This window comes from Canis aureus, chromosome 25 (assembly GCF_053574225.1).
Source record: "Canis aureus isolate CA01 chromosome 25, VMU_Caureus_v.1.0, whole genome shotgun sequence".
In the NCBI taxonomy this organism is placed as follows: Eukaryota; Metazoa; Chordata; class Mammalia; order Carnivora; family Canidae; genus Canis; species Canis aureus.
The window spans coordinates 37,090,871-37,149,257 of NC_135635.1; the positions used below are offsets into that span (position 1 = coordinate 37,090,871).

The 58,387-nt window shown below is 36.2% G+C and overlaps 2 protein-coding genes across 4 annotated transcripts; one reads left to right on the forward strand and one right to left on the reverse strand.

Moving 5' to 3' along the window:
* Positions 1 to 9,922: 9,922 nt before the first annotated feature.
* Positions 9,923 to 20,751, reverse strand: CLEC12A (C-type lectin domain family 12 member A). Its single transcript, XM_077871105.1, has 6 exons — positions 20,490 to 20,751; positions 15,464 to 15,556; positions 14,992 to 15,180; positions 13,908 to 14,059; positions 12,245 to 12,348; positions 9,923 to 10,190 (listed from the first exon to the last, which is right to left on the reverse strand). Exons 1-6 carry the CDS (start codon positions 20,578 to 20,580, stop codon positions 10,013 to 10,015), a joined length of 807 nt encoding a protein of 268 aa, XP_077727231.1. The 5' UTR covers positions 20,581 to 20,751; the 3' UTR covers positions 9,923 to 10,012.
* Positions 20,752 to 29,269: 8,518 nt separating this feature from the next.
* LOC144297256 (C-type lectin domain family 2 member F-like) lies at positions 29,270 to 37,642 on the forward strand. 3 transcript variants are annotated; one of them, XM_077871106.1, is made up of 5 exons: positions 29,270 to 29,433; positions 29,945 to 30,037; positions 34,240 to 34,427; positions 35,251 to 35,357; positions 37,491 to 37,642. In XM_077871106.1, exons 1-5 carry the CDS (start codon positions 29,367 to 29,369, stop codon positions 37,603 to 37,605), a joined length of 570 nt encoding a protein of 189 aa, XP_077727232.1. In that variant the 5' UTR covers positions 29,270 to 29,366; the 3' UTR covers positions 37,606 to 37,642. The 3 variants fall into 3 exon arrangements, with proteins under 3 accessions (XP_077727232.1, XP_077727234.1, XP_077727233.1); XM_077871107.1 differs by lacking the exon at positions 29,270 to 29,433 and adding an exon at positions 29,730 to 29,865; XM_077871108.1 differs by lacking the exon at positions 29,945 to 30,037 and having other exon boundaries at positions 29,273 to 29,433.
* Positions 37,643 to 58,387: the final 20,745 nt, after the last annotated feature.

Below are 58,387 nucleotides of genomic sequence, written 5' to 3' on the forward strand. Positions count from 1 at the left end.
CGCATTGCCAGCCTTTAATTTTAGTCATTTTGGTAGGTGTACTGGTACCTCAACATATTTTTATTTTCAGTATTTTTATGGTGAATAATGATGTTTATAGCACCTTTTATACGCTTTTATGGTCATTTGAATATCTTCTTTCATGAAGTGCCATTTCAAGTCTATTGCCCTCTTTTAAAAATTTTATTTATTTGAGAGAGATTGAGAGAGAGAGAGAAAGAGAGAGAGAGAGAACAAGCAGAGGGAGAAGCAGACTCCTCGCTGAGCTGGGAGTGCAACATGGGGCTCCACTCAGGACCTGGAGATCACAACCTGAGTGGAAGGCAGATGCTTAACCGACTGAGCCACCCTGGCTCAGTGGCCTGCCCACTTCCCATTTTTTAACTAGAGTTCTTGATTATTGATTTGTAGGAGTTAATCATATTCCAATTACAAGTCCTATGTAAATTTGGATTTGTATGTATTATACTAATTCAAACTGAACACATGTATTTCCAAGGCTTTAACTCTCATCTTCTCTCTCTTAGCACTTATTATTTTGAATGAAGTCTAATTTCTCTAACTTTTTTATTGTGTTTATTTCATCCTGTTTAAGAAATCTTTGTCTACCATAAAGCCATAAAGATATTGTTATATTTTAACTAGTAGCTTTATATATTTTTTAAAAGATTTCTTTATTTGCGAGGAGAACGAGCATGCACAAATAGGCGTAGGGCAGATGGGGAAAGAGAATCCCAAATGGATTCCCTGCTGAGCTTGGAGCCCCACTTGGAACTCCATGGGGCACTACATGGGACTTGTCAGGGGGCTGGATCCCATGACCCTGAGATCATGACCTGAGCTGAAATCACCCTTGGACACTTAACTCACTGAGCCACCCAGGCACCTCTAACTAGAAGCTTTATATTTTGAACTTTCATATTTAGTTCTATTATTCATTTAAAAATAATATTTTTGTATGACACAAGGTAGATATGACGTTTTACTTATTTCCATGCAGATATCCAATTGAATCAGCTCCCTTTATTGAAAAGACCATCACTTTCTACCTCTAATGGCAGTAACAACTTTCTTATTTACATAAATAGACAATTGTATGTATGAGTCTTTCTTTGCTTTGCTTTTTTTTTTTTTTTTTTTTGGCTCCATCTGGTTCTGTGGATGTATATCTATCCAGGTATGAAATGAAATTATTTTTATTATTATGGCTTTAAAGTAAGTCTTGATATTCAGTACCATAATTTCTCCAAACATTCTTATTTCCAGTGGTCCCTTGGCTATTCTAAATCCTATGCATGTCTGTGTTAATTTCATAATTAGCATGTCACTTTTCAAAAAAAAAAAAAACTCAATCTATATATTCAGAAATTGTATTCACTCTATAGGTAGATTTGGGAGACTTTACATCCCAAGAATATAGAGTATTCCAAACCAAGTACAGGATTATCTCTCCACGTCAAGGTTTTCTTTAATTTTGTTAGTTAACACTTACAGACTTGGTTACCCAGGAAGCAGATTCTGCAATCAAGAATACGGTGCTGGGGGGCAGACAGGGTGGCTCAGCGGTTTAGCGCCACCTTCAGTCCAGGGCCTGATCCTGGAGACAGGGGATCGAGTCCCACGTCAGGCTCCCTGATTGGAGCCTGCTTCTCCCTCTGCCTGTGTCTTTGCCTCTCCCTCTCCCTCTCTGTGTCTCTCATGAATAAATAAAATCTTAAAAAAAAGAATAGGGTGATGGGGGTTTATTAGGGAGCACTCTTCCTGCTACCATCTGTGCAAGGGAGGGGAAGAAAGCAGAATTTGGCAGAAAGTTTTTTGCATTTTATTACCTTTATTACTATTTTATTTTTGGATGGTCTTAGTATTGCTTTTTAAATTTTATTTTCCATTGTTTACTGCTAACCTTCAGAAATATAATTGATGTTACACATTAAGAATATATTTTGAGACTTTATCCAATATTATTTTTTTCATTTTTAAAATTTTTTAAATTTTTTGTATATTTTTATTGGAGTTCGATTTGCCAACATATAGTATAACATCCAGTGCTCATCTCATCAAGTGCCTCCCTCAATGCCCATCACCCAGTCAACGCATCTCCCTGCCCACCTCCCCTTCCACTACCCCTTGTTCGTTTCTCACAGTTAGGAGTCTCTCATGTTCTGTCATCCTCACTGATATTTCCCACTCATTTTCTCTCCTTTCCCTTATAATCCTTTTCACTATTTTTTATATTCTCCCCCGTATGAGTGAAACCATATGATGTTTGTCCTTTTCTGATTGACTTCACTCAGCATAATGCCCTCCAGTTCCACCCACGTGGAAGCAAATTGTGGGTATTTGTCTTTTCTGATGGCTGAGTAATATTCCATTGCATATATAGACCACATCTTTATCCATTCATCTTTCAATGGACACCAAGTCTCCTTCCACAGTTTGGCTATTGTGGACATTGCTGCTATAAACATTGGGGTGCAGGTGTCTCGGGCTTTTACTGCATCTGTATCTTTAGGGTAAATCCCCGGCAGTGCAATTGCTGGGTCATAGGGTATCTCTATTTTTAATTTTGAGAAACCTCCACACAATTTTCCAGAGTGGCTGCACCAGTTCATATTCCCACCAACAGTGCAAAAGGGTTCCCCTTTCTCCACATCCTTTCCAACATCTGTTGTTTGCTGTCTTGTTAATTTTCCCCATTCTCACTGGTGTGAGATGGTATCTCATTGTGGTTTTGATTTGTATTTCCCTAATGGCAAGTGATGCAGAGCATTTTCTCATGTGCTTGTTGGCCACGTCTATGTCTTCCTCTGTGAGATTTCTGTTCATGTCTTTTGTCCATTTCATGATTGGATTGTTTGTTTCTTTGCTGTTGAGTTTAATAAGCTCTTTATAAATCTTGGATACTAGCCCTTTATCTGAGAGGTCATTTGCAAATATCTTTTCCCATTCTGTAGGTTGTCTTTTAGTTTTGTTGACTTATTTATTTATTTATTTATTTTGCTGTCCAGAACTTTTATCTTGATGAAGTCTCAATAGTTCATTTTTGCTATTGTTTCCCTTGCCTTCATAGATGTATCTTGCAAGAAGCTGCTGTGGCCAAGTTCAAAAAAGGTGTTGTCTGTGTTCTCCTCTAGGATTTTGATGGATTCTTGTCTCACATTTAGATCTTTCACCCATTTTGAGTTTATCCTTGTGTATGGTGTAAGAAAGTGGTCTAGTTTCATTCTTCTGCATGTGGATGTCCAATTTTCCCAGCACCATTTATTGAAAAGACTGTCTTTTTTTTCCAGTGGATATTCTATCCTGCTTTGTCAAATATTAGTTGACCATAGAGTTGAGGGCCTATTAATAAATTATTCTCTATTCTGTTCCATTGATCTATGTGTCTGTTTTTGTGCCAGTACCACCCTGTCTTGATGACCACAGCTTTGTAGTACAACCTGAAATCTGGCAATGTGATGCCCACAGCTATGGTTTTATTTTTTAATATTCCCCTGGCTATGCGGTGTCTTTTCTGCTTCCACACAGATCTAAAGATGATTTTTTCCAACTCTCTGAAGAAAGTCCATGGTATTTTGATAGGGATTGCACTAAACGTGTAAATTGCCCTGGGTAGCACTGACATTTTCACAATATTAATTCTGCCAATACATGAGCATGGAATATTTTTCCATCTCTTTGTGTCTTCCTCAATTTCTTTCAGAAGTGTCCTGTAATTTTTACGGCATAGATCCTTTATGTTTTTGGTTAGGTTTATTCCTAGGTATCTTATGCTTTTGGGTGCAATTGTAAATGGGATAGACTCCTTCATTTCTCTTTCTTCAGTCTCAGTGTATAGAAATTCCACTGACTTTTGGGCATTGTATCCTACCCATTGCTGAATTACTGTATGAGTTCTAGCAATCTTAGGGTGGAGTCTTTGGGGTTTTCTATGTACAGCATCATGTCATCTGCAAAGAGGGAGAGTTTGACTTCTTCTTTGCCAATTTGGATGTCTTTTATTTCTTTTTGTTGTATGATTGCTAAGGCTAGGACTTCTAGTACTATGGTTGAATAGCAGTGGTGAGAGTGGACACCCCTATCTTGTTCCTGATCTTAGGGGAAAGGCTCTCAGTTTTTCCCCATTGTAATGATATTTGCTGTGGGATTTTCATAGATGGATTTTTTAAAGATTTATTTATTTATTTATTTATTTATTTATTTATTTATTTATTTATTTATTCATGATAGACATACAGAGAGAGAGAGAGAGAGAGGCAGAGAAACAGGCAGAAGGAGAAGCAGGCTCCATGCTGGGAGCCCGATGTGGGACTCGATCCTGGGACTCCAGAATCATGCCCTGGGCCAAAGGCAGGCACTAAACTGCTGAGCCACCCAGAGATCCTCTCATAGATGGCTTTTAAGATGCTGAGGAATGTTCCCTCTCTCCCTCCACTCTGAAGAGTTTTGATCAGGAATGGATCCTGTATTTTGTCAAATGCTTTCTCTGCATCTATTGAGAGGATAATATGGTTCTTGTTTTTTCTCTTGTTAATATGATCTATCACATTGATTGCTTTGTGGGTCTTGTTGATATGATCTATCACATTGATTTGTGGATCTCCAGAAATGCATCCATTTCTTCTAGATTCCCCAATTCATTGGCGTATAGCTGCTCACAATATTTTTTTAAAATTCCTTAGTGTATTTCCTTGGATTTGGTTGTGATCTCTCCTCTTACATTCATGATTTTATTATTTTGAGTTTTTTTCTCTTTTCTTTTTAATAAGGCTGGCTAATGGTTTATCTATCTTATTAATTCTTCAAAGAACCAACTCCTGCTTTTGTTGATCTGTTCTTCTCTATTTCATTGAGTTCTGCTCAGATCTTTATTAACTTTCTTTTTCTGCTTGGTGTAGATTTTACTCGCTGTTCTTTCTCCAGTTCCTTTAAGTATGAGGTTAGCTTGTGTTTTTTATTTTTTTCCAATTTTTTGAGGGATGCTTGTATTGTGATGTATTTCCCTCTCAGGACTACTTTTGCTATATCCCAAATATTTTGAATGGTTGTATCTTCATTTTCATTAGTTTCCATGAATCTTTTTAATTCTTCTCTAATTTCCTGATTGACCCATTCATCTTTTAGCAGGATGCTCTTTAACCTCCACATGTTTGAGTTCTTCCAAATTTTCTTGTGATTGAATTCTAGTTTCAAAGCATTGTGGTCTGAAAATATGCAGGGGACAATCCCAATCATTTGGTATTGGCTGAGACCTGATTTGTGACCCAGTATGTGGATCTATTCTGGAGAAATTTCCATGTCCATTTGAGAAGAATGTGCATTCAGTTGCGTTTGGATGCAAACTTCTGTATATGTCTGTGAAATCCATCTGGTCCAGTATATCATTTAAAGCTCTTGTTTCTTTGGTGATGTTGTGCTTAGAAAATATGTCATTTGCAGAAAGTGCCATGTTGAAGCCTTCTACTATTACTGTATTATTATCTATGTCTTACCTTTGGTTATTAATTGATTGATATACTTGGCAGCTCCCACATTACGGGCATAAATATTCATGAATGTTAGGTCTTCTTGTTGGATAGACCCTTTAAGTATGATATAGTGTCCCTCTTCATCTCTTACTATAGTTTGGGATAAACTTTAATTTATCTGATATGAGGATTGCTACCCCTGCTTTCTTTTGAGGACCATCTGAATGGTAAATGGTTCTCCAACCTTTCATTTTCAGACTGGACATGGCCTTAGGTCTAAAATGAGTCTCTTGTAGACAGAAAATGGATGTGTTCCTGCGCCTTTGATGGGATCATTAAGCCCAATCACATTCAGAGTAACTATTGAAATAAATGAACTGAGTGTCATTGTAATACCTATTCAGTCCCTGTTTTTGTGGATTATTTCTTTGGGTTTCCTCTTTCTTTTATGGGGTTCCCCTTAATATTTTTTTTGCAGAGCTGGTTTGGTGTCATATTCTTTCAGTTTCTGCCTATTTTGGAAGCTCTTTATCTCTCTTTCTATTTTGAATGAGAGCCTTGCTGGATGAGTATTCTTGGCTGCATGTTCTTCTCATTTAGGACCCTGAATATATCCTGCCAGCCCTCTCTGGCCTACCAGGTCTCTGTGGAGAGGTCTGCTCTTAATCTAATATTTTTCCTCATATAAGTTAGGGATCTATTGTCTCTTGCTGCTTTAAGGAACTTCTCTTTATCTTTTGAATTTGCAAGTTTCACTATTAAATGTTGAGGTGTTGAACGGTTTTTATTGATTGGGGGGGGATCTATCTCCTGGATATGAATGCCTGTTTCCCTCCCCAAATTAGCAAAGTGCTCAGCTATGATTTGTTCAAATATGCTTTCTGGCCCTCTGTCCCTTTCAGTGCTCTCTGGTACGCCAATTATACATAAATTTTTCCTTCTGAGGCTATCATTTATTTCCCTTAACCTTTCCTCATGGTCTTTTAATTGTTTTTCTCTTTTTTCCTGCTTCTGTCCTTGCCATCAACTTGTCTTCTATGTTGCTCATTCTTTCTTCCACCTCAGACCTCCAGTTTGGATTGCATCTCATTTAATTGATTTTTAATTTCGGCCTGATTAGATCTAAATTCTCCCTCATGAAATATCTTGAATCCTTTATGCTTTTTTCCAGAGCCACCAGTAGCTTTATAATTGTGCTTCTGAATTGGATGTCTGACATGAATTGTAATTCAAATTCTGTAACTCTGTGGGAGAGAGTACAGATTCTTTCTTTTGTGGTGAGTTCTTCCTTCTAGTTGTTTTGTTCAGTGAAGAGTATGAATGGGCTGAGTCAAGAATATCAACCACGACCTAAGTAAATTTCACCCTAGATGATTCTGAAAAGGTCAGAGACCAGAAATTGACAAGAAAGATCGGGATGAAATTTAAAAAAAGGACCACTAAAATGAAAAACAAATTTTAAAACAAGTTAGTAAAAAAAATAAAAGGCCAAGAATCCCAAAGAAGATGAAAAAAAGAAAAGAAAAAAAAGAGAAAAAAAGCAAAAGGAAAAAGGAAAAAGGAAAAAAAAAAGGAGAAGAAAAAAAGGAGGGGTACTGGGAGATGATGGTGGTGATGAAGTTGTAGTAGAGGAAGAATGTAGTCTACCAGAGGGGGTCCTTGAGGGTGACCCTCTTTGTTCTGAGTATATTAAGTTCTGTATGTTAGAAGATGCTCAGTCCCAAATTTATATAAACCAAAAATACTTGTAGAGAGCCCCAGCATTGACCATCAAAACATAAATGAGATAAAAGAGGGGGAAGGAATGGGAATGAAGAGAGGATATAATCTCACAGAATGAACCAGCACAGCATTCCACTTGGTTCTGTGTGATGCTGGTCATGTTTTAGAAAGTATTAACTTCCACCATTGCAGGATGAAATGAGGCAGAGAAAACAAAAAACACAAGGCAAAAAAACATATTTTGTATATCTCCCCAAAATTAGTTGAGTATGTTAAAGGGAATCTAGAAGTGGAAAATATATCTAAGACCTGTAATTATAGAAATATGAAAGTCAAAAAGGAAGAAACTTAAAAATGAAGAGGTGGTAAAATATTGTAGTTAAGGTGGGGAAAAGAGAAAAAAATATTGGAAATTTATAGTCTGATATAAAAATGAGTTGTATTGGAAAAAGGAAAAAAAAGAGGGGTACCCTTTAGTTCCATGTACTGTAAATCCCTCGACTTCCCCTGAAGCTTTCCAGCACTGCTTGGTCCAGAACTTGCTCTTCCCCTGTCCTTCCAGCTGGTCCTCAGGGGGAGGGGCTGCTGTGCTGATTCTCAGGAGTGTGTACCTGGGGGAGCTGCCTCTCCCACGCCGGGTGCCAGGCTCAGTGGCAGCTATTTATCCCCTGAGGCCCGTGTTCCCTGGTGGCCCAGCCCTCTCTCAGGCACAGGGTGACACAAGGAGCAACACCACTGGTGGCAGCCAGCTCTCTAGCCCTGGAGTCAGCTCCTGCAGTAAATACCACAGCTCCCAGTCCACACTGAGCTCCAGGAGTGTGGGGTGCTCACCTGCGCAGCTTGGGGGTGCCTGGTGGCAGGAGAGTCCTTGCCATCCTGGGCTCTCCCCACCTCCGCCTGTTCCGGGGGATAGGGCGGGATGGTGGGCTGTGTCCCCCGTCACCCTGGGCCCCGGGGCCTGCGCTGCTGGAATCATGCTCCCGGGGCCTTGGCTCCCGAAGGCAGCAGGGTGCAGCCCCCATCCTCCCGGAGCTGCTGCCTGACCCACCGGCTTCTGCCGAGGCCCCGCCAGGTACGCCCTCCAGCCCTTTACCGCGCTTGGCCTGCAGTGTGTGGTGGCTCTCCCCCGGGCGCCCTTCCTCTATTAGGGACCCCGGGAACCTGAGGCTCCACTGTCCCTCCTGGGATCCTCCCCGAGTTCCCTGCTAAGCGCCTTTCGGGCCGGGAAGAATCCGGTGCAGATTTTTAAAGTTCCTGCTTCTCCGGGGCTGGGCTTTCCTGTCCCAGAGGCTCTGCCCCCGGCCTTAGCCTGGCTCCTGGTGGGGGCGGGGGTGCACTCCCCTACTTGATTCTTTTTTTTTTTTTCTGCCTTTCTACCTTGTTAGAAGCGAAAACCCTTCTTTCTGTAGCATTCCAACTGTTCTCTACTTATTTATCTATTTATTTATTTAAAGATCTTATTTATTTATTCATGATAGACATAGAGAGAGAGAGAGGCAGAGACACAGGAGGAGGGAGAAGCAGACTCCATGCAGGGAGCCTGAGGCGGGACTCAATCCCGGGACTCGAGGATCGTGCTCTGGGCCAAAGGCAGGCGCTAAACCACTGAGCCACCCAGGGATCCCCTGTTCTCTATATCTCAGGTCAAATTCGTAGGTTTTCAGGATGATTTGAAAGTTATCTAGGGGGATCCCTGGGTGGCGCAGCAGTTTAGCGCCTGCCTTTGGCCCAGGGCGTGATCCTGGAGACCCGAGATCGAATCCCACGAGGGGCTCCCGGTGCATGGAGCCTGCTTCTCTCTCTGCTTGTGTCTCTGCCTCTTTCTCTCTCTCCGTGACTATCATAAATAAATAAGTAAAAATTAAAAAAAAAAAAGAAAGTTATCTAGGTAAGTTGGTGGATATAGGTGGGTTGGAGAACCTACTCCTCCACCAGCTTGCTGCCTCCTTATCCAATATTCTTGATAAAATATTTATCATAATAGTTTCTGTTAGTTTCTGTTATACACACACACACACACACACACACACAATTACACTAGCTACAAATTAAAATGTCTTATTTCTTCCTTTCTTATTTTTTATATTTTTAAATTTATTTTTCTTGACTTATTTTGCTTCTAGGACCTCCTATAAACAATAGAGGCTACTGAATAAAATAATTGATAAAGGCCATTCTGATCTTGTTCCAGAGTTCAAAAGAAAAACTTCACTTTTAACCACAAGTATGATGTTAGGTTTAAAGTTTGTTGTGGTTGTTAATTTTTTGTTTGGTTTGTTGTTTTCTCTAATGTCAATGTTCTTTATCAGATTAGGGAAACCTGCTTCTAGTTTTCTGAGAGATGAGGTATTAAATTTTATAAAATGCTTTTCTACATCTATTATAATAATAACAGATTTTTTGTCTCTATTTTTTTCTAAAATGTAAATCAACCTATATTAATTACTAAAATAAATTCCAATCAGTCATGATGTATATCCTTTCTATATATTCCTAGATTTCATTTTCCCTGGTGTTGTATAAGGTTGGTATTCACCTTGTTTATTCCTGGAAAAGCAGGAAAAGTGAGTTTGAGTTTTCTGTATGTTCACACAACACACTCTATTTATGCTCAACTGTATCTGGTCTGTATCTAGATGATAAGATAAGACTTTGGGTTCCTTTCAATCAGCAAATGAGGTGAAAGAAAGAAGAAAGTTTAAAACTGTATGTTATTAGGAGACACGCAAAGATTTAATCTCATAGCATCTTTATTCCCTTTGCATGGTCCACAAGGTGTATGCTCCCAAAAGTTGCTTTAATGACAGGATAATAGTGAAATGCTAACTATATTTTTCATTTGGTATTTCATTCATTAGCATGCTCTCAATCTTAACTGGATCAGCCAGCTTCTTACATATGACACGCTGCCTGGCAGTGCATTTTATATAGTAAACAAATGGTACGTCCACATATCCACAATACATCAAACCATTTACATCATTTGTGTTTCTCATAAACCTGAAAGAGAAAATAAAGAATTACACTTGGCAAGTCAAACATTTGAAACACATCCATAGGAAAAAAGATTTACCAATATATCATTGCTCCTGGGTCTATATTATCTAAAATACATTTTAATTATTATTTGGAATATCAAGAGTGCCCAAGTTACTTATATTTATCAACAAATATGCAGTATCAAACACTGCCTTACTTAATCTGCCTTTTCCATTTTTTTTTTTTACATCTGGACTACTTGCTGTCCTTTACTTCCAGATGTACCATCTCCCTTCCTCAATACTTAATATGATTTAGAATAATACAATTCTATTAAATCCCCCAGTCTAGCTTCTCTGGTAAATCTTCAACACTGTCTCTTCAAATATTTTTCATAATCACCCAAGTCAGGAATTAACTTAACATATGATATCTTCAGTTCAACATCATCTCCAAGTAACATTTCCCCCTAACCATTTTTCAGGGATTTTATTCTGAAGTTCTTGAATAATTACGAGCTCCTAATACAAGATTACTGAGCAGGGACTATGCATCAGAGACAAACTTGTAAATTGAAAATATCCTTTGGGAAAAATATAGTTTATTAAATACTTTGGTCAATAAATAATGATCATTAATAAAAAATGGTTATCAATTAATTTATCAAAAGCGAAATTTCCTATTTGAAGTGACATGATACAGATGTCATTGATAATAGCCCCTTTTGAGAAACACATCCCAAAATACATTAAGAAAAAAAACAAAAGGAAATACATTGCCTACACATATATAACTATATATTATACACCTATCTAATGTATTATATATACATATATATTATTATGTACTTTTTATTTAGGTATTATTTCTTAACAATTTGAAATATATGATGTCTTCTATTCCACTATAGATTACCTCCCCATTAGCAATAATTACAAATAAGCACATGGAAATTCTATTTTTTCAAAACAAGATTCCATCTGTACTCTCCTCTGATGCACACACTACCTTCATCTCTAGTCCCTTTACTCCAAATGAGATCTTTAAAATATATTTTCTTCTGTCCTCCATTTGTACACATATATTGTCCCCTGCTCTGTCCCATCATTGTAAACTGCCAAAGACAGAACTGCCTTGTCTTTCTGACCCATATTCTCGAGTCTACTATTTGTCTGAAGGAAAATGCAAACAAAGCAATCAAAACTTGTATTTGCTTCTCACCCACTGTGGGGAGTGTCCAGGAATCTCAGGGTTTAGATTTAGCGTGGCTGGACCCCAACGCAACTGCCCTGCGTTCACTCCTGCTTAATGTGTCCTCAAAGAACAAATAAGTATGAATTCATGGGCATGTTGAGGCTCTGGTTTCTTTCTTTAGTCTGATCCTGTCTGCTTCTCAAATTTAAAGGCTTATAAAATGCAAATAGAATTTCAGCATGATTTTTATGTACTCCTTGACTGTCCCCTCTCCTCCTATTTCAAGTAGAACAAATATAGCATATGAATCTATTCATAATGATATATTTATAACCAGATTTCCTAATATATTACAAAACAAATTATTTTATACATACCATCTATGCAATATAACATGCCCATGTTCATTTTGTTCCCTTTACTAGAAATGTTCTAGTCTATTTATAAATTTTTCATTCAAAATGGCCATTTCAAGGGACACCTGGGTGGCTCAGCGGTTAAGCATCTGCCTTTGGACAAGGGTGTGATCCCAGGGTCTGGGATTGAGTCTCACATCCAGCTTCTTGCCGGGAAACTGCTTCTCCTTCTGCCTATGTCTTTATCTCTCTCTCTCTCTCTCTCTCTCTCTCTCTCTTGTGTCTCTCATGAATACATAAATAAATCTTAAAAAAATAAATTCCTTAGTGACTTGTCAAGATAATGAGATATTTGTGGTAATTTTTTGCATTATTACACACTTTAAAGAAGGCTGAGTTAAGAGAAAAGAGTTATTTGAGGGTGCAATTTCAATTGAAGCTATTTTTAGTTCTAAGCTACAATGCTCCTGGTGAAAACACCATACTCAAACCAACTATAAAAATTCAAAAAGAACAAAAACTTACCAGTTGGAGGAGAAAATCGTTTCATCCAGTTTCTGGTAATCTCCGTCATACTTGGGAGATAATCCCAGCCAGTAATTATATAACCTGTTGGATTTTATAAATTCCTACAAGAAATAGAGATGTTTAAAAAAATAATTGTTTACCTCCCACAAAAATACTAATTGTCTCCCATTTCTGTACATTACCTCACAATATAATTTCTTACAAATTACTGTTTTAAAGTAACATTTTTGACATTACACTACTGCTTTTCTTTTACATTGTACTGCCATTAGAAAAAAAAATCTAGGGGATCCCTGAGTGGCTCAGCAGTTTAGCACCTGCCTTCGGCCCAGGGCGTGATCCTGGAGTCCCGGGATCGAGTCCCGCATTGGGCTCCCTGCATGAAGCCTGCTTTTCCCTCTGCCTGTGTCTCTGCCTCTCTCTCTCTCTCTCTGTGTGTCTCATGAATAAATAAATAAAATCTTTAAAAAAAATCTAAACAAAGTGCTCCTTACTGTAAGATTTCTTCTGACAGTTATTTATCAGTTACTGTTTCACAAGGGAAAGTATCTACCATTCTATGCATTACTTTAACTTAAGGTCAATGAAGGTCACAAACTTCAAGATTCACGTATCCAGTAGAAGTTAGTCCAGGAGCAAAAGATGTGGTTAATTAATATAAACACAAGTTAATAGAAACAGAAGAAGTAGGAGAAAAAACCTATCCAAGTCAAATGAGAAGTGGTTATAAAAAAAAAAAAAAAAAGAGAAGTGGTTATAAAGTAGAATTTAGATCCAGTCCAGAATTTTAGAGCCAAAGTTCTTTTTTCCTCATATTCCAGACATTTTTGAGTGACTAAGATGGATCAGTTGAGAATGATTAGATGTGGATGATATCATGGTTTGATTTCCCCCACAGCTGTAAATGATGATAGAGCTTCTTACAGTAGGGAAGCTGACACTTTTGGGAAAATGAATTTTTTCCTTAAATAATATGTGAATACTATCTGAGAGATCAGAAGTGCTGAAGAATAAGTAAAATATGGAGATTCTATTTAGATACTAGAAAGAAGAAAATAAATACATAAGTACAGAAACAAATCTTCCAGAGAACTCACTCTTCCTGGGACCCAGAGAGTCAGTATAATATATCTGCTTAATACTTGCCTTTGACATCCCATCTTAATTCTACTTCTTTATACTATCTTCTTATTCTAGTATATGTTAGCTTTTTCTCTTAGTAAAAAAAAAAAAAGACAAAATGGTAGCAACAGAGATTCTTCTCTTATCCAGATTTTACAGAATTTGTAACCCTCAGGAATGATCTCCTGATCAACTGTTTTTAGATAAATTCTCAGAAATTATGTTCTGAGAGTTGATCCTAACATTTCATTTTGGAAATGTTCACAGACCCAAAGACTGGGCACTCCATATCTCTCCATCTGTCTGGCCTCTGAGATTTTGCTGATGTTAACATCCTAAGCTAAGGTTTTAGATGACACGTTGGCTATCCTACCCTGTAATAAATGTACTAAGTCTCAGCCACTTCATACTCTAATTAAATTAAGCCAGAATCATGTCTGGATTAGCACAAATCTTCCCCAATATGTCTCATTCCTCTCTATTCTATGATGGGAAAAGTGGCTTCCTTCTTCACAGACAGAGATCCATGGGACCTTACCAATACGCTTTTATTCTTAATTGTCAACAGGCTGGCATTTTGAGCAGAACAGAACATGACACTCTCTTGCCATGTTTCATAACTGTTCTTTAGTATATAGCAGCTGTCCTCATGCCACATCCATGTCTTTGGACAAGGTTTACATTTGTGCTCTGGAAGAAGAACATGGTTTCATTTGGGTTGTGTTGATAATCTCCATTATTCTTATTATTCCCATTGTTCTCTATGTCAAATTAACCAAATTTACTTGTCTCTCTTCTTTTTTACATGAAAGATGAAGAAAATGCATCCTCAGTCCAAAAGATAAAGAACACATTCCAAATTAAATGTCCATTGAATTCCAGCATATTTTCTTACCTCAAGAGTCCTGAAAAATGATTGATTAACTTATGTTTCTTTTTCATTTTTTATACTACTACATGACAATGAAGGCTAATCACAAAAACATTGTGTAGTAAGAATCAACCCCACCAAAAAAAATCTTACAGCAGCCCTGCCTTCTCTAACTACAGCATTTCTTGCTGCCTGACATTGAATATTTGGGGGAGTTCTCAAGAGCACCAAGAACATGTTTTAGTTATAATAGCTATAGAAACTGTTAGATATACTTAAAAAACAATTCCTCCTAACTCTAAAGGCAAAGCCTAACTCTTTTCTATTGATTCTCATCAAACATTGACTGAAATTTAAGAATAAGATCACCTATAAAAAAGAAAAGACTCTTCTAATCCTTTAAAAAGGATATAAAGAGGTGACTTATGATCGCCTCCCTATCTTTTGTTGACCTCAGTGCCCAAATAACAGTAGTGAATGTCAGATTAGAGAAACTGTATACTGTCTGATATTTTATTAACTAACTCTCAGCCTCTGATAATTTGGGGGTCTACAGGTATTATTATTTTTCCTGTTTTTCTTCTTACTGCAAGGAAATATCAGTGAGTCCTTTGTCAATCACATTTAATTCCTTTCTCCAAATAATGGCATCCTAGGGAAAAGCTGTTACCTATTGATGAAATGATTTTCAAGTGACACCTAGGTTTTGTTCATTGTCTAATAAATAGCTTAGAGAGGAATGTAGGATTACCTGGTTCTCTTTTGTAGAGTTCATGACATAATTTGGTGGCTGTTACTTGCAGTGTGACAGATAAGTTCCTGATCATCTTGGAACTATTCATGTTACTCATTAGTTGTAGAGAAATATTCCTCTGAAGTTCTTCTTTGAAATTTTGTAGTTTATTCAATTTTCTCATTTCTATCTTCAAAGTTGTGTAAACTCCAGATTAAAAAAAAAAAGAAATGATAAAAAAAAAAAACCCTCAACAACCCATCATCCTTGCTGCTGAACTAATATTACAAAATTAAAGGTCTAGGGAAGTAGTCCCTTTATGGGAGTGAGGGAAACTGACTACCATGTTTAAGTATCTAGTTATCAATACCTTTTGGGGTTTTATCACCAATAATCATTTCTAAGCCTCAATTCAAAAATAAACTTTCTTGTAAAACTCATGTAATTCTAGGTGTTAGCCCTTTCAATCAAAACATAGGTTAATACATACATATGCTTCCTAAGACTCCTAGTCCAATCAGCAGCAGAAGGCATAGAAGAGCCAAGACTCTCTGACACCATCCATGGGAAGGAGCAGGTGGTGCTGTGAAAAGCAAAATTAGCAGACAGGCCTGGAAATGGTATACATCTTTATTCATCATTCATTCATTCATTCATTCATTCATTCATTCATCTATCCATTCATTCATTTTACCTTTATTTCTTTCCTAACATGTCTCTGGTAAAGAAATGTGTTTTGCTAGAAACTCAAGGACATTTTAAAATTTCTAGAGAACACATAAAAAACATTTTATTCATGTTTTTGCATGCAAAAATGGTTCTCAATGGAGAAGCTGTTAATTGGTAGGCTGATTCAAGGAACACAGAGGAAAAAATGGGCTTTAAAAAGAGAATTGAGAAAACCAATCAATCTGGATACAATATACAAATTTGGGGAAAATGGGTAGCTGAGAGCTAATGGGTCATTCAGAGTATTCCTTCTGTGAGTGGAAAGTTGTGAATGACAAAGCAAATAATTTCAATTATGTATGTCCTTCTCCCCAGTGCTGAGAATTTGCTGTGAAACATAGATGATAGAGTGTCTTTTGTAATATCTCCACGTGTCCAGGATTTCTTCATAGTTTTAGCAACAAACTTCTGTTGGTATTTCTTTTTTTGCCAAACTCTAAAGCCCCAAAACAGATCATTCCCCTTTTAAAAAAAAAGAGGAATCATATACTTTATATTATAAATTAATCATTATTAAATCACCACCTGATTTAAATTATCATCATTTGTGTATGTGAATACTAGATGTTTCAAAAAATATAATTCAAGAATAATGTGATAACCTTATTATACTTCTGGTCTGTATCCTACATCTCTTAGTTGCTGAAGTAATAATATTGTGAAATATAGAAAAAATTGAAAGTGAAATGCAAAATGACATCTAGCAATAGTTAATGGTGAAAGAACTAGATAGTCAAGGTCTTATTGAAGGTTAGAAGTGTGGCTTCAAGTACTATCTTTTGTAAGAAGTATATTCTCATTTATTTATGTATACAATTAGACTAAAGTTATGGGTTCAATATCTTCTATATACTACACATTATTTTGGGTGCTCACAATACAGAAGTGAGCAAGACATATAAGTCCCTACTCTCATGAAGATACATTGTAATTGTGAGAGAAAATAAATAGATATATGATAATAGAGATGATAGATGATAGATAGATAGATAGATAGATAGATAGATAGATAGATAGATTAGATGGATAGATGGATGATAAATAGATTATAGGGATCTCACATTGTGCTATGGTATACACAGATTTAAAACAGTTATATTATGGAGAGCACGTAGTTTTGATCTTATGGCCAATGGGAATGTGCCTGCAAAATCAGTGGGAAGAACATTATAAGCAGCAAGAGTATCTAGTTAAAAAAAAACCTAATCTGGGAAAGATCCTTACCTATTTGAAAAATAGAAAAAAAAATCAATGGCTAAAAAACTGTGGCCAAGACAAGAAATGATGTTCGAGGAGGTAAAAAAATGCAGGAGACAGATTACCTACAGGCTTTGTTAAACCAGAGGGGATTGGACTTCTTTTGGAAAACCAATGGAAGGCTTTAATGAAAACAGGAAAATAATTGAGGGTTTTTTTTTTTTTTTAAGATTTTAGTTTATATGGACAATGAATTAATTATAGAGTAGCAGTGTTGGAAGCGGGGAAAATAGCAAGAAAACTACTGTAGCATGCCATGTGAGAGAGAATAGTAGTTTGTTTTACTAAGATTAGATAATATGACCACCCATGAATTGATTAAAAATACATTTTGAAGTTAGAATCTATAATACAAATTTATGAAATGTTTATGAGAGATCTTTTACTTGATAAAGGGGGTGGATAATAATATGCACACTTATAGGCAGTATAGCATAGTGATTTTTTTAAAAAGGCAAAATTATTCCTAGGGCTAATATGTCTGAGCTTGAATGCTGGATCTACTGTTTATCATGTCAGATATTGGACAAATCATTTGCATCTCTGTATCTTAGTTTTTGCATGCTAAAATAGAATGCCATAAAATATCAGAGATTAAGTGATTTAATATTGGTAATACAATTAGAACATTGCTGGCCTATAGAAAACACCTGGTGATTGTATTAAATATGAATTTATATTTATATCTAGTGAAATGAGCATGATTGGGGAAAGGAAACAGTTTTAGAGGAAAAAAATTTTATTTTATTTTATTTTTTTTTTAATTTTATTTATTTATGATAGTCACATAGAGAGAGAGAGAGAGAGGCAGAGACACAGGCAGAGGGAGAAGCAGGCTCCATGCACCGGGAGCCCGATGTGGGATTCGATCCCGGGTCTCCAGGATCGCGCCCTGGGCCAAAGGCAGGCGCCAAACCGCTGCGCCACCCAGGGATCCCAAAATTTAAATACAAAACTTTGGGGTATAATGTGGTTTTGAATGTTATATCTTCTAATATTTCTTTGTCTCTTTTCTTTCTTCAGGCCTCTATGTGTCTTTTCATTTAACTTAAACTCCAAAAGAAATAGGAGAAATTGGGGGGTAATATATACTTGACTTGGTAGAAATCAAATGACATTTTTTTAGAGGTCTCTCTGTCTCTCTTTTTGTCTCTCATCTCTGTTTCACACACATATACTTCATTTATTTCTTTTCTTTTTTTTACTTTTCTTCTTCCTCCCTTCTTCCCTCCCTCTCTCTCTTTTCTCTCTTTCTTCCTTTCTTCTTTCTTTCTTTCTTTCTTTCTTTCTTTCTTTCTTTCTTTCTTTCTTTCTTTCTTTCTTTCTCTTTCCCCTATATCTAGGCTCAACATATGGGAATTTGGTGCATGTATGTATCTAAGTATTTTGTAACCTCCAATAAACATTATTTTTCCCATTTCTAAGTAATAAGTCAGATTCTGGAAATATTAATCCCATCATATGACTGCAAGAATCACTTTAAAATAAATTATCATGTTATTAAGTTCTTCTCAACAGTTTAACCAAAGCAGTCACTTCTTAAATACCATATTAAGATAAGCAAATTTAGTTCAAAATATATCTCATACCTAGGGAAACTGAATTAATTAAAGATTTATAAAAAACAGCTATATTCCCATTCAACTATAATATTCCTTGAGCTATTTAGAATTTTCTAATTATTCAAAGCATGAATAGACCTAACAGCAAGCTAAGGAGAAGTGATATAATCTGATTTATGTAAGTAAATGAATAACATGTCTGGACACCTGGATAGCTCAGCTGTTCAGCAACTGCCTTCAGCTCAGGGCATGATCCCTGGGTCCGGGATTGAGTCCTGCATCAGGCTCTCTGCAAGGAGCCTGCTTCTGCCTCTCTCTCTATGTCTCTCATGAATAAATAGATAAAATCTTTAAAAACTCCTTTAAAAACTAACAATAAATAAATGAATAATATGTCTAACAGTGTAGTAACATGCTCATTCACAAAATTCCAATTTATAGCTCTGAATACTACTGTCTCACTCTTTTATCTCCAGTTATAGTTTAATGTTGAAATAAAATTCCTCGCTGTTTAGTTTTTTTATTTATTTTTATTTTTATTTATTTATGATAGTCACACACAGAGAGAGAGAGAGAGGCAGAGACACAGGCAGAGGGAGAAGCAGGCTCCATGCACTGGGAGCCCGACGTGGGATTCGATCCCGGGTCTCCAGGATCGCGCCCTGGGCCTAAAACAGGCGCTAAACCGCTGCGCCACCCAGGGATTCCCTCACTGTTTAGTTTTAAGTTCAGATTCTTCCACTTAGTCATACATGGCTACAAAGGATCACTTAGTATTTTTTTATGAATAAAATTTGATTTGTTTGATGGTAGTGATCAAACTGGAGCAGCTTAAAAGTAACAGAACTTTAATTCCTTCTAATATTCCTTTCAGAAAAAATATTCTCAAACTTATTTAGTATTGTCATTCTTCTTGAGATTCCCTCATTTTCATTTGTGGTCCCCAGAACTGAAAAGTGTGGCCAATTTTAAATATTAGAGAAATATATAATGAGACTAAATGAATAAATAAAAAATGAGTAGTAAAATTCTGGCCGATAAAAAAAACATTTTGTGAGTATATTTCTCATCTTTATCTATCTTTAATTTAAGCCTCATGAAATAATCATTAAACATGTTAGCCTTTTCAAAATGGCACATATAGCATACACTAAATTACGGCTGCAAGCTCATAATTAAATAGGCCTTGTTATCTCCATTTTATAGATGAGAATACAGACTTCAAAAGGTCAAATGATGGACTTAAATGTCCAATGGACATCCAATGGTTTCTAAAACCTCTCCTCCATAATTCTGATGGGTAAATAGAGAGTCTTTCCCAATCCACAGACATGCATGTGACACTCAAGCATACCATGTACTCCCTGAAGCCACTGTTGCTTTCCTGTAAAACAGAGATGCTCATTTCTACCTTATGAGGATAGGACAGTGCCTATCACATAGGAAGAAAGATGAGAGCCAGTTTTACCATTATATTTGTGACTAGCATTTTCTTTTCTTTTTTTTTTTTAATTTATTTTTTATTGGTGTTCAATTTACTAACATACAGAATAACCCCCAGTGCCCGTCACCCATTCACTCCCACCCCCCGCCCTCCTCCCCTTCTACCACCCCTAGTTCGTTTCCCAGAGTTAGCAGTGACTAGCATTTTCTTATAAAAAAGAAGCACTTACAAAACCATGACTTTCCTGGACAACATAGGCCCTTGTTTTACAGGGGAAAAAATGTTTCATAATCCAATAAAATCAAGCCATTATCCTATCCTAATTATCTTGAGTATGGCATTACAGCATAGAAACATTGTAAAAGATTGAGTATTCAATGCACTAATTAGCACCTTTATTTTTTTTAATTACCACCTTTAGTAAAAAAAAAAAAAATCAACCCTTTATAATTATTTTGTGCATTAGTAATTTTGGTAAAAATGGGAAGCTCAACCTACAACACATCCAAAGCTCAAAATCTTACCTTTTATCCCAACTGTGTCAAACTCATGGATATTTTCCCCTTTTCTGGAGTCCTGAAATTTTAGATCTGCGTAAGTAACTTCTTCAGACATTGATGGCTATGAAAAGATAGCCCAAAAAACTATTAAAAAAAAAGATGAAGGTGAACCAACAAAGTTGAATGTTAAACAATAATTATGGTTTTAAACTTCTGTTTATAAACCAAAGCTTAAATTTATAAGCTTTAACTTCTCTTTTCATTGTCCCAATCCTGTGTGTATACAAAGGAGCTACAGCCTATCAGAGGCCTCAGACATAGTTGCAAGAGTGAAAGTTGTTCTTCCTCTTATACTGTTCCTTTTTCTCATTTCTCTATATCTGCCAACTACAGAAATAGTTTTAAAAATTGTCTTGTATATTACTAGTGCCATGTAAGGGGGCACAGATCACTAGAGACGTGCAGATATAACATAGAATTTATTGGAGAAAACCCTTCAAGCAGAGAAAGAACAGAAGAACACAGTCCTCAAACACTCAATGATTCTACAGCAATGGCCCGGTACAGATGTTTTGTATGTGTCACGGCAAAGGTTGTAACAGAGATGATTTGCTTTTGCTGGGAGACTTCATATACCCAGAGCACTCCCAGGCAGAGGCAGAGGACAAACTGCACTTCGTAACTCTCTTACTTAGGGATAAATTAGTTTAGGAGGAGTTAGGGAACACCTAGTTTTTCTAGTAACAAGAAATATACTAAAGGAGCTTGGGGCCCAGGAACCACACCATACATACTGATGGCCAAAATGTATAAACCAAAGGCCCTAGGAATTTCTCTGTAGTCCAGGAAAGCTGAGATTAGTCTTACTGTCTCTCTGCAGACTGCCTCAATCTTTTTTAGCCAGCTCCCAACTAAAGTATACCAAAAGGGGGAAGCAAATACGGCTCCAGAGTCCTGCAAAGTCAGGATCTTATAGAGTCAACTCAGCATTCTTAGGAGGCAGGGGTCCATTCATTTACTGATCAAATGTACAAACTGGAGGTGAGGGCTTGGGAATGATTGTTTTTGAGTAAGTTCCTTCCTAATTCTTATTAGTAAATCTTATATTTTCAGTCACATAATTGAGTTGAAAGACCACAGTGATAGTGACATACTAGGTTCAAAAAAAAATCCACAATCAGGATCAAAAGAGAAAAAACAAGCATATGCATTAAAAGAGCAGTTTGAAAAGGATAAAATAAAGGGCCAATTTGTAAGATGTGCATAGACTTAAAGGAATAAATATAGGGGATATGTATATTATCATTATAGTTATCATTATCATCATCATTATTATTAGAATTGGCTTGCATGATTATGGAGGCCAAGAAGTCCCAGGATCTGTCATTTGAAAATTGAAGAACCAGGAGATCTGATGGTGTCATTGTCTGAGTCCTAAGACCTGAAGATTGAAGGTTGGAGGGGAGTAGAGGATAGGGAGGCCAATGATAGAAGTCTCTGTCTGAGTCAAAGCCTGAGAACCAACACCTCCAATGTTCAAGTGTAGGTAAACATGGATATTTCAGCTCAAGCAGAGAGAAAGAAAGGGAGAATTTGCTACTGTCTCTCTTTCGATCTCTCTCTCTCTTTTGTTCTAAGCAGGCCCTTTATAAATTAGATCATCTAGATTGGTGAGGACAAGTTTCTTTACTGAGTCTACTGATTTAAATGCTAATATCCTTAGGACATACTCTCACAGACACACCCAGAAATAATGTTCTATCAGCTATTTGGGCACCTTAGTGCAGTCAAATTGTCACATAACATTCACCATCACAGAACCTATAATAGTAACTAGCACATATGCACTTCATATAAAGTAGCAAGTTGGGGTAGAAGGAAAGTGGAAAAATACAGTTATAAAAAGCCATCACTAAATATAGTCTCTCTACATTTAACGGAACATGTGATCTAAACTAGAATCATAGCTTTCTTTTCATACCATGTTCATATTTCCCTTCTTATTCCAGCATCTTCTTTACCATAATTTGACATCCCCCTGTAATTTTCTATCAAATGCCAGACATTGTATGTAAAAACAGTTAAGATTATGAATGATATCTTTCAATAAAAAGGTTGTTTTTGTTTTGTTTTTCTGTTTTCCTGGCAGGCAGGTACAATAGAAGCAGTAAATCTCAATCAGTTGGAATCTCTCAAGTTTTGTCTTGTTGGGTTCTTTATTTTTTTTTTATTTTGTTCAACATTTATACTGATTTTGTTGTAGGAGACTTCATGTGATAGTAGCCACAGTTCTATGACCAGAACTAAAGATGTCCCAGCTGCTCATCATATGAACCCCCCTGAGCATATGTACAAAAGCTAATGGTCAGACAATACATCTATACCAGTTTTTCTGAAACAACATGTGTGAGAGACAGTATCATAGATGCAGAAGGAATAACAGTTACTAAACTTCCCTCTCAGCCTTCACACTATGGAGTAATGCACAGAAATTGGGAGTTTGAGTATCAAACTCTAGGTAGGAGAATTTTTAAAAAGATTTTATTTATTTATTTGAGAGAGAGATAGAAAGAGAACAAGCAGAGGGAGAGAGAGAATCCCAAGTAGACCCCCCACTGAGCAGGGAGCCAGACTGAGGGCTTGAGGCCAGCTCCAGGTGAGACTCCGTCTTAGGACCCTGAGATCATGACCTGAGCAAAAGTCAGACACTTAACCAACTGAGAGACCCAGTCTCCCCTCCAGGTAAGAAATTCTGGGTGTTTTAGACACATGGCTAGGGAATAAGCAGCTTCTTTGCTGGCTTTATGAAGGGCTATATTTTAAGAATTTTGGTCATGATGTTATAACACAGGGAAATCTTGCTTCTTCCCTATGCTGCTGCCTGGGTATTTTCACCACAGAAACCACCAGCCCACCCCTTATGTCTGTAACCATAAGCTGTGTCAGAACCTGTCATGTGAGTCCTCACTCAGGTACACCCTCCAAATTGAATGTCTTAAGTGCTTTCCTGTAGCTAGTTACTTCGGAGACTTACAGGGGCTAAACCTGAAGCAAATCAATATTGGATGAGTTAATCTTCTCATCTCATTCTTGTCTTGATTCTAAAGTGTGGCTGATATTTATTCCATTGCAGTTGAGCGAACACTTCAACCTATGAAGGTTATAAGGCTGAATCACTGGGACAACAGCCACTGCAGGGAGAGACTCCATTACCTTCAGCATGTAGAAAATGAGAAAGTATGTCACTCCTGCTTTTACAGCAGAATAAACCTGGATAATCTGCAAATTCATAACTTCTCTTAAATTCCTCAGAGGTCTGAGGTCATGGGGCAGCCAACTAAGCTAACACTTAAGGAAAGAGACAGGGCTTGCCTACTTGGGGTAAAAAAGCAACTCATATAAACTATTATAAAAAAAATAGGGTAAAGCTTTTAACCAGTTGTTAAAGGCAGAGTGTGGGTTTATATGAGAGCATAGAACCCCTAATTGCTGCAGACACAGCGTGCAACACATCCACTTACAGACACGTTACAGACCTCACCCAATGCTGAATGTTTGAGAATGATGAAGGATTGGAGAGATGAACAGTAGTCACTGTACAAAAGACATGAAGTCCCACCTGGAAATGCCTCCCTATGGAATAAAATTCTTCCTCTCAGGCCACTAGTGGATTCATTAAGTTGGAAATGAAACAGAAACGTTTTTATATTACTGAGGAAAAGACTGAAAAGTATCCTGATAGTATTTACACTGCCTATCAGATGTGCTTTGCTAAACGGAACTCTGGTTATTCACAGTGGGTGCTTGCTTGACACACATCCTGTTTCACATCTCCATGTTTCTTCACTGTTTCTGTTACCCTTCAAATAAACAGCCTGCACTCAATTCTTCGGGTCCTATGTTGTCTTTTCCCACTTTTCCCATTTTCCCTTTCACGAGTCCTTTCTGCCCTTGAAAGGGTAGCAATCCATCTTTCCTTTGCTGCATAGTCCTCTCCTACCCTCTGTCCCTAAGGGCTCTCTGATAGGCAAAAGCAGAGGACTGAGAAAAACCCCAAACCAAGCCCCTGGAGCTCTTATCAACTTAAAAGATAAGACAAAATCTTGTGACCTAAGTAGGGATGTCAGATAAAATGCAATACCTCTAGTTAATTTTGAAACTCTGATTAAAAGTGTTTTTTTTTTTCAAAGTAAGTATGCCTCATGCAACATTTTCATTTGTTGCATTTGCAATATTTGTTGTTGATCTGAAATTCAAATTTGACTGGGAATTCTATATTTTAATTTGCTAAATCTGGTTGGTCACCCTATACATAAACCTAAGGGGAGGTTGACTAGAAAAACAGGAACAAATATATATATATATATATATATATATATATATATATATATATATATAGGCTGCAAAAACTCTTCAGTGAGAAGGAAGGTTTATCCTGACCACCCACCCTGACATATGTTCTCCCTACCCCTCTGCACACATATCAGTTGACCCCTACATTACTTCATTTCATGTTTTTTCTTCATATTTATCAAGTATTTAGGTGCCCAGTTAATATTTTCCAGGCGACTGAAAGGCGTCAGGAAATTCATTGTGTTTACAGAATGGCTTGCTGCTAATACTTTGGACTCTGGCCTTCATAAGTCACAGAAAGCTGACTGAATGAAGCAAGTGCATAGCCACTGATATGTTTTCCAGGTCAGTTTGTTAGGAAAAGAAACCTCATGGCACAAACTTCTAAATCCAGGCTGTCACAGCAAGTGAAGTAAAATAGTACAAAACTGAAGCATGTGTATTTATACACTGGAATGCTTTTCCCATCTTAACTATTTTGAAGTGTACAGTTTAGGAGTGTTAAGTACAGTTACATTGTTGAGCAACCAGTCTCAAAAACTCTTTTCATGTTGCAAAACTGAACTTTATACTCCTTGAGAAACAACTTTCCCCCCGTACCTGGCTATCATCCTACTGTTGTCTCTTTGAATTGGACTAGTCTAGTACCCTCATATAAGTGGAGTCATAAAGTGTTTGTTTTTTCATTACTGGCTTATTTCACTTAGCATTATGTCCTCAAGACTCATCCATGTTGTCAGAATTTTCTGCCTTTTTAAAGATGAAGAATATTCCACTGTATGTGTAAGTCACATTTTATTAATTCACTCATCAACAGATCCTTGGGATACTTTCACCTTTTGGCTATTGTGAATAGTGCTGTTATGAGGTTTGCAAATATCTCTTAAAAATCCTGTTTTTAATTCTTTGAGAATATATACCCAGGAATAGAATTACTGGATCATGCAGTAATGCAATGCTTAATTTTTGAAGGACTACCATACTGTTTTCCATAGCATTTGCACCATTTTACATTCCCACTAATATTTAGCAGGGGGTCTACATTGTAGTAATAAATCCTTAATGCCCTAATCACCAGATTGAGTAGACAAAAATAAACATGGGTGGGAGATACACACACCTACACTCCATTATGGAAGCTCCTCCCCCCATTATCTCATCTAAATCCAATTACCGGGATGTGTGGATGGCTCAGCTGTTGAGCGTCTGCCTTTGGCTCAGGCCATGATCCCAGAGTTCCAGGATCGAATCCTGCATCGTGCTCCCTGCATGGAGCCTGCTTCTCCTTCTGCCTGTGTCTCTGTGTGTCTCTCATGAATAAATAAATAAAATATTTTTAAAAAATCCAATTGCCTATCAAAAATTTCATTTCCTAATACCATCACATTAGGAAGGTAGGGTTTCAACATATGAATTTTGTAAGTACACAGTCCATAATATATGTGTAAAGTATATATGTACATGATGTATGTTTATGTATATATGTGTATATATTTTTATTTTTATAAGTACCTTTGCAAAAGAATGTCTGTATGTATTAGGGGTGATTGTGTATTACTTTTTATGGTCTGATTGCACAAATTTCAGATGTCCTGATTTAATTAAATGACACCAACTCAAATTTTAGTTTTACAGTATACTTATGCATATTTATATTTACAGTGTATTTACTCTAATTGTATAAAGTAAAAGCTTCACTGCTAGTTTTTCAGCCTACAAGTCACGATGTGTGAAACAGATACGCATTGTGAACAATGACCAGTCATGTCATGTCCTTGTAAGTCTGTCAATGATTGATTAGTGTGCATCTGTCTTTAGTTAAGTATAAACTTATGTTACCTCTTCATCTCACAGTGATAAATTATTTGATATTTTACAAAATTTAAGCAAAAGAGGGAACTAGCTAGTCAATTATGAAAATGCAGCAAAGCAACAAAAAGCAGTAATGCTGAAAGTCAAAGTCAAATAGAAAATAGAAAGACAAGTAGAAAGAAATAGATTGTCATGAACATGTTACTTCTACTTTTGGACAGATTGTAGATATGTAGTCAGAGGAATTTTGAAAGCAATATTCTACAAAAACAAGGGACATGGTTGTGATGAAAAAGATGGAGATGTCCCAGAGAAATTATATCCATAAAAATTTTATATAAAAGGGATTCTCAGAGATATTTCATGACATTCCAAATGCAAAAAAATAAAATGTTGAAAGCCCATTCAAACTTAGAAGTATGAAAGTTTAAGAAAGCATAGAAAAGATACTGGCTCCATATTACACAGCAAGAAGCAAGGCTGCTCAAAGTACTCCGGTCTTTTTAATTAAAAAAATGTATTGAAGTATAGTTGATATACAATATTATACTAGTTTCAGGTGTACAATATAGTAATTTGACAATTCTACGCATTACCCAATGCTCACCACAGTAAGTGTAATTACCATGTGTCACCATACCAAGTTATTTTAATATTACTGACCATATTCCCTATGCTTTACTTTTCATCCCTGTGACTTATTGGTTTTACAAGTAGAAGTTTGTAAACTTCACCATTAGTATTCTCCATCCGCCTTTACCCTGGAACCTCAGTTTATTATATTTATGAGTCTGTTTTTGTTTTAGATTCCACATATAAGTGAAATCATATGGTATTTATCTTTGTCATTCTTATTTCATTCAGAATAATACCTTCTAGGTCCATTCATGTTGTCACAAATGGCAAGATTTCATCATTTTTATGGCTAAGTAATTTTCTATTGTGTATATGCTATATCTTCATTATCCATTCATCTATCAATGGACATTTAAGTTGCTTCCATATCTTGGCTATTATAAATAAAACTGCAGTGAACATAGCTGTGCACATAACTTTTCAAATTAGTATTTTCATTCTTTGCATAAATACCCAACAATGGAATTACTGGATTGTATATTTCTATTTTTAATTTTTTGAGGATCTTCCAAACTGTTTTCCACAGTAGTTACACCAATTTACATTCCCACCAACAGTTCATGAAAGTTCCTTTTTCTCTACATTCTTATCAACATTTGTTATTTCTTGTCTGTTCAATACTAGCCATTCTGACAGGTGTAAGCTGATATCTCATTATGGTTTTGATTTGCATTTTCCTGATGATTAGTGACATTGGGCCTCTTTTCATGTGTCTCTTGGACATCTGTGTGTCTTCTTTGGCAATATCTATTCAGATTCTTTGCCCATTTAAAAATATGATTATTTAGGCTTTTTTGGTGTTAAGTTGTATGAATTCTTCATATATTTTGGTTATTAATCCTTTATCAGATATAACATTTGCAACTATCTTCTCCCATTCAGTAGGTTGTCTTTTCATTTTGTTGATGGATTCCTTTGCTGTGCAAAAGCTTTTTAGTTTGATGTAGCAAATAGTTTATATTTGCTTTGCTTCCCTTGCCTGAGAAGGCATATCTGGAAAAACGTTGGTAAGACTAATGTCCATCAAATTCTATCTATGCTTTTTTTTTAAGATTTATTTATTTATTCATGATAGATGTAGAGAGAGAAAGAGAGAGGCATGAGACACAGGAGGACGGAGAAGCAGGCTCCACGCCAGGAGCCCGACGTGGGACTCGATCCCGGGATTCCAGGATCGCTCCCTGGGCCAAAGGCAGGCGCCAAACCGCTGAGCCATGCAGGGGATCCCCCGGGGATCCCCCTCTATCTTCGCTTTCTTTTAGGAGTTTTATGGTTTTGTGTTTTACATTTAGGTCCTTAATCCATTTGAGTATATTTTTATATATGGTGTAGGACAGTGGTACAGTTTTATTTTTAAAGTACCTTTTGTAAGTTTTCAGGCTTTTTAAAAAAATAAAAGCATTTGAATTCTCAGTGTTTCTGATGTTTTAAGTACAATGTTCTTAAAAATAGTTTTATAGTATTTTTTATCCCCTGTATGTTTTTGAGGGAGATTAACAGGGTTTTGAATATTTTTTAAAAATTTTAAGTCCAGGAACAATAATAATTTTCCCCTCTGATTATTAAAATAGTATGGCATCATTTTAGCTTCTGTGTCATTTTTATCATCCTATTCCACTGTGCAAAGGGAGGACTACCTGTATATGAAACAAACTTTCATTCAAATACTATGAAAATATGTAAAAACATGTTTCTTTATATCAAATTTTCCTAAGCAGTCCACAGGTAAACTTAGAACTTAAAAATTAAGAAGAATAGAAAAAAAAAATGTATTTTAAAAAGTCGGGAGAAAAGTCACCTTGTGGTTCTGGCAAACATGCACAGGTTACAATATGTTGTAAAACTTTATTTGTGATTTTTAGGGAGACTATATAAAGGCACCCCAAATGAGGAGTATGGGACTCTTCCTGTTCAGGAGAGTTAGCAGGTGGGAGGTAAGGAGCTAATCAGAGACTGAATTCTCAGAGTCCTCTCGGCGGTCCAGCCAATCCCAGGCTGTTGAGCCCACGCCCCCGGTAAAAGGGTAGCAGTTGGTGCTTGCCTGCAAGCCGTTACTGTTCCAGCCTCCTAGCCCAACAGCCTTTTCCATGAGCCTTGGAGATGGAAGGCGAAGCGATTGAAAATACGGATGGGGTGGAGGTTGTGGAGCAGGAGGTCAAGAGGCCAGGTAAGGGGGGCCACAGATCTTGCCCTCGGGTATAAGAACTGAGCCTCCCGTGATTATCCTAGCTTCTTTTCTTGATTCTCAGCTTGTGTTCTTTGATTGTTCATAATCTGGCCTTTAAATAAAAAGGGCCATCATTTCATTAATGAAAAAAAAGACTTCAAAGAAATGGTGGATCCACCCCTCTCCACCTGATTTTTCCCCCTTGGAAGAGGCAGCAATAAAAAATACCAGGATGAAGTTTGGTTTTCTGTTCTGGATCCAAGGCAAGAAGATTGAGTAAGTAAAGTAGTTATCAGAAATGGCTCTAAAAAGTGGAGCCAAAGCACTTTTGAGACTTGCTGCTGAGAAATTAGCTCTGAAAACCCTTTCTCACTCTTCTGATATTAATTGCTGTATTGTGAAGAGTAGCACATATAGAAGATAGAGAAAAAGGTAAATTTTACTTGAGTTTTCTGTTTCCTTGCTTGTTGCTTTTCTATAGAATATAAACAATGACATGAATCTTCCTTAGGTATAATAACGAAGAAAATGCTAGTCATGTCAAGTATGATATGTGGAGGCATTGTTTTTCTTCTTTGGGCAATGTTAGGATTTCCTAGAAAATGTAAGTAAACAATTTCTGCTAAAAATATGTAAACTGTATTATCATTGCTTCAGTCTGATACCACTGACTAGCCTCTTCTTCCCTAACATTGAACAATTGGAATCAGAAAGCATTCTCCCAGCCAGAGCATCTAATTGCTTTTCTAACCTAGTCATCTGCTTTGCCTTCTATAAAGATTATTCTTTTCTTAAGTGTATTTATCTATTTATTAAAGTCATCTCTACACCCCAATGTGGGGCTCCAATTTCCAACCCTCAGATGAAGAGTCACATACTCTACCAGATGCCCTATAGAAAGATTACTCTGTTAATATCTATTGAACTTTAGGCATAGTACCAGGAAATGATGCCACCGAAATTTTAAAAAAAAATGAGGAGGGATATTGGACTGAAAGGAATTAATCTTTGATGGAAGAAACAAGCATGTAAGCAAATACTAACAATAAAATAATTGCTAAATAGAAGAATGTTCAATATGAAGAAGAAGAGGAGATTATAAGTCTGCTTTTGGTAGTCAAGCAAGACTTTGGGAAGAAAAAGGTATTTGTCCTGAACCTTAAAGTCAAGCAGGCATTTATGAGAGAATGCCTTAGATGAGAGAAAGAACATGAGTGTCAGAATCCTATCAAGTGTAAATGTGATAGAGTTCAAAAGAAGTGGGTGAGGATTAGCAGTTGTATCACCTTTCCCTTACAGCATTAATTATCTTATGTCCATAGATAATTAGTTTATACTTTCTTCTTTTTTTCCAGACTTTAATGGCTCTTTCTTCATCTTCACTCTCAAGTCTATATTTTTGCTTTCCATTTTACCTCATAAATTATAATAATTATAGAAATTATAAGAAAACTTCCCAATTCTCTCATGACCATGACTACTTTCTTACCTTTATCCCTACCCATATACTCTGTCTAGAATCTTGGTACTGTAGAGTGAGCATTCATGTTCTACACTAGTTTCTGTAGCTTCTCACCCAATCAGCTATATGACTATAATATTCCTCTCTCTCTCTCCTACATTATAGCTTTTTCACCCACACCTGCAACATCCCCATCAGCAATGGGGATACATTATGGTGACATCTCTCTCTCCTACCTTAAAAAAATTCATTAGTCTTCACTCTTTAGCTACCAATTTCTTTCTTTTTCCTTCGTTACAGCAACACCCTTGAAAAAAATTTTTGCTAAGTTGTTCTGTCTTCCCGTTTTCTGTTAAATTTACTCTGGTCAGGCTCCACTTCCTTTTTCTTCTGCTGAATTTGTCTTTCAAGCTCATTGGCAACTTCTGCATTGCTAAATACATTCGATTCTCAGTTTTCCTCTTATTTGACTTCTTTGCAGCATCCAGCAGTCTCTCCTCCTGGAAATAATTTATTCATTTGTCTTCCAAGACACCATTCTCCCATGGTTTGCTTTCTTCCTAACTTATTGCTTCTCCCAGTTTTCATTTGCTTATTCTTTCATTTATCCCTGACATCTTAATTTTGGGGTGCCCTGGGGCTCAGTCTCTGAACAGATCCCTTCTTTATCTACGCTTGCACCTTTGGCAATCTGAACCATACTATACTTACAACTTAGTCACATAAATTCTGATGACCTCCAAATACATATCTCCAATCTGGGTCTCTTCTCTGGATTCCAAATTTTTAAATCCACCGAGTGGACTGTCTAATAAACTTCTCACTTAACATTGTCCCAGCTAAAATCTTAGTCTGTCTCTCTCTCACACAACCCCTTCTATCTGTGATCTTCCTTATTTCAAAAAATAGCAACTTTGTCTTTCTAATTTTTAAACAAACCTTATAGTCGTATTTGACTCTTTTTTTTTCCTCCCTCCCATATTCCCCCAAATAATCAGCAAATTCTTCCTGGTCTTTCAAAATATAATAGAATTTGTGTACTTTTCACTACTTCTGCTATCATCTTGTACCTAGCCAACATCTTCTTTTCTAAATGTTCTTCCTTCTTCTGCCCTTTACCTCTTATAGCAAAGTTGTCCCGTGAAAAAATGTGAGCCACAAATGTAATTTATATTTTAGAAGCTGCACTGAAAAAGTAAAACGCAAATGAAATAGTTTTCATTGCATTTTTCATTTAACCCAGTGTGAAAAGTAAAATAAAACGGAATCTTTTATGTCAAGGTGTTTTAAAATGTATCCAGGAGGTCATTAAGAAGGTGGGCCTTTACATATGTCCTCCTGAACTTTTGAGCTGGGCCTAACCCCAAATATTCCAAGGACTCTGCAAAAACTCCTGCAACTTGCTACAGTTACAGACTTCTGCTCATTGAAAGCTTTAGCCACCAATTATGCTTAGCCAAGAGTAGTTTTCTGCTACCAGCACCAATTAAAATTCTTTGTAAACAATATATACAAACATTCCTTTTTTTGTCTTTAAAATCCCCTGACTTTTGCTCCCTAGTCGGATGCTATTTGGATTGCTACTCAAATCTATATACCCTGAATTGCAATTCTTTGCTTTAAAAAAATGTTTTTGCTTAATTATTGCCTCCTGACAATTTTAGGTTAACATTTTACCATGTATCAATGATATTTTTAAAAATTTTGCACTTTTAAAAAAGTTTTTGATATTAAGTGTGTATTTTATACTTACAGGACATTTAGAGTTGGATTAGCCATATTTCAAATGATCAATGGCCGTGTGTCGCTAGTGGCTAAATTACTGGACAGTACACTTCTAGAATATGTTTTAAACAAATTTTCAAAACCAAATCAGACATGCTTAAAATACTGCAATAGTTTTTCATTCCTTGGCATGATGCCAAAATCTTGCCAGCGGTCCACAAGACTCTGTTGGATTCACTCACCCAATTACCTTTGTGATTTTATCCCCTATTACTTTTCCCTTCACTCAGTCTTCTTCAGTCATACAAGCATCCTCACAATTTTGAGAAAAGCCAGGCATTTCACCTTGGCCTTTGTACAGTTTCTTCTCTTTGCTGGGGATGATCTTCCCCTATACATGCATATCCCTCGTTAGCCTACCTCCTTCAAGTGTTTAGTAAAATTACCCTCTGGTTAAATCCTATCCTGACGACTGCATTAAAATTGCAATTCTTTCCACCAGTAATCCTAACCTCCTTTACTCTAATATATTTTATAGCAAACTATATAATTTAGTAGATATGTGAGTCCCATAAAAGCAAGGATTTTTTGTATGTTATGTACACTATTGTATTCCTAGACATACAGAAATATCTGGTACATGATAGAAGCTCAACTGGTAGTTGATGAATGAATGAATTAGTGAATGAATGATAAAACTTGAGTTTTCTGGTAACCCAGGTTCTGAACCAAGCACTTGAGTTTTGTACTATATTAGCTATTTATTTAAACTTGAAACTTTAAAATTATTTTGAACTTACAGGTAATTTTGGTGACCCGATTTTTCCACTTGGCTTTAATACCAGGGCTCATATGAATTGTCCTACACCGCTGGTTTCTTGTCTTGTTTGAAAATTCTCTTATTCATAGGCTTGACTATGAAGCAGTAATTTATTTCAACTGTGAAGAGGTGTCCTTTTGGTGAGCCTTGTTTTTCTCAGGGCTATACCTTACCAAGTAACTTCATCTAACTAGTTGCATGCAATAAGTTGGAAAATAAAAAGTGGATAGTAGAAAGGTAGTAAAATTCCAAATATTTTTCCTTGCATTGTTTTGTGTTTAAAAACAAAGCAACAACCTTAACTTCTGAGGGAAAGCTATTCTTTTTTGGGGGGTGGGGGGGGAAGCTGTTCTTGAAAGACAATCTAGTCTCAATTAAGCCAGCAATAGGAAGCCAGTCCTCTAATGTTACGTGTATAGACAATTGGTTTATGTACATTGAGACATGTCCCAGGCACTTCAGCAAATTATAGGAAAAGAAATAAATGAATAGAGAAAATCCCAGTATTATAAATAAATGGGCAGAAACTGGCTAGAGATGATTGAGTTTCTTTGTTTGTTTGTCCACTATTGCTATCTTAAATAATGCATACACCTGCATTCTTCAATGCTGATTTCTTTCATGCTATGTTCTTGATCTTTTCTTCTTCTGAGTTGACTTTTGAAGTTAAATAATTTAAATTGAATATGGAAGTAAAATATATTTCCTCAATCTGAAATATATCTTTTATTCTGAGGGTTAAGACTCATCCTTTCTCTTACACTTTCTTCATTTTTTTCCACCACTGTGTTAATTTTAGTTAAAAATCCAAAGATATTTGAAGACAATACATGCTCTGAGGATGAAACTATATGTCCAAAAGGCTGGAACCAAATCCGTAATAATTGCTTCTTTCAATCTGAATATGAAAAAACTTGGATAGATGGCCAAGCAAACTGCATAGCCTATCGTGGATCTCTGGCCATATTCAACTCCAAGAATGAAGTGGTTAGATTTCTCCTTTGCAATATAAATCTCATTTAATTTATTAAGTAGCTATTCTATGACAGGTATACTTCAAGGGTGTGATCTATCAGTCAACAAAACAAAGATTTTGCCTTTATGAAGCTTGCATCCCAAAGGAAGAGACAGGGAATGAAAAATAATCATAATAAATGTATGTAAATTACATAGTACATGAGAAGTTAGTAAATTTTGATATATGTATATATGCATATTTATATACATAAATAAAATATATGTATGATATAGAGATACATAAGTGATATTGAGTCTCTAAGTGGGTAGGCTGCAAGCTAGATAATCTTTTCTCATTGAGATAATGATACTAAGCAAAACTGTAAAGTGGAAAAGAGAGTTAGTCTGAGGAATGAATATCTGGGGGATAAGCTTCCCAGGAAGAAGAAACATGTAGAAGATGGACCGTAAGGTAGGTATATGCCTGGAATATTTAAGGAATAGAAAAAATAAAAACCAGCCAATGTGCCTAGAGTGTGAGAGCAAGTGAGGGATGCAGATGGTTAGGGTTTTGGAGGCTATAGTAAATACTTTGGTTTTCCTTTAAGTAAAATAGGGAGATATTGCAGAACATAAAAGTGTAACATGATCTGAGATAAATTTTAAAGGAATCATTTTCTTTACTGTGATGAGTTAGTGAGTGGTAAATATGAAAGCAGAGTGCCATGGTAGAAGGCTGTTGCAATAACCCTAGCAAGAGAATAATGGGCCCAAAGAAGGGCCATAGCACTGGAGGTAGTGAGAATGAGAAAACTAGGAGACATCCACTATAGTACCCTGTGTTTCATAAAAGGAATCTTTGATGCCTTACCTGGGACCTTCTTCATATTGGATTGGACTAAAGAAGCTAAATGCAAGCACACCCTGGATGTGGGCAAATGAAGATGCATTCAACAATTGGTAAGCCTTAATAACATTTATTATTAAATGTGTTAAGCATGGTACAGATTCTAAGTCTATAATCAGCTACCTCTATAGTTTCCTCCACATTATCTCCCAAAAAGACTGTCAATATATAGATGCCCAAGAGAACCTTCAGACAAATATATAGCCCTTATGAGGGTTTGGCATCAAATATAAACATCTCCTTTTATATGGTATGTTGGACTGTATATACTACATGTGTACCACAGGTGTTCTTTTTATCCAAGACTAAACAAAAACTAGTTTGATCCTTGCCTCTTTCCACTTGAGGACTTGCTTCTGTTTGTTTGTTTGTTGTTGCTGTGGACTACCATTGATAGGGGAGTCCGAGAGAGTATATTCAAGCCTACACTTTCCACACTGAAAGTGTGTCCTGAAAATGGTGTCCTGAAATGGAAGAGGTTGAGTGTGAGAGACAAAACATATGCTCTAGATGACCTTCATTTAACATTTTCAAACTTTTCTATGTTCCTTAGCTTGGAGAACTTAATTATACTTCTTGCCTCCATTTTTGTTTTTAAAACATGTAACTTTTTCAACTTCAGAGAGAAGAAGGCAAAATAAAGAATATTGAGGTCCCATGGAGGGAACCTCTAGCTGCAATTTATTTAGCACCTACTATAAATAGGAACTGTACTAGTTTTGTGGCATTTTGTGCTACATACTATATGAAGCATATGACATGATAAATAGCAGGATTTTCTAATAATAGAGAAATTTCTGTTATCATTGTTTGAGGTGAAAATACACACACAATGATTTGAGGATAATAATATAGCCAACTTTGAAAAATATAAGAAAAAGTATGACATAAATTGAACTTTCAGCCTACCAAACTTAATACTCATAGTATTTTCTAGAGAGAAAATATTGGCAGTTTAATATGATTATTATATATTGTATACAGTCCCACTTAAAAAAAGATGAGGAAGAAGTAAAAACTAGAAGTTGGGTAAAGATGGTATATTAGTTGTCGTGGCAACTGCAACAAATATTGTAGACTAGACAGTGTACACAAGAGTTCTAGAGACTAGAAATCCCAGATCAGGGTTTCAGGTGGGTTTATTTCTTCTGAGGCTTCTCTCCTTGTCTTGTAGATAGTCATCTTCTCCCTCTGTGCCTTCACATGGTCCTCCCTCTTTGTACATGCCTATTTCATCCAAATTTCTTTTTATGAGGACACCAGTAATGTTGGATTAGAGCTCTAGAGATCTCATTTTAACTTAATCACCTCCCTAAACACTTCATCTCTTAATATGATTGAGCTACTAGGGGTTAGGTCATATGAATTTGGAAAGGACATAATTAAGCCCATAAAAATTGGCACTAGGATATGCCTAGGCACAGAAATAGACATATATTTTGGAAATAAACAGGATAAAAGTTTGAAGGTACCCTAAAAGAAAAGTGTACACCAGTGAGTGATACAAAGTTCACCAGAAAATGAAGTTGCTAAAAGCATTTTAATTGCCATAGAACTAGAAATCCATCATAACTCAACGTTCTTTTTCTTTTCCTCATTTTGAATTTTCAATTGCATATGTTTCATATGACCTAAAATAGAAATTTAGAAAATATTTTCTAGATATTTTATGATTATTTACATTTTTCATAGTCCATCAAGTAAAGAAAACATATTTCAGTATTACTATGCTACTGGTTTCATAAAATGGATAATTGAACATCTACTTCAGCCTTAAGATAGATCAGTTTTTAAATATGTGCAGGAGGAGGAGGAGTCAATAAAAATATCAGTTATACTTTCCCTGTATATGATCTTTAAATGGCTAAATATATTTATTTTTATTCTTATGTACAAAAGGAAGAATCTAATCCTTCACAAAGTGATTTGCAATGTTTACTACATTGTAAAACCATATTAAGTTCCAGAATTCTTTGTTGTTATGGCAGCGAAGTTCCTTGGTGTTTGTTTCTTCCCCCACCATCTTCCTGAGGTGATGAAGAGGAGACAAGCAGTTCATTGCACTCCCTCTACTCTTTTTTCATTGCATATTTTGAAACATGATCACCAAAGTTACATATTTTAGGCTGTGCTTAGTTATGTTTCATGAGGTTCAGTAAATAATTAATCTTCTTATTTTGTTCCAGGTTCAAAATTGAAGGAAATGGAACGTGTGCCTTCATGTTTAAGAAGGGCATAAGCAGTACCAGCTGTGATGATGCAATAAAATATATATGCAGCAGAGAAGCCCTTTGTCTTTAGATAAAGGGTCCCCCATAATAAAATAATTAAAGAAAAATGATCTTTTATGCATTATAAATTCATATGGATATATTTTCCTTCCCATTAAACATATGTTTTAAGTTGCTTGATGAAATTTTAGATGACCTTTATCTTCATTGAAATAACTTAGATCTGAGAAGTCAAGAAGCTAAACTGAATTTTTACATGATATTGCTAAACCACATTAGTCGATGCGTCGAAGCCTAAGGGTGTAATGGTGGTCTTTGTTCATGACTGACTTAACAGCATGCTTCAGTGAAACAGATTGTAGGGTAAAGAGAAACGAGTGCAAGATTCCCCTACTTATCTGAAATTCAATTAAATATACCTACAAAAGATAAGAGATAAGGCATGAAGTGAGCGCTGGGTGTTCCATTCAACCTTCAGTGGTATGTAGCTCATTTAGAACTCAGAAAGAAGGCCATGGGAGAAGTAATCAGAGATTAATTAGGATTTGTTACTTTGCATCACCGTCAGAGACCAAATCCCCTGAAAATAAATTTATACAATTTTTTACGGTTTCCTAGATTTTTATTCAAGCCACTGAGCTGAAGAATTGTATTACATGGATTTGTTCTTGCTGAAACCACTGAAGGAATTGGGTTTTGGGATATGTCATGGTGAGCAAAACATGAATATTTAGAGAGTAGAATGTGAGGAAAAAGCCCTGGAGACTTGAAGAAATCATGGAGATTTCTCTGGTCTTTCACAGATCAGGAATCTAAGGGACCAAAAGTGAAGATCGACATCTAGTTTTCATTAAAAATTTGTGCACATTTTAATATTTAAATGTATATTTTCTTTTACATTTGTAAGCATAACAGGTAATTATGTTTTGAGAATATTTCATATCAATTTTTCTTAAATAATAAGCAAATGAAAGATTATTTTAGGCTTTGCTAAACTATTTGATTGCCTCTGTCAGGCTTGGGAGGAAAGAGTAATTGCAATACAAAATGTGAGGTGCTTTAATATATGTGTATGCATAATTGTAAGAGAGCATGTAAGGGGAGAAAAGTTCAAGGTCACTGGATGCTTCCCAGCCCTTTCTGTGCCCAGCATACTTTGTCATTAATAGCCTTCCAAAGAAAATGAGGAATTTATGTGTTCCTACAAGACCAATAAAGAATATCCAATGAAGAGAGTTCATGTAACTTTCCAGAAGTCCAAGAAGCAAATTCTGGACCCAAGATTAGAATCAGGTCTTTCTGATTCCAAAAGTAGCTCTTTCCAAATGTCCACAAGGCATGGACCAACTATCCTAATATGATTAAGTAAAACTTAGTGGATGTTCAGTAGTGTCTGTATATAAGCTTCTCAATTTTGCAGAAATAAACAGGGAGCTGACTCTGCACAGAACACTGAGACATGCACAGAATTTGATTGTCATAAATTTGTATAACAAATCCATAGAGAAATGCTGATTCTTACCATTAAGGTGGATCAGTAACCTAACCAATGAATGACTTAAAATGATTTAAAAATAACTGAAAATGATTTAAAAGCATAATACATCTTCATACACAGAATCTTCAAAGAATATACAGTTCTATTTTAGTTTGCATGTATGCTATAAAATCCATAAGTAGATTTTAAAGTGATAGATGTATCAGAACATGTGTGTATGTGTATGTGTGGGCGTGTGTGGGTGTGAGTGGGCAGATGGATCGATAGATAATAGATGATAGATAGAGAGATAGATAGATAGATAATAGAAGATAGAGACTTGACATAAATGCCAGGTGTCATCATTCTAAGTATTCTCCATGTAGTACTTCATTCAATCATTGTAACATTCCTACAGGTAAGTATACTTTTGTTCTCAATTTTGTAGAAGAAAGAACTGAGCAACAGAGTTTAAGCAGCTTTCTCAAGGTCACATTAATAACGAACTGTCTTTGAACCTATATAGACTGAATAATGTGTGTGTGTAATTACTAGGAAATATTTGATTTTCTATAAAAATAAGGAATGAGATAAAGGAGTGCCATAATAAAATAAATATGATTTTCCATGTGTCTTACTAAATATGCTACATGGAATATTTTTATTTTTTGAGGACAAAAATATTTTGTCAATTTCATGATACTTTTATGTGTATACACTTAAGGATGAGTCAATTTTCCATTTTTATCTTAATGAGCCTGTTTACTTTTATCTCTCATCTGAACTGGTGTGACTGTTTACTCACACTGCTTCTCCTTGGATTAAATGAGTAAGTTGATTGCCAACTGTTTCACTATTGTTAGACATAGAAACCTTCTCGTGATAGATGTATACAAGTCACCTTCTAGTTCTCTCATGTTGATCTCGTCAATCACCACACTTGCTATGATCACTCCAGAGCGGCATGTTGCATGGCATGATAACTAGATATACAGGACAAGTAAGTTTCCTTGAGTGAGGGAGAATGAAGGGAAAAGAAAAAACCCAAGATACAGGACAGCCTAAAAATGCTGACCCCTTATAGAGGAAAACTACTAAAGTTTATGAGGCAGAGGAAGCATTTCTGTAAAGTAATGCAAAATTTGGGAGAACGTATGGAATTTTATCTCTCTGAGAGAAAGCTTGCAAATATGAAGATATCTGGGGTGAATTTTATAGTGTGTGTATTATATCACAATACAAAGGTTTTTTTAAATGTACTTTTACAAAAAGAGAAGTTACTTACCACAGTTTTGCCCAGTCCTGTAAACAAGATTGCTTTCCCTGTCTCGGCCTGCACAGACCAAGGATAGACAGAAATAGCTAATGTCTTGCTACGATGAGTGAAGATGTTTCCAAATGTTTGTACTTGGGTCAGCTTGACTTTCAGAATCATTAGGTATCCTTTGTCTTTTGCTGATATTATAGGAAATCATCATCTTAATATTATAGAAAATAGAAAATCTGGAAAGTGGCTTGAAGATATGTAATGAGGCTGAAGAGGGCATTTGAAGAAGTGTAAAGATTAACTGAGTGTAGCAGAAATTTCTATACCAGAATATTCTTAGTGATAATATCTCTGTTTTACAAGGCACTCCATTTTAATTTTGAGAAATTTTGATTAGAAAGATCTTTATTTAATAAATATATGTAATCCCACTGATTATTTACTTAAAAGTGGTTCAAATGCTAAATTATATTTTCTACCACAATAAAATAAATTCAGTCTTTCTTTTCAGCATAGCTTTTGAATACTCATCACATATGCTCAGGAGGGCTGAGTGATTTTTTGGCTCTAGAACATGTAATAATTGTCCAAAGACCAGATGCAAGAAAGCAAAAACAAAAAGCAAAAACTGTCCCCAAATGCATTTTCTTTTTTGTATCCTTGCACTGCTTTATCTCCCAAATGCAAATCTTGAGCCTTACCACTCACCGTTTATGCACACTTATGCACACACACTCACACTTGCATGCACATAGAGTAGCCTTAGAACTCCAAAGGAGTTTCTAGCAGTCCTTTGCATTAATTTCTCAAATCTATGTGCTTTTTCCTCACTTCTGTACTTTTCTCTGGGGTTTTTGTTTTTAAGGGTGGAAGCAGATATCTGTGGAATGCTGTTTTCTCATACACCTAGACACGTTCAAGTATGAATTGTTATCTAATTTTTCATATCAGATAGAATTTGTATCCTCATGCCACTGAATAGGTCTCTTTGGTATCATTGAAAAATAACAAAACAATAAATTTGTGTGTTTAAAAAGTTCAGAACTATGGTATATAAAGGAGCCCCAGAAAGTGTAAGAAGTGTAAGAGTATGTGAAGTGTAAGAGGATGGACATACTCTTAGCAGTAGCAGAAGAAAAAATACATAACTGAAGAAAAATATGAGCCTAAAATTTGAAAAAGCATATGCAGTGCTGAGCAAAAATGATTAAAAGATTTTTTTATAATTTAATAATAGATACTAAATTTCAAAACATCAATAATAAAGGGAAAGTCTTGAAGCCCTCAAAGAGTAGGAAAACACACAAATCAAATGAACTCCAAGATAATGAAAATCTTTCTCTGGATGGTAGATCTCTCATCAGCAGCTGCATAAAGAGGATAGAGAAACTCTTTCACATTCATAAAAGAGAAAATGTTTAAATTCAGTTTTTAAATTTAGTCTATCAGTTGTTGGAGAAAATTTTCAGATGTAAAACTTTAAAATAATTGCTACTCATAGACCCTCTCTAAATGTATTCACAGAAAATAGAATCAAAAATACAGAAAGAAGTAAGCCAGTCGGAGAAGGACAAACATTATATGTTCTCATTCATTTGGGGAATATAAATAATAGTGAAAGGGAATATAAGGGAAGGGAGAAGAAATGTGTGGGAAATATCAGAAAGGGAGACAGAACGTAAAGACTGCTAACTCTGGGAAACGAACTAGGGGTGGTAGAAGGGGAGGAGGGCGGGGGGTGGGAGTGAATGGGTGACGGGCACTGGGGGTTATTCTGTATGTTAGTAAATTGAACACCAATAAAAAATAAATTAAAAAAAAATACAGAAAGAAGTGGTATACAAGAACACACAGAAGGCAAAAGGACAAAAAAGTACTAAGTACAAAAGTGGTTTTTATAAGATTGCAATGACCTCAGATGGAAATATTAATCTCTCTGAACATAATTTCTGCATTTATAAAATGAAGATAATCAGTCCTGTCTTATAAATGTTGTTATGAGACAGATATTTTGTGAAGAATGTTGAGTTCATTGACAGATGAGTATTAAGTGCTTAGTAAAGAGTAATTATGCATATATATACACACACTGATGCATATTTGGGTGTGCATAAAGATGGACAAAGCAGTAAGTCAAAATCCTAGGCACTCTGCCCTACTCTCTTCAGGTCCTTAATTTCTAGTTCATGATCTTTAACATTGATTTTGCACATAATAGAAGGATGCTTTCCCAAGTGGCTTGTGAGGCTAGCCAAAGGACTCTTAATATGTGATTGGATAGACTCTGGATTCAGAGAAAACATATATTAAAATCACAAAATACCAACTGAATTAACAGCTGAAGGTTTTGTTTTCCTTCATTCCTGCATGATATATCTGCAGTCTAGTGTTCGCATGGTCTTCCAGTAAGCTCATCAGAATCCTTCATATCTGGGATGCCTGGGTGGCTCAGGGGTTGAGCACCTACCTTCGGCCCAGGGCATGATCCTGAAGTCCCAGGATTGAGTCCCACATTGGGCTCCCTGCATGGAGGCTGCTTCTCCCTCTGCCTATGTCTCAGTCTCTCTTGTGTACCTCTCATGAATAAATAAAATAGTAAAAAAAAAAAAAAAAAAAAAAAAGATTCTTTCATATCTTATCTCTTTCCATTGTGCAAGGATGGGAATTTTCTTCATCTTTATGCTCTTTGAACAGTTGGACCTGTTAATGTATGAGCCTGATTGATTTACTTGGCCAAAGGTATTTTATTCCTTTTTAAAACACTAATGACCAACTATCTAAAATTCAGAATAATTTTTTAAAATTCTGTCAGTGTTTGCTTCCTATATCTTGGATATCTTAAATTTGGTGTGAATACATTTATAATTGTTTAGAAAGGCTGAATTTTAAAATATATCCCTGCAGGCTGGCCAGGCAGCTTATTACATTAATTCCTACACTTGCTCTCTTCACGAACCGTATGGATTTTGATTGTCACCAAAAAAGATTGCCTTTCCTAGTGTTGTTTTTTCATAGGTTTTAAGGTTGAATTCTTGACCAGAGAAACTTTTCTGTGAGGCAGAAACAGAAAGGCATTGCCAATAGTAGTCTGTTCTGCTTATAACTCACAAGACATGATGTCTCCTTAAATTAAAAACTTGGCCTTCGAGAAACCTGGGTGGCTCAGTGGTTGAGCGGATGCCTTTGGCTCAGGACATGGTCTCAGTCCCAGAAGGAGTCCCACATCAGGCTCCCTGTGGGGAGCCTGCTTCTCTCTCTGCCTGTGTTTCTGCCTCTCTCTGTGTATCTCTCATGAATAAATAAATAAAATCTTAAAAAAAAAAAACTTGGCCTTGAGTCATAACACTATGTGAGAGGGCCACAATGCCTGGAGAACATGTAAAATAGCTGGGTACCTAAGTAATTACTCTAAAATACAAGAATTCCCAAATAAATAAAATATAATAATTCCCAGGATATTCCAGGAAGCCAAATCTTTCAATGAGTTATTCTGAGAATTCAAACATAACAAAAAAATGCCTAACAAAATTAGGAAAACCAAGTGGATATGTTAAGGAAATATATTTGAAATAAAGGACATTTTGTAGAGTTTATTAGTAAGACAGATGCTATTATGAATGAATTAGTCTAAAACCCAGTAGAAAAGCAAACAAGATGGAAAATAAAAAGAAAAGCTGAGAGATAGGAAAAAATGTAGGCAGAAATGCCAAATTCTGGAAATAAGAATTTGAGATAGAGATGGAGAGATAATATGACACATACATACATACATACATACACACACACATGTATGTTCAATAGAGTGAAATAAAAAAATGAAAAATGTAGATAATGGAAGAAGTGAATGAAAAAAAGAGAAGAGTAACGAAATCAAACTGTAGTTAGAAAAGATTAAATAACTAGATTTTTTTTAAAAAAGATTTTATTTATTTATTCATGAGAGATACAGAGAGAGAGAGAGAGAGAGAGAGAGAGAGGCAGAGACACAGGCAGAGGGAGAAGCAGGCCCCATGAAGGGAGCCTGATGTGGGACTCCATCCCGGGACTCCAGGATCATGCCCTGGGCCAAAGGCAGGCACTAAACCACTGAGCCACCCAGGGATCCCTAAATAACTAGATGTATTAAGGTTTGTAAAAGAGAAGCTACCAAAAAAGAAAATATCAAAGTACAAATATTTACATAAAATATAAATATTTAAATTTAATGAAATACTTTGAAAATGATTTATCAATTGTTACAGATTAAATTTGGTCTCCCCCAAATTCATGTGTTGAAGTCCAAACCTCCAGTATCTCAGAACATGACCTTATTTGGAGATAAGGTTTTTAATGAGTTAAAATGAAGTTAGTGGGCTGGGCCCCAATCCAACGTGACTGGTGTCCTTACTAAAATGGAAATTTTGGAGAAAGACTCATGTACAAGGGAATGCCTCATCAACATAATGATAACCATCTACAAGATGAAAAGAAAGACCTGGAACAGATCCTTTCCTTACAGCCCCTACAAGGAACCAACCCTGCCAACAGCTTAATTCCAGAGTTCTAACCTCCAGAAATGTGACACAGTAAATATTTGTTGTTTTAGCTATCCAGTCTGTGGTATCTTATTACAGCAGTCCTAGTAAACTAAAATACCAATGCATTTATCAACTTAGATAACAGAAAATAGAATTTCAGAAAGTAAAAAATGCCAAAATGTAATGAGAAAAAAGAAATAAAATAAATAAGGAAACTGGGAAATGATAATTAAAATACAGTAAATCTACCAATCTTTAAAGGAATAACTAATTCTTTTACAACTTTCTCCAGAAAATAGCAAAAGAAAAAAAAAAAGACATCTAGCCAATTCCTTTCTAATAGGTCATTGAAAATTTGCTTTCAATACAAGCTAAGAACAAGACAAAAATAAATAGATCCTCTTATGAAATTAGAGGTAGAGATTCAAAAACAAATTTTTTTTTTTTTTAACCCCTGGGTGGCTCAGGGGTTAAGCCTCTGCCTTTGGGGGGTGTCCTGGGATTGAGTCCCACATGTGGCTCCCCATAGGGAGCCTGCTTCTCCCTCTGCCTATGTCTCTGCTTCTCTCTGTGTCTCTCATGAATAAATAAAATCTTTAAAAAATAATTAGCTACAACCATGTAGTCAAAAATTCATATTCACCTGGACTTACCTTTGGAATACTTAGATATCAGGAAAGCAATCAGTGTAGGCTACCTCATTAACAGACTTAAAAGGTAAAATTCACATGACTATTCATAACAATTTAGTACATGTGCTGCTGAAATGAGCACTCATTATTCAGTAAAAGCATATAAAGCATTTGATAATATTCAACATCTATCTGAGATAAACTCTTAGGAAATAGGGAATAGGAGACTGCTTCCTTAAATTGCTAATGTCATGCTAAATTTATACAGCATTTTTATGATGCTTAATCAAATTTTATACATTCTTTTCAAGATGAAGAACAAGCAAAAGATGCTCGCTCATGTACTGTTTAGCATAGTATAGCTCTAGTGGTTATAACCAGAGATACATGAAAAGCAAACAAAATGAAAGCTGATTCTGTTGGTATTTCTTTTTGTAGAATCAAATTGTCTGAAAATATTGCAGATATATCTCTTCTGTTAGAATCCTTTCCCTTTCTATAGTGATTGTGAAACTGAAGGAAATTAGAATTTGTGCCCCAAAGCATGCTTTTTTTAACATAAAAAATATTCTGAACTGAAGACGTCAGGATGCAGTAAACACAGAGAAAGCTGAGGTAGCAATGTTGGGGTTCAGAGCAAACAGTCAAGAAAAAATTCTCGTGAAGTCTTCAGTGCAAAAAAAAAAGTCATTTTATTAAAGCACTGGGACAGGACCTGTGAGTTGCTCTGGGGTATGAGGGGTGGTGATTTTATACTTTCAGGTTGAGAAGGAGTTAGGGATAGTGTATGTCTCCAAGGAATTTTGGAAACAAGGTTTCCAGGAGGGGGCTAACCGTTGTTAGGCAAAGTTCATTGATGACTGTCTAATAAAGCCTGAGTCATGAGACCCTTCCGATGTATATCAGTGGCCATGTGCTTAAAGGATGATTGCTAACATATACCTCGGGGTCGGGGTGAGGACGTTGGGAAGGGTAGAATCAAGGAAGTTTCCAAAGCGATTTTTCATATGTTAAAGACAATTTACAGGATCCTGGAGGTCAGGATCCTGGAGGCCGGGATAATGTTAAGCTAAGATTGCCTTTTGCTTACCAAAGTATTAACAACATGGTAGTTGAGTTTCTGGAGGAAAGTCACTCTGCTTGTCTCAAGGACTTGTCATGGGCTGTAAGTTGTAAGGAAATTTAATTTTTTTCTTTTTCCCTTGTTCCACATATCAAAACCCATTTTACCCTCCCCCCTTTCTACCTAAAGACAAGAGATAAATTCTCCTTTTACTATACCAACTCTTATCAGCCCCTAGGCAGTAAACCTTACTCCATTCGTTTCCTCACTAGTATTTGCCTCCCACAGAGTGCCACCTTTGGAAGACTAACACTGCTTTTCTTTCTGTTGTTACTTCTCTCCAAAGCATCATTCTCTGTTGAAGATGCTAAGGAGGCTTGAATACCTCTTCCTTTAGGTTTCTCCCCCGTGATACGTTAATAGCTTGTTTTTATCTAATAAATCTGTCTTTTTGTTGAAAAGCCTAGCAGAAAACCTAAATGGCTGATGGTGAAGTTTTAACTCTCCTTTAAAAGTTAACAACTTTTTTTAGTTTTTATTACCCAGGTCTATACTGCAGTTCTGAACAGAGACAGAGAAGAGGGAGGAAAACTTTTTTTTCTTCAAATTCTTTTTTCTTTCCTTTTTTTTTTTTTTTTTTGGTTTTAATTTAAATTCCAGTTAGCTAACATACGGTATAATATTAGTTTTAGGTGTACAATATGATGATTCAACACTTCCATAAATCACCCAGTGCTCATCACAAGTACCTTCCTTCATCCCATCACCTATTTTACACATCTCCCCACTCCCCTACCCCCTAGTAATCATCAGTTTGTTCTCCATAATTACGAATCTGTTTATTGGTTTCCCCCTCTCTCTCTTTTCCCCCTTTGCTTATTTGTTTTGTTTCTTAAATTCCACATATGAGTGGAATCATATGGCATTTGTTTTTCTCTGACTGACTTACTTTGCTTAGCATTATATTCTCTAGCTCCATCCATGTCATTGCAAATGGCAAGACTTCATTCCTTTTTTATGGCTGGGTAATATTCTATTGTATACATACCACATTTTTTTCATCCATTCATCTGCTGATAGACACTTGGGCTGTTTGCATAATTTGACTCTTATAGATAATGCTACTATATATGTCAGAGCGAATGTAATCCATTGAATTAGTATTTTTATATTCTTTGGGCAAACACCTAGTAGTGCAATTGCTGGATCATGAGGTAGTTATACTTTTACTTTTAGAGGAAACTCCACACTGATTTTCAGAATGGTTGCACCTGTTTTCATCCTCAGCAACACTGTAAGAGGGTTTTTTTTCTCTATTTCCTTACCAACACCTGTTGTTTCTGGTGTTGTTGATTTTAGCCATTCTGACACAGTGAGGCGATAACTCATTGTAGTTTCAAATTGTATTTCTCTGTTGATCAATGATGTTGAGCCTCTTTTCATGTGTCTGTTGGTCATTTACATAATGTTTAGAAACATGTCTATTCATATCTTCTTCCCGTTTTTAATTGGATTATTTGGTTTGGGGTTATATAAGATTTTTAGATATTGTGAATACTAACGCTTTATCAGATATGTCATTTGCAAATATCTTCTCCCATTTCATACATTGCCTTTTAGTTTTATTGTTTGCTTCACTGTGTAGAAGATTTTTATTTTGATGAAGCCACAAGAGTTCATTTTTGCTTTTGTTTCCCTTGCCTCAGGAGACACATCTAGAAGGAAGCTGCTAAAATTGTATCAAAGATGTTACTGCCTGTGTTCTCCTTTAGGTTTTTTTATGGTTTTTATCCCACATTTAGGTTTTTGGATTTATTTTTTGTATATGGTGTAAGAAAATTGTCCAGTTTCATTCTTTTGCATGTAGCTGACCAATTTTCCCAACACCACTTATTGAAGAGACTGCCTTTTTCCCATTGGATATTCTTTCCTGCTTTGCCAAAGATCAATAGACCATATAGCTGTGAGTCAATTTCTGGGTTTTCTATTTTGTTCTTGATCTATGTGTTTATTTCTGTGCCAGTATCATACTGTTTTGGTCATGATAGCTTTGTAATATAACTTGAAATCCACAATTGCGATACCTCCAGCTTTGCTTTTCTTTTTCTAGAATGCTTTAGCTATTTGGTGTCTTTTGTGGTTCCATATAAATTTTCGGATTGTTCTAGTTCTGTGAGAAATGCTGGTGGTATTTTGATAGGAATTGCATTAAATGTATAGATTGCTTTGGTAAGTATAGACATTTTACCAATATTTCTTCTTCTAATCCATGGGTATAGAATGTCTTTCCATTTCTCTATGTCATCTTCAATTTCTTTCGTCAGTGTTTTATACTTTTCACTCTACAGGTCTATTATCTCTTTGATTAAGGCTTATTCCTAAGGCTATGGGTTTTGGTGCAATTGTAAATTGGATTGATTCCTTAATTTCCCTTTCTACTGCTTCATTTCGGTGTATAGAAATGCAACAGATTTCTGTAAATTGATTTTGTATCCTGCAACTTTACTGAATTTGTGTATCAGTTCTAACAGCTTTTTGGTGGAGTCTTTCAGATTTTCTGTATAGAGTATCATATCATCTGCAAAGAATGAAAGTTTATCTTCTTCCTTACCAATTTGAAACCCTTTTATTTCTTCTTCTTGTCTGATTGCTTTGGCTAGGACTTCCAGTGCTATGTTAGATAACACTGGACATCCCTGTCCCGTTTCTGACATAGAGGAAAGGCTCTCAGTTTTCCCCACTAAGGATGATATTAGCTGTGGGTTTTTCATAGATGGCCTTTATTATATTGAAATCCTCTAACCCTACTTTATTGAGGATTTTTATCATGAGTGGATGTTGTACTTCATCAAATGCTTTTTCTTCATCTATTGAAATGATCATATGATTCTTATCCTTTCTTTTATTAATGTGATGTGTCACATTGATTGATTTGCAAATATTAAAACACCCTTGCAACCCAAGAATAAATCCCATTTGATTGTGCTAAATTATTTTTTTTAATGTATTGCTGGATTCGGTTTGCTAGTATTTTATTGAGAATTTTTGTATTCATGTTCATCAGGAATATTGGCCTGTGATTCTTTTTAAATCTTATTTATTTAGTTTTTTGGTGGCATCTTTATCTGATTTTAGTATCAGGGTTATGCTGGCCTCATAGAATGAATTTGAGTTTTCCTTCCTTTTCAATTTTTAGAATAGTTTGAGAACAATAGATATTAATTCTTTTTTAGATATTTGGTAGAATTCATCTGTGAAGCCAGTTGGAATTCTGTTTGTTGGGAGTTTTATGATTAATGTTTCAAGTTCTTTGCTAGTGCTTGGTCTGTTCAGATTTTCTATTTCTTCCTGTTTCACTTTTGGTAGTGCATATGTTTTTAGGAATGTATCCATTTTCTTCCAAGTTCTCCAATTTTTGGCATATAGTCTTTCATAATATTGTAGTTGTTTGTATTTCTGTGGTGTTAGTTGTTATTTCTCTTCTCTCATTTGTGAGATTTGAGTCTTTTCTTTTTGGTGAATCTAGCTAGAGATTTATCAATTTTATTAATTTTTTTTCAAAGAACTTGCTCTTGGCTTCATTGGCTTCATTCATTAATCTTTATTATTTCCTTCCATCTGCTGGCTTTTAGCTTTGCTTATTGTTCTTTTGCTAGCTACTATAGATGTAAGGTTAGGTTGTTTATTTGAGATTTTTCTTGATTCTTAAGGTAGGCCTATATTGCTCTATACTTCCCTCTTGTGAACACTTTGGCTGCTTCAAAGGTTTTGGACCATATGTTTTCATTTTAATTTGCTTCCAAGTATTTGTTTTTAAATCTCCTAGTTTAATCACTCATTGTTTTGTAGCATGTTGTTTAACCTCCATGTATGTGTGATTTTTCCAGATTTTTTTTTTTTGTAGTTGGTTTCTTGTTCCATAATGTTGTGCTTAGAAAAGGTGCATGGTATGATTGAACTCTTATGTGGAATTTAGGAAACAAGTCAAATGAACATGGGGAGAAAAAGAGGAAAACCAAGAAAAAGGCTGTTTTTTTATAAATTAATTTTTTATTGGTGTTCAATTTGCCAACATATAGCATAACACCCAGTGCTCATCCCCTCAAGTGTCCCCCTCAGTGCCTGTCACCTAGTCACCCCCACCCCCCACCCACCTCCCTTTCCACCACCCCTAGTTCCTTTCCCAGAGTTAGGAGTCTCTCATGTTCTGTCTTGCTTTCTGATATTTCTCACTCATTTTTTCTCCTTTCCCCTTTATTCCCTTTCACAACTTCTTATATTCCCCAAATGAATGAGACCATATAATAAGTCTTATATATATAAGTCATATATATATGAGACCATATAATAAGTCTTATATATATAAGTCATATATATATGAGACCATATAATAAGTCCTTCTCCAATTGACTTATTTCACTCAGCATAATACCCTCCAATTCCATCCATGTCGAAGCAAATGGTGGGTATTTGTTGTTTCCAATGGCTGAGTAATATTCCATTGTATACATAGACCACATCTTCTTTATCCATTCATCCTTCGATGGGCACCGAGGCTCCTTCCACAGTTTGGCTATTGTGGACATTGCTGCTATAAACATCGGGGTGCAGGTATCCTGGTGTTTCACTGCATCTTTTTTAACTCTTTTATCTCTGTGTTAAGTGTCTCTCTAATGTCTTCCATGCTTTTCTCAAGCCCAGTGACTATTCTTATAATTGTTGCTTTAAGTTCCTTATCAGGCATGTTATTTATATCTGTTTCACTCAGATCTCTGGCAGTGGCCTAATCTTGTTCTTTTGTTTGGGATGAATTCCTCCATCTTGGCATATTGTCAGTCATATCTTCTGCTCCTAAGAGTAGTGACTTTATGAAGAAGAAGTCATGTAGTATCCAGTTCCTGGTGCTTCAGGGAGGGTCTGCAGTGTGCTGCCTGCATTCTGCTGTTGTATTTTAACTGCTGTATCATTCAGGCCAGTCATCTGCAGAGGCTCTCTTTGTTTGCTTTGGGCAGTGTTTGGTCCCTGACCTCCATGCAGTGAGTTTTAATTAGATGTGCTCTGGTCTGCTTGTGAAATGAGACCTGACACCAACTCCATCGGAACTGAGGTCCTGCAGAACTCTCTGGTTAGGAGACATGATGTGATCTGGGGTTTGCACTGGTCTTCTGGGGGAGGGGCCCACTGCACTGGGACTGAGGAAAGTGTGACTGAAAAAGGCAATTCCACCAGAGTGGAGGGGTGTGGAGCTTAGTGTAAGAAAATTAGGCAACCAGTTGGCATTGCATTGCTTCTTGCAGGTGGCTCTGTGTTTATGCTAGGGTATAGGGGAGGGAAATGGCACCAGCCAACTTCTTTCTTCCCAGAGATGCATCTCCATGAATGTTGCCTCTCATGGATGAGTTCCAAAAAGTATGAATAGCCTCCCATAGGGGAATTCTTGACATGCTATCAAGTTTCCATGCTGTCTGCCCCCAGATTGTTTGCCTACCTTCTCTCCAGGAGCAGCACAATGCCCTGGGGTGTATTCTAGCCAAGTCTGCTGACCTTTAAAACTCTAGGCTTTAAACCCCACTTGTTACCAGAACTCATGAAATTAAGGCTGTCATTTTTCAAGTCAATGTCTTTGGGGAAATGTTCTACTTATGCATTCCTTTGTGTGCTCCCTTCTCTCCTGCCCTTCTCCACAACCATGGCTCTCTCCCCTTTGTAGCACCAATGATCTATTTATCCCCTAAAACACATCTCTTATCTTCTTCCTACCCTCTTCGATGTGGTATCATCTCTCCCTGTATGGGGAGTTATGGAATTTTGTCATGAGGATGCTATGAAGGTGCACACATGAGTTGTGTCTTTCTACAATGTCATCTTTGTTCAATCATAAAGCAAAGTTAATCACAATTATAATAAAGTAGGTTCAGGATTCTAGACTCAATGACATTTTACTGTGTGATTAAAGTTGTCTTCTTACACAGCATAAAGAGCAGAACATAAGACAAACCACACAACAAACAAGATAACAGAAGGGTGTAGGAAGTTAATGAACACTAAGACAGTCTACGGGCACACAGTTGAGATAAGCTTCATCTGGTCTGGGTCAGCTCAAAGCACTTACTGCTTATTATGTTCAAGCAGTGAAGGATCTCACTTCTGTTCAAAAATCAGTTGGGCAGAGCCTTCAGTGGTAGTTGCCATTTTTTACGTGATCAGACACAGAGAGGTCATGTCTGAGGAGTCAGACCGTTTGCTGCAAAAATCCTCTCCTTTTTAAAGGGACTTAATTGGTCTTAAGCCCCTAGAGACCTCCTCCCGTACTGCTTATTATCAGTTCTGAGGTGTCAGCTGATGCTGGTCCCAGCAATAACTCATAACTGCAGTCCTTTAAGTACCGTGTCATTGCTTGACACAAGCCCCTGCTTGACAGAGGATCCTGATTAACATGGAAGACTCCATTTTGCTCTCTACAAATTTGTTCTGTTAGTCTTCAGGTTGACTTATAGGGTATTTAAGATAATTTGATAATTCTCTAGTTGTGTTCATGGAACATGAGGATCCTAGGATCCTCCTACTCAGCCATTTCCTGACTCCCCAAATCCTTTCTTCTGACATTTAAACACGTGTATGGAAAATATTCTTTCTACATCTGCTAATAATATGTCAGGCAAGATGATCTTAATCACCATTACAATTATTACTATTATTTTCTTAATCTCTTAAAATTTCCATGAGTGCCAAATCCCTTAATTCATTCTGTTCACCAAAATTACTGCTTTTATCTTGACATTTCCTTGCTTAAATGCGTTAAATTTTCCCCTATTGCTTAGAGAATAAAGAAAATGACTTATTTTATATTTTTCTTCTGTTATATGACCTTATGGCTTTCCTATCTCTCCTATCTTTGATTTTGTTGATATATGTATCTTTTATAGCCATTTGTATGATCATAGCCCTTTTTAAATTATTTTTTAATTGGAGTTCAATTTGCCAACATATAGCATAACACCCAGTGCTCACCTCACCAAGTGTCCCCCTCAGTGCCCATCACCCAGTCACCCCAATGCCCCACCCACTTCCCCTTCCCCTACCCCTCGTTCATTTCCCAGAGTTAGGTGCCTCTCATGTTTTGTCACCCTCATTGATATTTTCATCATTTTCTCTCCTTTCTCTTTATTTCCTTTCACTAATTTTTATATTCCCCAAAAGAAAGAGACCATATAATGTTTGTCCTTTTCCTATTGACCTACTTCACTCAGCATAATACCCTCCAGGTCCATCTACCTCGAAGCAAATGGTGGGTATTTGTTGTTTCTAATGGCTGAGTAATATTCCATTGTATACATAGACCACAGCTTCTTTATCCATTCCTCTTTCTATGGCCACTAAGGCTCCTTCCACAGTTTGGCTCTTGTGGACATTGCTGCTAGAAACATCAGGGTGCAGTTGTCCTGGTGTTTCACTGCATCTGTATCTTTGGGGTAAATCCCCAGCAGGGCAATTGCTGGGTCTTAGGGCAGATCTATTTTTAACTCTTTGAGGAACCTCCACAGAGTTTCCAGAGTAGCTGTACCAGATCACATTCCCACCAACATTGCAAGAGGGATCCCCTTTCTGCACATTCTTTCCAACATTTGTTGTTTTCTGTCTTGTTAATTTTCATCATTCTCACTGGTCTGAGGTGGTATCTCATTGTGGTTTTGATTAGTATTTCCCTGATGCACGTGATGCAGAGCATTTTCACATGTGCTTGTTGGCCATGTCTATGTCTTCCTCTGTGAGATTTCTGTTCATATCTTTTGCCCATTTCATGATTGGATTGTTTGTTTCTTTGCTGTTGAGTTTAATAAGTTCTTTATAGATCTTGGATACTAGCCCTTTATCTGATAGGTCATTTGCAAATATCTTCTCCCATTCTGTAGGTTGTCTTTTAGTTTTGTTGACTGTGTCCTTTGCTGTGCAAAAGCTTCTTATCTTGATGAAGTCCCAATAGTTCATTTTTGCTTTTGTTTCTCTTGCCTTCATGGATGTATCTTGCAAGAAGTTGCTGTGGCCAAGTTCAAAAAGGGTGTTGCCTGTGTTCTCCTCTAGGATTTTGATGGAATCTTGTCTCACATTTAGATCTTTCATCCATTTTGAGTTTATCTTTGTGTATGGTGAAAGAGAGTGGTCTAATTTCATTCTTCTGCATGTGGATGTCCAATTTTCTCAGCACCATTTATTGAAGAGACTGTCTTTTTTCCAGTGGATAGTCTTTCCTGCTTTGTCAAATATTAGTTGACGATAAAGTTGAGGGTCCACTTCTGGATTCTCTGTTCCATTGTTCTATGTGTCTGTTTTTGTGCCAGTACCACACTGTCTTGATGACCACAGCTTTGTAGTACAACCTGAAATCTAGCATTGTGATGCCACAGCTATGATTTTCTTTCTTAATATTCCCCTGATATTTGGGGTCTTTTCTGATTCCACAAAAATCTTAAGATGATTTGTTCCAACTCTCTGACAAAAGTCCATGGTATTTTGATAAGGATTGCACTAAACGTGTAAATTGCCCTGGGTAACATTGACATTTTCACAATATTAATTCTTCCAATCCATGAGCATGGAATATTTTTCCATCTCTTTGTGTCTTCCTCAATTTCTTTCAGAAGTGTTCTGTAGTTTTTAGGGTATAGATCCTTTTACCTCTTTGGTTAGATTTATTCCTAGGTACCTTATGCTTTTGGGTGCAATTGTAAATGAGATTGACGCCTTCATTTCTCTTTCTTCAGTCTCATTGTTAGTGTGTAGAAATGTCACTGACTTCTGGGCATTGATTTTGTATCCTGCCACACTGCCAAATTGCTGTATGAGTTCTAGCAATCTTGGGGTGGAGTCTTTTGGATCTTCTTTTTTTTTTTTTCTTTTGGATTTTCTATGTACATTATCGTGTCATCTGTGAAGAGGGAGAGTTTGACTTTTTCTTTGCCAATCTGAATGCCTTTTATTTCTTTTTGTTGCCTGATTGCTGAGGCTAGGACTTCTAGTACTATGTTGAATAGCAGTGGTGAGAGTGGACATCCCTGTCTGGTTCCTGATCTTAGGGGAAAGGCTCTCAGTTTTTCCCCATTGAGAATGATATTTGCTGAGATGCTGGGGAATGTTCCCTCTATCCCTACACTCTGAAGAGTTTTGATCAGGGATGGATGCTGTAATTTTGTCAAAAGCTTTCTCTGCATCAATTGAGAGGATCATATGGTTCTTATTTTTTCTCTAGCTGATATGATCGATCACATTGATTGCTTTATGAGTGTTGAACCAGCCTTACATCCTGGGGATAAATCCCACTTGGTCATGGTGAATAATCTTCTTAATGTATTGTTGGATCCGCTTGGCTAGTATCTTGTTGAGAATTTTTGCATCTGTGTTCATCAGGGATATTGTCTATAATTCTCCTTTTTGGTGGGGTCTTTGTCTGGTTTTGGAATTAAGGTGATGCTGGCCTCATAGAATGAGTTTGGAAGTACTCCATCTCTTTCTATCTTTTGGAACAGCTTTAGTAGAATAGGTATGGTTTCTTCTTTAAACGTGTGATAGAATTCCCCTGAGAAGCCGTCTGGCCCTGGAATTTGTGTCTTGGGAGGTTTTTGCTGACTGCTTCAATTTCCTTCCTGGTTATTGGCCTGTCAGGTTTTCTATTTCTTCCTGTTCCAGTTTTGGTAGTTCGTGGTTTTCCAGAAATGTGTCCATTTCTTCTAGATTGCCTAATTTATTGTCGTATAGCTGCTCATATGTTTTTCAAATCGTTTTTATTTCCTTGATATTGGTGGTGATGTCTCCTTTTTCATTTGTGATTTTATTAATTTGTGTCTTTTTTGTTTTTAATAAAGCTGGCTAATGGTTTATCTATCTTATTCTTTCAAAGAACCAACTCCTGTTTTTGTTGATCTGTTCCACAGTTCATCTGGTCTCTATTTCATTGAGTTCTGCTCGAATCTTTATTAACTCTCTTCTTTTGCTGGGTTAAGGTTTTATTTGCTGTTCTTTCTCCAGCTCCTTTAGGTGCAAGGTTAGCTTTTGTATTTGAGTTATTTCCAGTTTTTTGAGGGATGCTTGTATTGCGATGTATTTACCCCTTAGGACTGCTTTTGCTGTATCCCAAAGATTTGAATGGTTGTATCTTCATTCTCATTAGTTTCCATGAATCTTTTTAATTCTTCTCAATTTCCTGGTTGACCCTTTCATCTTTTAGCAGGATGGTCCTTAATCTCCACGTGTTTGAATTTCTTCCAAATTTCTTCTTGTGATTTAGTTCTAGTTTCAAAGCATTATGGTCTGAAAATATGCAAAGGACAATTCCAATCTTTCAGTATTGGTTAAGACCTGATTTATGACCCAGTATGTGGTCTATTCTGGAGAAAGTTCCATGTGCACTTGAGAAGAATGTGTATTCAGTTGCATTTGGAAGTAAAGTTCTGTAAATATCTGTGAAATCCATCTGGTCCAGTGTATCATTTAAAGCTCTTATTTAAAAAAAAAATTAAAGCTCTTATTTCTTTGGTGATGTTGTGCTTAGATCTGTCAATTGTAGAAAGTGCTATATTCAAGTACCAAGTATGAGTGTATTATTATCTAACTATATCTTAACTTTGGTTATCAATTGATTGGTATACTTGGCAGCTCCCACATTCAGGGCATAAATATTCATGATTCTTAGGTCCTCTTGTAGGATACATCCTTTAAGTATGATATAGTGTCCCTCTTCATCTCTTACTACAGTCTTCGGGATAAACTAGTGTCCCTCTTCATCTCTTACTACAGTCTTCAGGATAAACTTTAATTTGTCTGATATAAAGATGGCTACCCCTGCTTTCTTTTGAGGACTATTTGAATGGTACATGGTTCTCCAACCTTTTATTTTCAGGCTGTAGGTGTCTTTCTGTCTAAAATGAGTCTCTTGTAGACAGCAAATTGATGGGTCTTGCTTTTGATCCAGTCTGAAACCCTGCACCATTTGATAGGGTCATTAAGCCCATTCACATTCAGAATTACTATTGAAAGATATGAATTTTGTGTCATCATGATACCTATTCAGTCCCTGTTTTTGTGGATTGTTTCCTTGGACTTCCTCTTTCTTTTACAGAGTCCTCCTTAATATTTCTTGCAGAGCTGGTTTCATGGTCACATGTTCTTTCAGTTTCTGCCTATCTTGGAAGCTCTTTATCTCTCCTTCTATTCTGAATGAGAGCCTTGCTGGATAAAGTATTCTTGGCTGCAGGTTCTTCTCATTTAGGACCCTAAATATATCTTGCCAGCCCTTTCTGGCCTGCCAGGTCTGTGAAGAGGTCTGTTGTTATCCTAATGCTTTCTTCATAAAGGTTATGGATTTCTTGTAAGTGAATAAAGAAGATGTGGTATACAAACATAATGGAATATTAATCAACCATTAAAAGAATGAAATCTTGCCATTGTGACAACATGGTTGGACCTAGAGGGTATTATGCAAAGTGAAATAAGACAAAAACAAGTACCATATTATTTCGCTTATATATAGAATCTAAAAAATAAAATAAACAAACAAAACCAGACACAGACTTAAAAGTACAGTGAAGAACCTAGTAGTTGCCAGAAGGAAGGGTGTGGGGAGGATGAGCAAAATACATGGAGGGCATTAATATTTACAATTTCTAGTTATGAAATAAATAAATCATAGAGATTAAAAGTACAGCATAGGGAATATAGTCAGAATATCATAATAACTTTTTAAGATGACAGTAATTACATTTATCATAGCAAGCATTTTGTACTGTAGAAATTGGCAAATCACTGTGTTTCACACCTGAACCTAATATATCACTATGTTTCAACTTAAAAATTAAATGAAAAAATCTAAATACTCTAGAAACACTGGCTGGCCCAGTCAGTA

Coding starts and splice junctions, on each gene's coding strand:
- LOC144297256 (XM_077871106.1), top strand. CDS start 29,367: ATGGAAGGCGAAGCGATTGAAAATACGGATGGGGTGGAGGTTGTGGAG. Junction 29,434..29,944: donor GCAGGAGGTCAAGAGGCCAG/GTAAGGGGGGCC, acceptor AATCTTCCTTAG/GTATAATAACGAAGAAAATG. Junction 35,358..37,490: donor GAAGATGCATTCAACAATTG/GTAAGCCTTAAT, acceptor ATTTTGTTCCAG/GTTCAAAATTGAAGGAAATG.
- CLEC12A (XM_077871105.1), bottom strand. CDS start 20,580: ATGTCTGAAGAAGTTACTTACGCAGATCTAAAATTTCAGGACTCCAGA. Junction 15,181..15,463: donor AGGAGTCTTAGGAAGCATAT/GTATGTATTAAC, acceptor TTTAATCTGGAG/TTTACACAACTTTGAAGATA. Junction 12,349..13,907: donor TTAAGAATAAAAGCGTATTG/GTAAGGTCCCAT, acceptor TATTTCTTGTAG/GAATTTATAAAATCCAACAG.